At 42.6% G+C, this 54,444-nt stretch overlaps 1 long non-coding RNA gene across 1 annotated transcript; it reads left to right on the forward strand.

Annotated features, from left to right (window-relative positions):
• Positions 1 to 19,452: 19,452 nt before the first annotated feature.
• On the forward strand, positions 19,453 to 54,226 carry LOC115471177. Its single transcript, XR_003942288.1, has 3 exons — positions 19,453 to 19,587; positions 30,336 to 30,404; positions 52,868 to 54,226. It is a non-coding gene; the product is annotated as an uncharacterized LOC115471177 (long non-coding RNA).
• Positions 54,227 to 54,444: the final 218 nt, after the last annotated feature.

Here is a 54,444-nt window from a genome sequence, read left to right on the forward strand (position 1 = left end):
TTATCTTTTCTCCCATTCGCCCTGCCCAGTCGGCCGCGGTGGCGGCGTTGGACTACTACTTTCGCCCGCCTGCAGCTTCCAACCTCTCCACCTACCTCAGTCTCACAGCTTCTCATCCTTTGAAGTTCACTCCATCCGTCTATTCCACCCACTGCCACTCAGAGTTGCAGTCATTTACCGCCCCCCTGAGAAATCCCTTCCTTCCTTCCTTACCGACTTCGATGCCTGGCTCTCCGTCTTTCTTGAGCCCTCATCCCCATCCCTCATTCTCGGTGACTTCAACATCCACACTGACAACCCTTCCGATTCGTATGTTTCTCAGTTCCTCGCTCTTACCTCCTCCTTCAACCTTCAACTGAGCCCCACCACCCCTACTCACAAATCTGGCCACTGTCTTGATCTCGTCCTCTCTTCTACTTGCTCACCCTCCACTTTCTGCGTTTCACCTCTTCCCCTCTCCGACCACCACCTTATCACATTCACACTTCAGCACCCTCCCCCTCAATCTCGCCCAACACTAACTACTACGTCCAGAAATCTCCAGGCTGTCGACCCCCCCACCTTATCCTCTACTATCTCTGATCTCTTCCCTTCCATCTTGTCCTCCACATCCGTTGACAAAGCTGTCTCCACTTACAATGCCACTCTTTCCTCTGCTCTTGACACCCTTGCACCGTCCACCTCCCGGCCCACAAGACGTACCAATCCCCAGCCCTGGCTGACCCCTTGCACCCGATACCTCCGCTCCTGCGCCCGTTCGGCTGAACGCCTCTGGAGGAAATCTCGCACCCTTACTGACTTCATTCACTTCAAATTCATGCTATCCTCCTTCCAATCCTCCCTATTCCTCGCTAAGCAGGACTACTATATCCAATTGACCAATTCCCTCAGCTCTAACCCTCGTCGTCTATTCGCCACCCTCAACTCCCTCCTCAAAGTGCCCTCTGCTCCCACCCCCCCTTCACTCTCTCCTCAATCTCTAGCCCACTACTTCCGTGACAAGGTCCAGAAGATCAACCTCGAATTCTCCACTACTCCCTCTCCTCCTCTTCAGCCTATATCTCACTCTGTCATCCAACCTACCCAGGCCTCCTTCTCCTCCTTTCCTGCTATCACCGAAGAGGAAATCACCCATCTCCTCTCCTCCTCGAAAGCCACCATTTGTTCCTCTGACCCCATCCCCACCAACCTACTCAACACCATCACTCCTACCATCACCCCCACCATCTGTCATATCCTTAACCTCTCTCTCTCCACTGCATCGGTCCCGGACACCTTCAAGCATGCTGTGGTCACTCCACTCCTCAAAAAACCATCACTTGACCCTACCTGTCCCTCCAACTACCGCCCCATTTCCCTCCTACCCTTCCTCTCCAAGATACTTGAACGCGCCGTTCACAGCCGCTGTATTGATTTTCTCTCCTCTCATGCCATCCTTGATCCGCTTCAATCCGGCTTTCGCCCCCTACACTCAACAGAAACAGCACTATCTAAAGTCTGCAATGACCTATTCCTCGCCAAATCCAAAGGTCACTACTCCATCCTCATCCTCCTCGACCTCTCCGCCGCCTTTGACACTGTCAATCACAACCTACTTCTTGACACACTGTCCTCCCTTGGGTTCCAGGGCTCTGTCCTCTCCTGGTTCTCCTCTTATCTCTCCCATCGTACCTTCAGAGTACACTCTCATGGTGCGTCCTCCTCCCCTATCCCGCTCTCTGTTGGAGTTCCTCAGGGATCTGTCCTTGGGCCCCTTCTTTTCTCAATCTACACCTCTTCCCTAGGCTCCCTGATTTCTTCTCATGGTTTCCACTATCATCTTTATGCCGATGACACCCAGCTTTATCTCTCCACACCACAAATCACTGCGGATACCCAGGCCAAAGTCTCGGCCTGCTTATCCGACATTGCTGCCTGGATGTCCAACCGCCACCTGAAACTGAATATGTCTAAGACTGAACTTATTGTTTTCCCACCCAAACCCACTTCCCCTCTCCCTTCACTCTCTATCTCAGTTGATAACACCGTCATCGTCCCCATCTCATCTGCCCGCAACCTCGGTGTCATCTTCGACTCCTCCCTCTCCTTTTCTGCGCACATCCAGCAGATAGCCAAGACCTGTCGCTTCTTCCTCTACAACATTAGCAAAATTCGCCCCTTCCTCTCTGAGCACACCACCCGAACTCTCATCCACTCTCTCATTACCTCTCGCCTTGACTACTGCAACCTACTCCTGACCGGCCTCCCACGTAGCCATCTATCTCTCCTTCAGTCCATCCAGAACTCTGCCGCACGTCTTATCTTCCGCCTTAACCGATATACTCATGTCACCCCTCTCCTCAAGTCACTTCACTGGCTCCCAATCGGATACCGCATACAGTTCAAGCTTCTCTTACTCACCTACAAATGCACTCGATCTGCAGCCCCTCCGTACCTCTCTACCCTCATCTCCCCTTACGTCCCTACCCATAACCTCCGCTCTCAAGACAAATCCCTCCTTTCAGTACACTTCTCCACCACCTCCAACTCCAGGCTCCGCCCCTTCTGTCTCGCCTCACCCCACGCCTGGAACAAACTCCCTGAGCCCATACGCCGTGCCCCCTCCCTACCCATCTTCAAATCAATGCTCAAAGCCCACCTCTTCAATATCGCCTTCGGCACCTAACCACTTCACCTCTTCTCAGGAAAACTTATCTACCCCAACTTGACATTTCGTCCTTTAGATTGTAAGCTCTTCCGAGCAGGGACCGTCCTTAATTGTTAATTTGTACAGCGCTGCGTAACCCTAGTAGCGCTCTAGAAATGTTAAGTAGTAGTAGTAGTAGTAGTAGTAGTAGAAATTGCACAGCTCATGCCTGGAGTAAGACACCCACCCAAGTTATAGTGAAGATGAAATTATTATGTTGGCAACTGCATTGCATATAAAGAAAGAGAATTAACACTGTTCACTGCATAGTGCACAGTAGGCTTATTACATTTATTTCCTCATGGATACTTTATTTGCCTGAAGTAATTCCCCTATCATTGCTTCTCTTGTAGCACCCTTGCTCTTATGATCAGTGGACGTTTTCTTTAAAAAACAAATGGTACTGTATAGCTCTGTGTATGCCTTGTAGCACTATAGCAGTAATAGTAGTGGTAATAGCATCAAAGCATGCCTCATAGCATTCTTTCCTACCCTTTTGCAGGTATGTGACACCCATCTGTATTTGTATTGATTTTGTGTGTGTATATGACTCTGCTTTGTGTGTTTATCTGTGTGTATATGTGTCTAGGCTGGTATATCTGTGTGTCTTGTATGTATAGGCACATGTATGTGTGTTTGCATATGTGTGCATGAATGATTGCATGTTTGTATTTGTGTGTGTGGCTTTATTTATATGCTTTGTTAATTCTCTGTGTCTGTTATGGGGAGAGGAAAAGAAAGGAGATGGCTGTTTTGAAAGGACTGAGGAAATTCGATCTGCCTCTAATTTTGTGCATGCTAAGTTACAAAATTGGTATAAATGTTACAAAAGCCTACTTATGACTTTAATAACTGTGCTACTTATTAATGTGCTAGTTACTAGCTAGGGATGTGGATTGTATTGAAACAAAATGGGAAATGTCAAAAGATAACCCATGTCATTTCATATTGTTATGAAATGAATGTTTAGCAGAAAAAAACACAAAATATGTTTTTTTTTTCATATTTCTTAGTGCTTATGTATGTGCTCTTTTGCAAGAGTGCACACTTTTCCTAAAGAAGGCACACTGTTTACAAAAGAATTTGCACTCTTTCCTCAATTGTGCACCCTCTTTGCAAATGGGGAAGATATTCTTCCCAGTGTGCACTCAATTAATGTGGACTCTTTGCACAATAGGGAATCATTCAGTGAATGTGCACTCATTCAGTGTGCACTTTTCCCCAGTGTGTAACCAATGAGTGTGCAGTCTGGTACTGGTATACATTATCTCCAGGACCTAACACTTTTGTCTTTGTTGCATCTTCATTGCACACACAACTGTACGGAATACCAGCAGGGCTTGACACTTTTGTCCTTTCTAATCCTGGAGTAAATCCTTGTGAGTCTGTCTTTGATGAAAGTTTATCAGTTCTAGGATCATATTGTTTCTGTGATGATTTAAAAACTAGGGTTAGATCCTGAGCACAACAAAGCAGAAATACCAGATACTATCTACCATCCAGTCATGCACTTTCAGTAAGAGCAGATCACAATCTCATATACAAAGCAAATACATAGTTTTGGCTCTGTGTGTTTTAAAATATGATGCCATACTGTCATGCTGAGCTATTATATCCTCAGACTGTACTCTTAATGGGTGATATTCACCTGGGGCTGATTAAGACCTATATATTCAATACTGCACCCTACCTGGATACCAGTGGTAACACAGCTTGGATTACTGCAATTTGCTACTTATAGGTCTCCCACTAAACCATCTCTCTCCCCTTCAAAACTCTACTGTATGATTTATATTCTGCCATTAACCCTCTCCTCAAGTCACTTAATTGGTTCCCTGTCTGTTTTCACATACAGTTCAAACTTCTCTTATTGACTTACAAATGCATTCACTCTGCAGCTCCTTAGTACCTCTCCACTCTCATCTTTCCCTCACTCCTCCCCAGGAGCTCCATTCATTGGGTAAATCTCTCATATCTCTTCCCTAACAGGGGTTGTGAGACATTTTTACCCCCCTCAGCATACTCAAATAACAACACACACTTCTTAATATAACAAACACATTTTGGTACAAACAAGGCCAGAACTTCACTTTTAATGGTGACAACAATGAGACCCGGGCAATGAACAACAACAAGGAATATACTAAACTCTGGGCATCCAGATACTGCCCCAGCAAGGAGCCCATAGTATAATTAAACAATATTACCCCACCAAATCAGCAGGGGCAAGGGTCAGGTCTAGACCTCCAGGCCTGAGCCGGCAACCATAGGCCTAACATTGACCATGTGGTCAATTCTAAGGCACCCTCCCCCCACCCATCACACTTCAAATGACCTGCTTTGAATCTGCCCCTGGCTCAGGTCCCTCCTCCCCAAGCTGTGACATCTAGCCCCATCCAAAGGCATGCCAGGGTGGGCAGGATGGGTAGCAGGATGCTTCCAAGAAGCAGGAAGAAGCCTGCTCCCAGGAGGCCATTCCCCCTTTTAAAGCCTCCACTCTGCCTCTCCTGGTAGCTAGAGGGAAGCCTCTCAATTGGGCGAGTCATCTCACCGAACAGCATTTTTAAATCTTTGCCCCCGATTGGAGGATCCGAGCCCATACAGCCCCCTTTCAATCAGGTTCTTCCATGATAAGACTTCTCGTCTTGGCCTGGGCAAGCAAGACTTCACCCAAAGCCCACCACGATTGTCCAGGCTGACGCTGGGTGAAGCTCACCCCCTGTTAATGGCAGGCTCAGGATGATCCCTTCACCCTTAGAAACTAACATTTTCACCCTCCTCAGCATACTCAAATAACAACATACATTTCTTAATATTCAAAAAAGTTTATTTTTGTACAAATAAGGCCACAGCTTCACTTTTAATGGTGATAACAATGGGGTCCAAGCAATGAGAACTAACCAAGGAATATACCAAACTCTGGGCATCTATCCACAGCCCCAGCAAGGAGCTCATAATATAATTAAACCACTTTACCCCACCGAACCTGAGCTGGCAAGCATAGGCCTAACATTGACCACCTGGTCAATGCTAAGTTCCCCTTCAAAGGACCTTCTGTGAAGGTATTCCTGGCTCAGGTACTCCCCACCAAGGGGGCCACTAAACCAGTACCCCCCCCCCCTACTATAAAAACAAAGCTGTTGACCATAAAAACCATGCAAGCGCTTCATGAAAATGGTTGACTAAGGGAGTCCAGACCAATGTTAGACATGTGAACACCATCACAACCACACATCCCGGATAGTCAACATCAGCCTTAGGGGTTGTATGGAACGACCACTCTGAATGATCAACTTTCTAGCCACCCACCAGGTGACCTTGCTGAGACCACGAGTCCATCCTCTCTCATAGCATGATGTGGCCTATCAACAATGTCCGATCACACTGGGTAATTTCAAACTCCAGACCAATCAGAGCCCAGAGGTTTTCAGTCTGCTAATTGACAGAGCAACTGCATAAAGTTAGGACAGAAAAAAGGCTGAACTAACTTGGGGGCCCTTTTACAGAGTGGCGGTATGCCCAACGCAGGCTTACTGCTCGCTCTTCCGGGACTACTGCTAGCCCAATGTGGCCACCGGCAGTAGTCCCACCTTAGTGTGCATCATTTCTGGGGGAAAAAGAAAATCCCCGTAAATGGCATGCATGGCAGTAACCCGGCGGTAATCTGGCATCACCGTATGCTGCCTGGTTACCATTGGGTTAGCACAGGAGCCCTTATTGCCACTCAATGGGTGGCAGTAAGGGCTCCCCATTGAATTGTCATGTGCTAAAAGTTATCTTACCGCATGGCCATGTATGCCTGGAATCTTTTTACCCACTGCATTAAAAAGGAAGAGGAAGGGAAGAAGGGGGAGAAAAGGGTAAGGTAGGTAGGAGAGGAGGAGGGAGAGGGATGTGGAAGGATTATAAAGGGAGATAAGGGGGATGGAGGAGGTAAGGGACAAAGAGGAAGGGGAGGAGGGAAGTGAAGGAAGGGTAAGGGGAGAAGAGAGGGGGAGGATGGGGGAAGGGAGGGGAAAGGAGAGGGAGGGAGGGGAAGGAAGGGGGAGAGGGAGGGGAGGGATAGAGGGGGGTAGAGGTAAAAGGACTCCTTTATGCGGCAAGGTCAAACAGGCCTGGTCTGAATGTGGACCAGTGCTGGTACAGCCTGAATCACCCTTTCTGATCCCCAACTCCCACTCCCCTGGAAGCACAGCAAGATTCCCTTCTTCCCATCACCCCTGAATGCTGAGAAATACATTCTTTCTGATGCTCACTCCTACTCCCACTGCCCTGGAAGCAATGCAGGAGCCTCCTGGAATAGCAAGCCGCACTCCCCCAGGGTTGTGGGCTTACCTGCCTCTCTTCCTTGGTGGTCCAGTGGAGAAATGTATAGGAGCGATGCCTTGTCTGTTGTGGCTGCATCCTTAAAATGGCTGCCACAACCTTTAGCAGCAGGCTTGCAGTACTTTGAAGTGCCAGGGAGCATTAGAAGGGGGCAGATTTTATTATTTGGGTCCCAGCTGGTCCCAGCTGATTATCAGCTGGGACCTGCATAAGCTCCAGCAGCTAGTATCAGAGGAATTAGCCCCAGTTATTCAACGCCAGTGGCCACATGTGGTCCAGCATTGAATATCTGGAACTAACTCTGCCTGCACTGATCAGTGTTTAAAAAAATGCTGACCACTGTGGTCTGAATATTGATCCACTACATTTTGGAGCCTAAAGTTAGAATCTTAAAACTCAAATGTGCTATTCATTTACAGTTTACAGTTTATTAAGACTTTCTATACTGGCCTTACTGAGAAGCAGAACAGGGCGGTGAACAATCTATAAATTAACAAAAAGGTTGGTTTACTAGAAGAAGGGAACTACTACACAGGACAGTAAAGCATTCATACAAAAAACAAATCAAGCAACAACAAAGAAAAAAGAGTTTAAAAATGAAAATACATTTCCAGGTGATAAACAGCCAAGAGAGAGAGAGAAAGAGTGACACTGTCACCAAAATGCTCATGATTCAAAAACTATGCTCGAATAAGCAAGTTTTTAGGGTTCTTTAAAAATCTTTGCTGGAAGAAATAACCATAATATCCCGTGGTAGGTTGTTCCATGAGGCAGAGAAGGTAAAATAAAAAACGCAGTGCCTTGTTGATGTGAAGTGTGCTTGTTTTGGTCCAGGAAGAACTAATCTACAGTCATTTATTGACCACAATACTCTTGCCTAGAGATAGGCACCTAGGGGTGAAAATCAGGGCTAAGCTCCTAAATTATTTCCCAAACTTAAATCTGCCCCTTCTGCCAACAACTATTTAGGATCCTAACCTCTTTGAATATCAGCCTATGTGCTTTTGCTGAAAAGCACTGAGAGCAACGAGAAGTGCCTGAAAATCACATCTGAAAAAAAAAAAATCACAATTAAAAACTAGATATCAAGATGCAGCATTAGCTTTAGGATATGCCTCCAGATAAGATACAAAAAAAAAAGAGTACTTCTTTTGATAATTTTGATAATTTTGAATTGCAGAAGCAAGGAAGAATATACTATGGGCCCCTTTTACAACCCACGTAAGCACCTACGGATGCCCAACATGTACCAATTCGGAGTTACCGCCTGGCTACTGCGTGGTCCAGGCAGTAACTTCATTTTTGATGCGCGTCCACTACAGGGATGAAAAAACGACTTGAAGTGGTTCAGAGAAAAGAGACAAAAATGATATGGGGTTTGTGTAGCAAGATGTATGAGGACAGACTTGAGGACCTGAATATGTACTGTATACCCTGGAGGAAAGGAGAGACGGGGGTGATATGATTTTTATTTTCTGGTGCGGCGCAACTGGGCGGTAAAAGGCATTTGATGCGCATAGACCATTACCGTCCAGTTGTGTGAGACCTTACCGCTAAGTCAATGGCTGGTGGTAAGGTCTCAGACCCAAAATGGACGTGTGTCAATTTTTGTTTTGCTGAACGTTCATTTTCAATCAAAATATAAAAAGGTATTTTTACTGGTGCGCTGAAAAATGGATCTGCGCGCATCCAAAACACATGCCTGCACTACTGCAGTCCATTTTTCAGTGCACCTTAGTAAAAGGACTTTTATATTACCTACTCTTTGAATATTCCCTGTATTTGAGCATGTTGGACATGTACAACTATGTATATTAGAAATATGCTGAAGTTCAGATAGACTACTCCCCTATATTATGCTTCCTGGGATATGAGGGATTTTATGGGGGAGAGATATTAAGAAATAATTTATAGCAGTGGCATTATTGCTTGCCTGAATGACCATTGCAAGCACCTAGGAAAGAACAATAAAGAGCCTAATTCAATTATAGATAAAGTAATGGCAAAATTACATGCCATTAGATAAAACAAATTATTCACAAAAAGTCAACAAAATAAACTCCGTGAAGCTTAGTAAAACATTATTACTATAATATAAACTCAATTATGAAATATGATAATAAAATAATTGAGTTGTGGGCTATATGTAATTTATTGTAAAGCACGTTTTTGAGGTTACTACTGGTAAATGCAGCCACCAGTACTCTTGAAGGCTGAAGGAATTTTTATGCTCTCTGGTATACCTCAGTGGCTCTATTCCCCTTTTCTTCAGTAGCGGTCCTATTTACTGAGCTATGCTAAGGCTTTGAAGTTACTATGCATGAGTAGTAACCAAAAATGAAGCATATTAACTGCAAAAACCTCTGTGTTAACTGTTAGGGGCATGTTCCATGTTTTGGGAAGGTTGACATGCAGTTAATATAGAACAAAGATTGCTACTAGGTGTAACTGCAAGGCATCGCAGGCTTCCCTCTGCTGCGTGCTGCCAATGAGGAAACAGGAAGTGATGTCGGTGGGGGTGGGGAACAGCAGAGGGATGCCTCTGAGGAAGACTGGGGAGGGATAGGGGTCATTCAGAGAGGAGGAAGGTGCCGGTCTTTGGGGGTGGAGGTGGGAGGAGGGGTTTGGGAAATGATGAGCTATGGGGTGGGGGTTGGAAGGGCCCACCCAAAATACTAGTTCTGACTACACCATTTACAGGTCCCTTGCACGTATTAATTTATAGAGAACTAGCACTTACATGTGCAAGTTTACACTTACTTAGAAAAGTGCTAGCAGGGCACCTAAGTTCTATTCTGTAATGGCACGGATAAGTGGCATAGCGCCAGAGAGGATCAGGGACACTGAGGAGGATAATCGAACGGGAACACCCATCTCCATGGCCGCCCATCTCCGAGGACGGGGACGCAAAGGGGCGGGACAGACCGTATTATCGAAAAAGATGGGTGCCCATCTTTTCTTTTGATAATACGGTTGGTGCCGGCCAAATGCCTAGGATTTGGGCGGATTTGAGATGGTCAGCATCGGTTTTCAGCGATAATGGAAACTGAAGCCGGATATCTCAAAAACGACCAAATCCAAGCCCTTTGGTCGTGGGAGGGGCCAGGATTTGTAGTGCACTGGTCCCCCTCACATGCCAGGACACCAACCGGGCACCCTAGGGGGCATTTTTAAAAATTAAGAATAAACATTAAAATACCTCCCAGGTGCATAGCTCCCTTGCCTTGGGTGCTGAGCCCCCCAACCCCCCTCAAACCCAACTCCCACAACTATACACCATTACCATAGCCCTTATGGGTGAAGGGGGGCACCTATATGTGGGTACAGTGGGTTTTTATGGAGGGGGGTTGGAGGGCTCCCATTTACTAGGACAAGTGTAACAGGTAGGGGGGATGGGCCTGGGTCCGCCTGCCTGAAGTGCACTGCACCCACTAAAAACTGCTCCAGGGACCTGCATACTGCTGTCATGGAGCTGGGTATGACATTTCAGGTTGGCATAGAGGCTGGCAAAAAAAATGTTTTTAAAGTTCATTTTTTTTGTGGGAGGGGGTTAGCAACCACTGGGGGAGTCAGGGGAGGTCATCCCTAATTCCCTCCAGTGGTCATCTGGGCAGTTTGGGCACTTTTTTGGGACTTGGACCTAAAAAAAAAAGGGTCCAAAAAAAGCGGATCAAATTCTCGCTAGGGCCGCCCTTCTTTTTTCCATTATCGGCTGAGGGCAACTGTCTCTTAAGCACGCCCCTGTCCCTCCTTCGCTACCTTTCCAACACGCCCCTGGGAACTTTGTTCATCCCCGTGACGGACTGCAGTTGGGGGAGCCCAAAATCGGCTTTCGATTATACCGATTTGGGCGCCCACGAGAGAAGGGCGGGCATCTCCCGATTTGGGTCGGAAGATGGACGTCCTTCTCTTTTGAAAATAAGCCTGTATGTCCTTCAGTTAGCACCACTGCTTTACAAGGGAATCTGGTCTCAGAAGATTTTTAGCTCTCTCGTCTCTGAACTAGGAGTCTCACTATGGAATTCTTAACCTATTGCAATTAGGTCAGATAATAGCTACTTTAGATTCCGGAGGAGGTTAAAACTTTTCTTTTTCCAAAAACTATTATATAACAAACCATTACTACTTTTGTATCCTTTACCATCTTCAAGACTATTACATGATGTACCTTTATTACTTTTATATACTTTAATTGATCTGTGCTGGGACCGCTGCTTTATAACATATCTATAAATGATCTAGAAATGGGAGTAACTAGTGAGGTAATTAAATTTGCTTAGTCAAAGTTGTTAAATCGCAAGAGGATTGAAAAAATTACAAGAGGACCTTACGAGATTCAGAGACTGAGCATCTAAATTGTAGATGATGTTTAATGTGAGCAAGTGATCAGTGATGCATGTGGGAAAGAGGAATCTGAATTATAGCTACGTAATGCAAGTTTTCTCATTAGGAGTCACCGACCAGGAAAGGGATCTAGGAGTCATTGTTGATGATATGTTGAAACACTGCTCAGTGTGCGGCAGCCGCTAAGAAAGCAACTAAAATGTTAGGTGTTATTAGGAAAGGACTGGAAAACAAAAATGAGGACGTTATAATGCCTTTGTATCACTCCATGGTGCAACCGCAACTCGAATATTGTATTCCATTCTGGTCACCGCATCTCAAAAAAGATATAGTGGAATTAGAAAAGGTAGAGAGAAGGGTGAAGAAAATGATAAAGGGGATGGGACAACTTCCCTATGAGGAAAGGCTGAAGCTGCTTGGGCTCTTCAGCTTGGAGAAAAGACGGCTGAGGGGAGATATGATAGAGGTCTATAAAATAATGAGTGGAGTGGAACAGGTAGACGTGAATCATTGTTTACTCTTTCCAAAAATACTAGGACTAGGGGGCATGTAATGAAGCTACAAACTAGTACATTTAAAATGAATCTTTACTCAACGTGTAATTAAACTCTAGAATTTGTTGCCATAGAATGTAGTAAAAGCAGTTTGCTTAGCGGGGTTTAAAAAAGGCTTGGATGACGTCCTAAAGGAAAAGTCCATAGACTATTATTAAAATGGACTTGGGGAAAATCCACTGCTTATTTCTGGGATAAGCAGCATACAATGTATTGTACTTTTTTGGTATCTTGCCAGGTACTTGTGACCTGGATTGGCCACTTTTGGAGACAGGATGCTGGGCTTGATGGACATTTGGTCTGTCCTAGTATGGCAATACTTATGTACTTATGTAAAGTCTATTAGGAAGTAAATCACACTGAACCCTGAAAAAGGGATTTCAGTGGTATATAAGATTTGATATTAAAGGGTCAGTTTGATAACTGGGCATCTCCATTTAGGTGCCTCAAGGACACGTGGTTAGAGTGTATTCTATAATGGCATCTGGACACCCAGGTTCCATTATATAATTCTAGTGCAACCCAATATCAATACACAATATACTTCCTCTCCTGCAGTCACATCAGCCATAGACCTGACTTAACAGTGGGATGAACATCACTTACAAATTCTAAATGGAGATGCCAAGTTATAGAATGGTCCCCTTAATGTGATAACTGTAGGACATGGTCCATGCCCTTTTCTGGCCTCAAAATGGCATTTTCTGCATTGGCTGTTTCATGTGACAGTACGCACAAATATAATATATCCTACTATATAAATGAAGAGTGACCAATGTGCTGCGCATGCGCGGCACATCACAGTTCACAGATGTATCCCAAGTCCCGACGTTGTTACAGGCAGTAACAGTGGCACGTAAAGGCAGGACCAGTGGATCAACGGTGGTCTGTAACAAACGCCAAACCCACCTGCCCGGTCCGTCATTGCCACCCAGCGATTCTCCTCTTTCCCATGCCCCCCCTCCAGGCACCCACCGAGTTTCCATCGTTCCTTTGAAAGCCCTGCCCGTCTGTAGCCTTCCCTTCACCAGCTGTCGCAGGGAAGCATATTCAGCAGAATAGACCTCCCTGGGAAAAGAAGGAAGAAACACAGTCTGATTGAGATGAAAAGGAGATACAATCTTCGGCAAAAATAAGAGCTATCCGTATGGAAACTCTTGTACTGTCAAACTTTATACTAGATACTTACTCGAACATGAAGTTGATTGTATCGTGTACTGCCTTGTATGTGAGTCTGACATGATGAATGCCTAACTATTATGTGCCAGGGAGCAGTATTCAAAGTCTGCTTGCTTCGCACAATTGTGAAATGAATGTCTTTTAGCTAGAGGGTTTTTGTTTCCTGCCTTGGACTGACACAAAACAAGAACTTCATTCCAATTGGAAAGGGAAAAATACCCCTTGGAGATCCAATTGCAACCCAAGTATGGTGGTGATCTATGGTCACACTTCTTCCTGCTGCTGAGGCTTTGCTTCTTCAGGAAACCCTAATGCCAGCTCTGAGCTGGCGTAGGGTTTCCCACGGTAAGGGCGCCCCATCTTTACTGCACTTTTCTATGAGCACGGGGGAGAATGTACAATAATCTCATTTTAATCTAATTTGAATGCCCACTGCACTACCGATTGGTGTGCTCGCTATTACCGGCGGTGGGGGCCTTTGACATCCTGAGCTGGCAAACGTGGGTGTTAGAATGGTGCTAATGGCCTCTAGCACCCACATAGGCTTCTGATAGTCAGGGCATGAATGTACTGAAAATCTTTGTTTTTATATTTGAATGTAGTTCACACCCAGTTTACATTGTTTGTTAAAGAACAACTATGAAAAGCTGATAGCAGTAATACAAAAAATAAAAAGGAATGCAAAGAATGCATGTAGGAACTCTGCAAACACACAGGGCTTGATTATGCATTCCAGGAATAACATGTATAGAATGTTTGTATGTTTGGGAAGCTTGCCAGGTGCCCTTGGCCTGGATTGGTCGCTGTCATGGACAGGATGCTGGGCTCGATGGACCCTTGGTCTTTTCCCAGTGTGGCATTACTTATGTACTTATGTACTTATTATTTAGTTGGCTTCTGTCCAGGAGCGAAGGGTTAGGACAGCTGTTGTAGTTGGAGATTTGATCATTAGGCAAATAGATAGCCAGGTGGCTCATGGACATAAGGGTTGTTTGGTCACTTATTAGCCTGGTGCAAAAGTGGTGGACCTCAGAAGTCACTTAGATAAGATTTTAGACAGTACTGGGGAAGAGTCAGCTGTCTTGGTATGTGTTTACAAAAGACATAATAAGAAACTGTGGGAGGGAGGTTCTGGAAGCCAAAATAAGGCTCGTAGATAGAAAGTTGAACTCCAGAACCTCCCGGTTAGCTTTCATAGAAATGCCCCCACCCCAAGAGAGTCTCAATGTGTGGATTAGACAATGGTGCAGGGAAGAGGGATTTAGATTTGTTAAGAACTGGGCAACATTCTGTGGACGGGGAAGCCTATTCCACAAAGAGGGGCTCCAACTTTAACCCGGCTGCTGGTGTTAATATTTAAAAAAGATAAACTAGAACCCGGGAAACACCGTCAGTCACTCAGGAGCATATGGTTTGGAGTAGGTATCCTTCAAAGATACCTATCAAAACAGGGAAGATAGGACATCCTGATAGTGAAGTTGCAATAAAGGCAAAAGTAAATCAAGTGCCTTTAAGGGAAGAACAGTCATAAATTAAAGATTGCAAATTAACCTTGTGAATTGCTAAGCAGGTTGTTGATACACCAGCAACAAAAAAACAACCCCACTTTGAAACGTCTGTATACAAATGCTAGAAGCCTAAAAAAATAAGATGGGGGAGTTAGAGTATATAGCAATAAGCTTCTCACAGACCTACGGGATGTTGGATAAACAATGGGAAGCTTTGAAACCAGCTGTTTAAGAGAAAGATGGCAATTCTACAGCATGAAACTTAGGGACCCTTTTACCAAGCAGTGCTAAAAAATGGCCTGCAGTAGCCCCAGCATTCTGAGAGAAGAGGATATTTCTCTGGTACGTGACACTATTTTGCTCTGTGCTTAGTAATTTAAAGATTGGGTTTAAAAGAGGAACTGTATGATATTGATAAACACAGAATTTTAAAAAAAGAAGCAAATTTTATTAGCTAGTCTCCATATCCTTTTCCCCATAGTTTTCAATAGAAATCAAACAAAAGAAAACATGGAAAAGAGAATAAGATGATACCTTTTTTATTGGACATAACTTAATACATTTCTTGATTAGCTTTCAAAGGTTGCCCTTCTTTGTCAGATCGGAAATAAGCAAATGTGGTAGATAACAGTATATATAAGTAAAACATCCAAGCATTTCATTGACAGTCTAACAGGGTGGAGGTATGCATGCGAACATCAAAGCATTTCAGAGTCCTGTTAGACTATCTCTGAAACACATAGCCTACAAAATTACCTCAACAATCCACACAGTTATTACAGTTCACCTCTATCCTACCTTACACCTTCCGTCTATCTTCCCTTACCTAACCTTCAAACATCAATAATTGTACCTGTTATCATGAAATGATTGTCATAACCACACTCTGTAAGCCACATTGAGCCTGCAAATAGGTGGGAAAATGTGGGATACAAATGCAATAAATAATAATAATAACTCTTCCCCCAACCTACCTATGTTGTAATAACTTTTTCAATTACTCATTTACTGCGATATTAAGAGTAAATGAGTAATTGAAAAAGTTATTACCGCATAGGTTGGTTGGGGGAAGAGTCAATGAGTAAATAAAAAAAAAATACACACGAGCCCAGATTCACAGAGGGAGTGAAGTGAAAAGGAGCCGTGTTTGTAATATAAGACTCTACCTCATATAATTTGATAAGATTGCAGAGTTACTCCGAGAATATTCCCTACTACAGTTTTTGTTTTGATCTATCATTGAGGAAACTAGTAGGATAGTGCCAGGGTGTTTTGGCAGTATTTGTAGGATAAGCAGCATAAAATGTATTGTACTGTTTTGGGATCTTGCCAGGTACTTGTAACCTTGATTGACCACTGTTGGAAACACGATTCTGGAATATGGACTATGGACTATTTAGGAGGCGGTAGGGGTTCTGGCACTAGCCCAGCACTGCCTGATTACTCCGGGCACTAGAAAATTTAAAAAATATTTTCTGGCATCTGAATTGGTGATCCACGGAAATCAGAACTACCGTCGGACTCGCACTGTGCGCCAAGCTGGTGCTACCCCTATCGCCCTTTTGAAAAAGGGATCCTAAAAGAGCTGAAGAGTTTACAGACGCAGAAAGCAGTGATGTCAGTGTGAAATTTGAAGAACTTTATGACCCTCTACAAGAGGAGGTGGGTGTTGCAGTTGAAGAATACTGGGGCTGGCGTGTCCAAGATGGCGGCTCAGCTTTGAGTGTGTGCGCTCGAGCTCTCTGGACCTATACTTAAAAACCTGTTTCTTTTTCTAAAAATGCCTCATACAAAGAGGAAAGCTGTGGTAAAGAGCCATCCGCCATTGGTTCTTACCTCATCGCCGGTTCAGACGACGCTGGATCGCATCACAACAAAGCCCATGTTCAATCCCGGCGAGAGTTTGCCCGCTGTGAGCGCCGACGAAGGAGCGACGGCTCACTTGGGCCCAGAGATCTTTTTGTCCCCGCCGGATATTAATCAACCACCTTGTCCAGCTCGCAGTCGGCAGCGGATGTCGGATCTAGCCGCTTCGGAAGTCGAAGGCGGTGGATCTGCAAGTGGCGGCTCCACCCCAAAGCGGACCGAGAAAACAACTGTGGAACAGCATGCTCCCCAGGTGGTAACACTGGAGTTGATCTGGACCGCTATTCAAGAACTGACTCAAACTGTAGCGAACACGGTAAAAGAGACTTCCATGCTTGTAAGTAAAGTTGATGTCTTAACTGAAACTATGGATAACTTTAAAGTAGACACTACTTCAAAAATAGACTCGATTCAAACAGAAATAACGACGCTGAAACTGACTAACAATGTTTTGATCAAAGACAAATTGATGACTTTGAGAAAGATTGAACAACTTGAAAATTTTAATAAGCGTTTGAATCTAAGGATACTAAGTTTTCCTGTTATAATAGGCTTGAGCCCGATGGAACTGTTTCGTAAATACTTGATTGAAAATCTACAATATTCTCCCTCTCATATTCCTCCAGTTAATAAAATTTTCTATGTTCCTTTGCCTAAAAATAAAGAGGGAGAATTGAAGCAGACAGGCAATCAAATTAAACCACAAGAGAATAACCAGGAATTACAAGATCTTTCGGCATTTTTGGAACAGTCTTTTTCAGCAGTCTCAAATCGACAGACTTTATTGATATCATTAGTTTTTGAACAAGATCTTAACGCAATTTTAAAAATGTACTTTAAAAATTCAATGAAACCTTTCTGTGGATCCAGGATCTGGATTTATCCAGACGTAACTAAAACCACTCAAGATAGGAGAAAGTTATTCCTAGCGTTAAGAGAGGAGACAAGGGCAATTGGAGCCTCCTTTTTGCTATCCTATCCTTGTAAATGCATAGTGAAGTATCTTAATGTAAAGTATGTTTTTTTTGAGTCGGATCAGTTAAAATCTTTCTTGGAACAAAAACGGGTCCTCAATGTATCCCCAGTGTAATAATTTAACAACAGATTAATCTTTATTATGGTGGATTAATGAGCCAGGCCATTTTCTTTATTATCTCTTATTATATAAGATTATGTTATTTCTTTATTTCTTTACTAGACACGTCTCCCTTCCCCTATTGTGGTCTAAGGAAGAATATAAAAATGTATTTTGTGTTTCTTTTTCCTTTGTAATTCTTTTATGCCTTTCTGTGTTTCTAAATACAAGATGTAATGCTTGTTAATTACAAATAAATGAATAAAAAAAAAAAAAAAGAATACTGGGGCTAAGGGAGCATACTCAAGCAGTAGAATGTGAGTCCCTGGGAAATATATTGAGCTCAAAATAGGATGATTATTGTACCTTGCTTTTTCTTTCAAACTTTTATTAATTATCTTTAATCCACGTAGTTATGGTATGATTTGCAGTATATCAGATTTTATAAACATAAAGGAAGAAGGAAGACTACTTGGAAGATAGGGTCAGTGAAGGATTATTTGGAACAGACAAAAAAAAAAAAAAAACAAAACAGATTATACTTAATCTTGGGGTGCACACCTAAATCTGACTGGAACAGGATTTGGGGTCCTCAATCACCATCTGGGCCATGCCAGCACCTTCTATCTATTCCCTTCCTTCTTCTCCCGCCCAGAGGTCTTCCAGTCATTTGGTACATTGTCGACAGTGTCAGCCATTCAAGCAGACTACCACTGGCTGGCTTGAGAACTGTTCTCTGTGCCATATCCTGCCTACGTGGAAACAGGAAGTTGCATCAGAGTAGGCAGGATGCAGCATACAGAACACCTCTAGAGTCAACCAGCAGTAGAGAAGAGGTCCCAGGTCACACCACAGGAAGGGATAAAGAGGAAGAGAGAAAGATACTCAATCTTGGGGGGGGGGGTAGAAGATGCCAGGTAAAATTGGGATGGCAAAGGGGTGGTAAGCCATTTTGTTGGGGTGGCACTTGCCACCTGTGCCACTCCCATAGCGGTAACTATGTGCAGAATATAGCATTGAACAGTGTATTGAATTGATATTCTGATAATTGAAATCACCTATTATAACAATGTTGCAAATTGTAGCCTTCCCTAATTTTCTGCTAGCATTTTATCATCCTTCTGTTTATTCTGGCCAAGCAGGCAATAGTATTTTCCCACCACTGTTCTCTTTCCATTCACACATGGAATTTCTGTTCATAAAGAATCACATTGCAATGTTTCCTGCAGAATTTTATTCTGATTCATTGCCCTCTTTAACATATAGCACCACCCCTCCTCCAATTTGATCTACCCTATAATTTCAATATAATTTGTACCCTGGTTTCTATCTATCTATCTATCTATATCTGAAGTATGGACTCTCATTTGTGCTAAAAGTCATTCTTAAAGAGTGTAAACTATGTGGAATGAGTATGCACTCCATCCAATAGTGCATACAAGCATGCTTATGCATGATGTTTCATGCATGTGTGCATTATCGAGAGAGTGCACCCTCTTTGAACATAGTGCACACTCTTTAAGAAGAGTGTGTATTCATAAAAAACATTTATTCCAGAACAACAACAAACCCAGAAAAAAAGACAAAAAAATGTTCTGGCTGCCCATCCCTAATGCATGTATACTGCTGGAAGTACTATAGATAACAGTTAAGCCATATTAGTCTTGTATCTTTAACAAGAAGAAGCTGACAGTCCACTTACCCTTTCTACGGGATTTTTTTTTTAATGCTCATATACCACGATTCTCTCCAGTTCTCTCCTATTTTCTTGTGTAAACACTTTTGCTTCAGAAAGGCTTGGTCTTTCTCAATCAGCCTATGAAACTGCAAAGAGCAAATATAGTATCTATGACTCCACCCATGATTTTCCTTATTCTTTAACTTATACCAGGTCATCAACCTTCTGCAGTCAAACTGAAGGCAGATACATAATATTCTGCTTCATTTCCTTCCAGGAAACTAAGTTTAAAATCATTAAAATGAGGCTCTTGCTCCTCTTCAGTCTGCTACTTGCTGTAATCCTCTGCTTTTCAGGATTTTCTGCTGAAGGTAAACTGATTCTGAACTTTTTTTTTTATTAATACTTGTATCACATATAGTTCAGCATTGGCTATTTAACTAGACAATGTCTGGCAATCCATAGCAAGCAACTTAGGATATGAAATGCTTAGGATTTTCTCCCATTCACAAGTTGAAAGAGAATTAGGCTTTTATTAATTGCAAAAGTTATATGGTCTTAAATATCACACTTGTACTAAATACACAATTGTTCTATGTTTTGGTTTTACACTAAATATGTATCTTCTTTAAAATTTCCTTTTTGCATATTTGGGTAACTTCTGTAATGAAAAGGTTATCAGAAATGCACACTTTTCAGTAGTTCTAGATTAAAGTTCTTAAATGTTTGGGTATTAATTAAATGCACTGCTTTGTGTATACTATTTACAGGTTTAGCATGCTTTTTTTCCTCATTGAAGCACAGGATTCATTGTTTCTTTTTTTGTGAAATCTAGTCCATTAAGCAAATTTTACACATAATTTTGAGATGCACTAGCTAATGAGCAACTTTGCATGATTTTCCATCACAGTAGTTAATTAACTGAATAACCCCCTCCGAAGGGACACCACCTTGTTAGTGGTGGAGGGGCTTCCGTGTTTCAATGACTCAGAGGGCTATGCTGAAGGGTTACCCATATCAGACAGGCCTCTGAGGAGAAATCAGACAAAGAGTGTCCCAAACTGGGAGAGTGGTGAGATGGTGACCTGGAGTTCGTATGCCCAACGGCCCAAGTGCCCTCTGAGGTTCTGTCTTCTTTATGTAAATTTCCTCTCTGCAATTGCATTTTCCTTAACTGAGAGGAAGGGAACAACCGGTGGTCAGCCGCTGATGGCCAGCGTTTTGTCCCCTGAGCAGCAAGTGCGGGACCGCTGCGCGTTGAACTGTCCACAGATGAAAGGGTTGGCGAGTCCTTTGATTAGCGCCTGCGAAGGAGCGACGATGCTCTTGGACCTGGAAAAACAACTCCATCGCTCCCGAATTATTCAACCACCATGTCCAAAGGAGTGGAGGAGTGAGTTAGAGGCATATGCTGAAACGGAGGACGTTTACAGCAGAACCCGAATCAGTGGAACCACTCCTAAACACCTCAAGAGAAATCATCTTGGAGTTCTTGGCTTCCATGGAGGTCACATTGAATACCATCTGGAAGGCGCTTCGGGACCTAACGACGGTAGTAAATAACTTTGTTTCAGATATGATCTTATTGGAGAGTTGCATGGACAATTTGACTGAAACCTCTGAGAGTGAAAAAAGTGATATGACAGATGAAGTTTTGCACAAGCAACAGTGGTTATGATCTTGAAAATGATAATGGACCAGAAACTTTGAATAATAAGGTGGATGTTTTTGTGGCTGATTAATGTCGAGATTATTGTTTTTCCCAGAGTTCCAGGTATGACTCCTAAAGTTTTCCTCAAAGATATTTCCTTAATTATTACTTCGAGGAGTGAAGCCTGTGAAAACTGGGATTGCTTTAATCAGGGGGATTTGAATTAGAGATTTGAGTATGTGTATCGTTAAATAATTTCTGGTTTTTAAAAGAGAGAGAATGTAATCAGATGTATTATTTCTAACTAAAACCTGGATAATAAGTATGTTCTCAATGAAATGAATTGACTATACACCGTATTTGGTCTTGAGGAAGCCAACCAGATGATCAATGTGGAATAATGAAGTAGATGAGTAATATCTGGGGATAATCAGGTTAATACTATGTTTTCTTTTTTTCTGTTTACTGTTTAATTGATCTCCTTGTCTTATTTCACTCTCCCTATTTTTCTTCACTTTGTGGTCTAAGAAAGAGAAAGATTGTATATAATCCATATGTCCAGTTGGGATTGTTTTCTTCTTGTATTGTATTAATGTGCAATCATCTCTGTATTACTGTTTGCAAGTGACCCTTGTAAAATGAAAAATTATAAATAAATTATTTAAAAAATTAACTGAATAACATTTTGCATGCATCAAACTACACAGAAAACTTTACTTTTGCAAGGGGCAATTTTACTAAGCTGTGGTAAGCACTGATGCATACTTACTGCATGTTAAAATCCAGTACTGCGGGGAGCACTCAGATATCCATCGGTGATCTAAAAAATAGAAAAAAATGTTTAGTGCAGGGGGTATATTTGGAGGTGGAGAGTAGGCATGTCCAGGGTTAATTGGTTAGCGCAAGTGCATCACCGGCACTAACTGATTAGCATGTGGTTAGCGCGGGAGCCATTACCAGCTAGTAAATAGGTGTTGGTAAGGGATCCCATTTTAATGGCCACATCCTAATTAGGAAATTAACGTGTGGCCAATAATACAGAAATGGGAAATGCGGCCATTTTACAGCCACCCTAAAAGTGGCCTCAGGATATGGGAAAGTCCCGCACAACTGATACTGCAGGCCACTTTTGAGTGCAGCTTAGTAAAAGGGCCCCCAAATATTGTGTTTCATATATAACATGCACTATTTGCCATTTTAGCTTGTTAAACAGCATTCATGATATTTGCACAATTTAATACATTGATCTTTTATTCGCAAGCATTTGTCACTGGACTGCATTTCTAAAAAGCAAATTGTTATGCTGATGCAACAATAGGTTTCTATATTATTTTAAGAGAAATATGTTTTTATTATTACTCTTATAAAGCTTTGAACAGAGCGGAACAAAATGAACAGGAAATAATACAATATCCCCTTGCCCCATCCTTAAACTCTCTTCCCAATCTACCCCGGTCCCTTGTGACCCAAAAGAGCTACTACTTTTAACCTAAGGAGCATTGCCCCATGTAAGCCGCATTGAGCCTGCCATGAGTGGGAAAGCGCGGGGTACAAATGTAACAAAAAAAAAAAAAAGGCCCCTGCCCAATCAGTTCTACATTATTTTAATGCAGTCACTAAACCAATAAGGGTATGATTCAGTCTATTGTGGCCTCAAGTATAAAACCACCTACGCCTCCACCTTTTCCTATATTAGCGCACAAATGTGAAATGGTCTACCTAAATTTGTAAAAATTACCTCTGATCATCCGACCTTCAAAAAATATCTTAAGACCTTCTTATTTGGAAAAGTTTACGCTCCAGACCTGCCCCGCATCTCTACCTATTGAATTAACTTACTCTTTCCACATTTCCCCACCTTTGCTATTACTCCCTTGTCTCTTTCACTTCCATGTTGTTGATTGTTTGTTGTAGAACTGTTGTATGATTTCTGTAGATTACTGTTAGCCACATTGGGCCTACCCATGGGTGGGGAAAATGTGGGATATAAATGCTTTAAATAAATAAAATAAATAAATGATAGGATTAACCATTTGGTGTGTACCAAGCAAACATGCACTTAAGAGCTCCCATTGTAATATAAATACATTTTTAAACCTCCCAACTGGCCACTTCCCTAGCATAACAACAACACCTCCCATCCCCCACACCTCCTTACATAATCACTTTCACCACTTGCCTAATCCCCTCCAGCAGGTTGGAGTCAGCAAGCAGCACTTCTTACCTACTGCTATGTCCTTCTCTGCAGTGGAACCTCATGAGTTCCGTGGGTCTCACAAAACTATAGAGCCTTGCACAGTTATGACAGCAGAGGAGAGCCGGCAATGGGTAAGAAGCAGTTCTTGCAGGCTTCTCCTGCTAGCTGGAGGACAAAGCACAGAGGATGAAGAAGACAGAAAGACTTCTGTGTTTTATTGAATATACAGCCAAGGTACAAATCTTCGCAAACATACCCAAAAGACTAAACACAAATAGCAACAGAAGAGGACACATAACTCCCTCATATTCCCTCTTAGAACTGTAAGTAAAGAAAGTTAGATCCTTGCTGCTGTCGAATGGCCTGATTGAATGCTGTACTGATATCCCAACATATTTACATAAGGATCCTTATTCATGGGAGACCTGTATGGGATTCAAATACTTGAATAATTGTTGCAATGTTTAGGTTCAGAAGTGGTGAGGAATAGTCGAGTGATGTATGGTAAGTGAAGTCCATAAACCGCTACTAAATGGACTTGGAAAAATCCAAAATCCCAGGAATAACATGTATAGAATGTTTGTACGTTTGGGAAGCTTGCCAGGTGCCCTTGGCTTGGATTGGCCGCTGTCGTGGACAAGATGCTGGGCTTGATGGACCCTTGGTCTTTTCCCAGTATGGCATTACTTATGTGCTTATGTATGGCTGGATGAGGGAAGGGGTGAAAATAAAAATGTGATGTGGTAATGTATACTGTACTAACTAGATGATAAATCTAGCCTTTATTTGAATACTATTAAGTTAGAGAAGTTGCATCAGTTGTATTTTGGCACTGTTTACACTAATATGCTATGATTTTGCCTACTTGTCTATGTAAGGTAGACAAACATTTGAAGAATTCTGTTCATATGCATTGACAGCGACCTACAACAAAGCATAGAGAAAAGATGGCTGAGGAGGGATAGGATAGAGGTCTATAAAATCCTGAGTGGAATAGAATAGCTAAACATTAATCAATTGTTTACTCTTTCAAAAAGGTTAAAGACACTCCATGAAATAACATGGTAATACTTATAAAACCAAATAAGAGAAAAATAGTTAAGCTCTAGATCACATTGCCAGAGGATGTGGTAAAAGCAGTCATCATAGCTGGCTGTAAAAATGGTTGGGCAAGTTCCTGGAGGAAGAGTCCATAAACTGCTCTTAGGCAGACATGGGGGTAAGTAGCTTTTTTTTTTTTTTTTTAGATTTTGCCAGGAGCTTGTGTCCTGCATTGGCCGCTGATAGAAACAGAATGCTAGGCTAGATGGACCTTCAGTCTGAACCAGATAGGCAATTCTTATGTTCTCATGTAAGGCTTGCACAGAGCTTTCTCTGAGCTTTGACAGCTGCTGCTGCTGTTCCTGAATCAGCAGAGGAAACTGTGGTTGAAACAGATATAGACAAAGGCATAGCTGCAGAAAAAGCATTCCAGTGCCTATCAAAATGATGCATCAGAGGCAGTTACATAAGCAGGGTTATCATATTTGCAGAGAGAAAAAAAGAGGATACAAAAAAATAAAATGCAGCCCTGCTCTCCCCTGCCTCTGCCCCACTCCCACCACACCCTCACCTTGACCCCTAAGAAAGTCAGATTTTATAAGCAGTGAAAATACTGGTAAAAGTAACAGAAATTCATTTTCTTCTGTACTCTACTAAATACAAACTAAGAAAAAAAAATGTGAATTTCCAAAAAAAGCAAACTACCTTAATGAACCCTGGTGATCTAATGGCCTCTTTGGGGCAGGAAAGATGTGTTTAAGTTTATTTCATCTTAACAAATATGAAATAGTTAATGTTGTAAGAGCCCAGTTAGCAGATAAAGAACTATTTTATCCACAGCAATAGTTTTGGAAAATGACCCTCTTAGAGGACAGTTATCGAAGGGATGTTCATGGGTAAGCTGGAGTTTACCTGTACAGAAAGTCCCTTAGAAAACGGTCAACCCGCAGCAGGTTAAAGTAGGTGAAAACAGAATAGAGGACAACGGGGAAGCAAAGACTGGATGTTCCTAAATGGAAGAATGCATTTTAGCAGTGCTTTTGATGCATGTAGAAATGGGGAGAAAGGAGTAGAAGATGACCCTAAGGTTTTGAGTTGACGTGACTGAGATGATGAGAGTGCTATCCACAAAATTAGAGAAAGGGAAAAGAGGGGAAGTTGATTACAATAGACAGTAATTGAGTGTGGAAAAAAAGATGGTGAGGGATCAAAGCAAGGGAATTTGTCATCAGATGGAGATAGCAGACTAAATTGGCAAGAGCAAGTGACTGGAAACAGGCGGGTAGCATGAATATACCGTATTTTTCGGACTATAAGACGCACCGGACCATAAGACGCACCTAGGTTTTAGAGGAGGGAAATAGGAAAAAAAAAATTTTCCTCTTTCCCTCCTCTAAAACCTAGGTGCTCCGGTGCGTCTTGTCCGGGTTTTGGACCTCCGTCCCGTACTTACAGGATTCCGTGTTCCCTGGTGGTCTAGTGACGTCGGGGCAGGAAAGAGCCCCCTCTTTCCTGCCCATCGCGCTGCTCTCCGTGCTTCTCAATGCTTTCCGACGGTCTCGGCGAGATTCAAAATGGCCGCCGAGACGGAGAGCAGCGCGATGGGCAGGAAAGAGGGGGCTCTTTCCTGCCCCGACGTCACTAGACCACCAGGGAACATGGAATCCTGTAAGTACGGAACGGAGGTCAAAAAACGCTACCTTCGGACTATAAGACGCACCCCCCATTTTCCTCCCAAATTTTGGGGGAAAAAAGTGCGTCTTATAGTCCGAAAAATACGGTAACATGTGTGAAGTTAGCATAAGGATGATATTTTATTCACAAATGATCTGGAGGTGAACCAAGGCTGTTACACCATACAGAGGAGAAGAAAAAGTGTCTAGAGCAAAAGAGAATATAATGTTATAAGAAAATACTGCCTCACTAATAATGGACTCTCGTCTTGATTACTGTAACCTGCTTCTCACCGGCCTCCCTCTTAACCATCTCTCTCCTCTTCAATCAGTCCAAAACTCTGCTGCGCGACTCATTTTCCGCCAAAGTCGCTATGCTCACATTAGCCCCCTCCTTAAGTCACTTCACTGGCTCCCTATCCATTTCCATATTCAATTTAAACTTCTCCTATTGACCTATAAGTGCATTCACTCTGTTGCTCCCCAGTACCTCTCCACTCTTGTCTCTCCCTACGCCTCCCCTTGAGTACTCCGTTCTGTAGATAAATCTCTCTTATCTGTCCCCTTCTCCTCTACTGCTAATTCAAGACTCTGTTCCTTTTATCTTGCTGCACCTTAAGCCTGGAATAGACTTCTTGAGCCTGTATGTCTAGCCCTGTCTTTGGCCGTTTTCAAGTTCAAACTCAAAGCCCACCTCTTTACCACTGCTTTTGACTACTAACTCACTTGCCCTGTCCTTTTATCCTCACCTCTTTATTCCCTTACCCTTAATTGTTCTGTCTGTTTACCTGTCTTATCTAGATTGTAAATTCTTTGATCAGGGACTGTCTTTTTGTGTATGGTGTACAGCGCTGCGTATGCCTTGTAGCGCTATAGAAATGATAAGTAGTAGTAGTAGTAGTAGTAGTAAGAGAGGAGAAAAGAGACTGTAATGGAGAGGACATAATGGTCAGTGATTTGGAGATTCAAAGATAGTGAGGACTGGATAAGAGGAATAAAAGCTTTAATTGAAGCTCAGGAGCAATGGCTAAATTAGAAGATAAAATGATTGTGAGGTGAAGAATGTAAAGAGTTGATACAATGGAATTTGTTTTGACTTTGTTATTGCTTCTTTTATTAAACTTTAAGCAATTTACAACATAATAAAAACAAAATACTATAAAACAATTAAATATATAAATCCAAAAAAGTCCACACACTCTCTAATACAAAATGTCATTAACTACTCCTCAACCACCCCCTCTCCTCTCCCTCATCTCAAAAATGTCATTCCATAAGCAGGCCTTCACCGCCTTTCAAAAATTCAAAATAATTTTTTTTCTTGACATAACGTCAAATTGCTGCAACCACAGAAAAGGCTTTAAGACTTGCAATTGAACATCCTTCACCAAAGAGACACTCAACAGATTCTGTTTGGTCCAATGCTGGCCATACAACTCCAGGGAGTCCTTCAGATAACCAGGACCCATCCACCACAAGAGCTTAAACACAAACATTAGCAATTAAGATACCTTGCTGCTCAATTGGGAGCAGTCAAGCTTATGTAAAATTGGTGTCACATGATCCCATACCTTCCTTTCCTCAATTAAACTTTGTTGTGGTATCCTGAAGCAATTGAATCTTCTCTAATGCTTTTTTAGGATGTCCTACATATGCCATATAGTTATAAATGAATAATGTCAGTATCAATGATTGCACCTCCATGCACAATCTATCAGGAGGCAGGAGTCCCTTTCCCACTGCCTAAGCAGCTTCATCTGATTAAAAAAAAACAAGCAAAAAAAAATACCTTCCCCGATTCAATCTACTAATCTTGGAATTAAATAAAGTAATTATCCAAAATGCTAAATTCCTGACAGTAGCCTTAATAAACATCTGTTGCTACTGTACAATCACTGCAAACTCTTCCAATGGCTGATTTTTGCTTATCCACGGCACATCCGACTTGTTGACATTCAATTTTCATCCATTTGACTGTAACCAGGTAGCCAACACCCTGAAACATCACTCAACATCTGCAAACCCATCCCCCAATCCTTCCCAATTGGTCAATAAATTTGATATTCTAGGAAGCTGAGCAATGGTTCCACTTTTTTGCTGCTGATGTTCAAAAAAACACAAAGGTTATATAAAGATATTAAATAATATTGGGGAAAGGACCAGGGGCATAGCCAGACACCCAAGTTTGGGTAGGCCTGGACCCAAGGTGGGTGGGCAGCACTCCCCCTTGTCTTACAAGTGATTTGGTTTCTCCTTCTCTCGCCTGCATGCCATATGGTCTTTCAAACATCCCCTCTCCCCCGTATACCTTTTAAATAGCAGATTTTCACCGGCAGCAAACAGTTGTTGGGAGTTTTTGGTTGGTGGGGCTTGGGGTCCCTGCTAGCCACATTATAGGTGTGCTGCTACTTGGTGGGCTTGAACCTTAAGTGGGTGGGCCTGGGCCCACCCCAGCCCACCCTTGGCTACGCCACTGGAAAGGACAGAGCCCTATGGCAGTCTGAATAATGCACACCCGCTCTCAGACACTTTTTGATTTCAAAGCACATATTTTTGATGCTTCTGTAAAAAAGAAGCAAAACTGCCCTATTCACTCCTAACCCTTCCAATCGTCTTAATAAACGATAATGCTGTATCATACCAAATGTGGCTGCCAAATCCAAACACACAACCATACAGTCCCATGATCTATAGTATAGATCACATACAACAAAAGCAACCAAACAAGTTTTCATACTATAACAGTGGAATCCCAACTGAAAATCACATAGCATTGAATAACTCTCCACAAAATCTCCCAACTGGAACAATCATTTCTATCAAGTGATGTTAAAAATGGCCAGTGCTTTAAACAGGGAATTAACTGGAATGGATTAGTATCAGGAAGAAAAGAATGTACAGAATGGGGTGGTTCTATGGGCCGGTGGAAGATCTACGTGTTGGCTGAACCTAAGCCTAGAAAGTGTTTTCTTCTCTGGAGTCCAACAAGACAGCCAATATATATATATATACAGATAAACCGCAAGCTTCTCAGTTCTAGGATTGCTGCTTCAAGGGGCAGAAGGCAGCAGCATCCCAAGACTGATTAGGTTGTGGTGACCTCCAAAGACAAACACTAAAGTGTCCTTTTACAAAGGTGTGCTGAAAAATGGCTTGTGGTAGTGTAGGCGCGGGTTTTGGGTGCGCGCCAATCCATTTTTCAGCACGCCTACAAAAAAAGCCTCTTTTTTCCCGAAAATGGATGTGCGGCAAAATCAAAATTGATGAGCATTCATTTTGGGTCTGAGACCTTACCGCCAGCCATAGATCTAGCGGTAAAGAATTTGGGCGGTAACGTCTGATTCCACTTGGCGAGCATCCGCTATGTGCGCCAGAAAATAAAAAATCTTTCTCAGATGCGCATAGCGGACGCACGCCAAAATTGAAATTACCGCAAGAGCCACATGGTAACTGGGCGGTAACTCCAATTTGGTGCACGTTGGGCGTGTGTAGGCGCCTATGCAGCTTAGTAAAAGGGGTCCTAAGGTAGCTGGAAAAATATTTCAGTTTTCAACCACAGCATTTTAAAATGGAGACAATTTTAAGTCTCCATGTACAGTTTGCAGATTCATTAATATTGTATGCCTGCAGATCTGCAAATTAATTTAAAAGGGGGAACTCCCTGCAGAGTTTCCATTAAACCCTTGATCTTCACTTCCAGTCCTTGAAGACTGCCAACAGGTCAGGTTTTCAGGATATTCCTAAAAAATATTCAGAAGAGAAATGTGCATGCAAATCTCTCCATGCATATTCATTATGGAGATACTGAAAACCTGAGTTGTTGGCAGTCCTTAAATACAAGCAGTAAAGTCTAAGGGCTCCTTTTACTAAGCAGTGCTATAATGGAAGTACCGCCAGGCTACTGCAACAGCCTGGCGGTACTTCCCACTCCTACCACGCTGTCATTTCCGGCACTACAAAAATTTATTTTCTTTTGTAGTGCCGGACTGTTCCAGGCGGTAATTGGGCAGAGCTATGTGCTGCCGGTTATCGCCGTTTTGGCGTAGGAGCCCTTAACATCATCTCAATGGGTGGCAGTAAGGGCTCCCCCTCCCCAAAATATGGCCACGCGGCAAGTGCTTTATTTGCAGCCCGGCCATTTTCTGCAGGAAAGCAAGACCTTCTCTTTTACCAGCTGCGGTAAAAGGGGGCCTCGGCGAGCGTGTAAAAAACACACGCCAACACCAGCACCGGTCCTCTTTTGCCACAGCTTAGTAAAAGGGGACCTTAGGCTTTAGACCATACACTGGCAGGCAGAACACATGTACAAAAAGCATCATGCATTTTTTTTCTCCCCTGATCTGTGTATTTTGCACCCACATTGGAGGAATGGGACGATTTTCAAACACATTTTTACATGAATAAACTTGATTATCTGTGGAAAAGCCTTTGGGAATTTACCCTCAAAATCTCCCAAAATTGAGTTTTCTTGTAAGAGATCACCATTACCATTATAAGGGTAGTGCTGTGCATACAACCTATCCCTGTTTTTTCACAAAGTTTCACTTCTATCCTTAGGTAAGCAAATAAAACATCACCGTCGCTGTTGCCCTAGAACATACAGGCGTGGTCTGAACTTTGAGCCAGGTAATAAAGTTTTTATAATGTTAAATTTAATATCATGTATGTAAAAGAGTATTTTGTAATGCACCAAAGATTATATACATAACATTGTATGTGTAAATGCCTAATAATAATAATAATAATAATCTATAATTATATTTATTCAGTGGGTTTAGTCTTGTTCTGAGTGTTTTAGGCCATTTCATGCCAAATCTGTTTATACGTTAGTATGGGACAGTTTTCAAACTGACAGTACTGGGACAAAGACTGCACTGCATTTTTAATCATAATCTTTGCACTGATTCTGAATGTGAAAGAGCACATATCTCTTCTCTTTGAAACTTGTTGCTGGTGTAAATGTAGGTAGTATTTTGCTTGAAAAGTGCATACATGAATTGAAAAATGCAATCTAAAAATATTGGAGTAGATATTCAGCTGGTAACAGTCAGCATTTTTTTAAACGCTGAATTGGCCAGCTAAAATAGCCCCAGATATTCAGTGCCACGCAATATGCGGGCAACAGCACTAAATATCCAGGGCTAAATGGTGCTGTGTTGGCCGCCAGAGCTTCACAAGTACCACTAGCAACCAGGAGAAGTCATGGCATCTATTTTCTGAAGGCAGCCACAAGGAACAGGAGTGAGTGGGTTTTACTTCTGCCCCCATCATTCCCACTGGACCACCAGGGATACATGTAGGCCGGGGGAGGGGCTATCTTAGATCCAGGGGGTTGGGGGGTTGTTTTGGGGAGGAGGTGGATTCTTACTGGCACAGGATGGGGGAGGGGGAAGGGAAGGAGGCAGGCTGCTTCAGGGGGACTTGGGAGGGAGGATTTTTAAAAAAACGTTATGTGGGTCCCGGCCAGTCCTCAATGCTAGGACCCACTTTGCTACGTCAGCCAAGTTATGACAGCTTTTGCAGGTCCCAGTAATAAATATTGCAGTTATGCAGGTCCCAGTAGTGAATATTGTCAGCACCCGCATTACGGCCGGTTCCTCCCCAGTACCCCCCACCATACTGCCCCTGACCTACTCATATTTTGGGGGGGCCAGTCAGAGTCAATATTCCCTGCATTAATTTTGTTTTTGTTTTTTTTTTGTTCAGCATTCTTGCTCTGCTTACAGCTTTATTACATATCTACCCTTGCAATTTTTTCCAGTGTTTTTTGTTCTTGATATCAGTCTGTACAAGTTTGACATTTGTTTAGTAGGCATAACGCTCAAATGAAAATAAATATAGAACTTCCTACTATTCTACTATTAATGTAAAGCAAACAAATCAGATCAATCTGCAGTCTAACAGTAATGACACCTGTACAAATGTACTGCTTTTGAAAGATTGCAGATTTGTTGATGGAAGTAGGAATTTTCCGACATGCTCAGAGTAATTGATTTTACCCTGCCTACTGCATAATAAACAAAAGAAAAACCTAGTCTTATCTGAATAAAAGGGACGTCTAGTTGGGCTCATTTTCTCTACTAAATTGTCTCTTTAAGTCTTAGTATTTTTATTGATTTTAATACAAGAGAAGAATTAGTATCAATAAATGCAATATACAATTTGATTTAACATTGGGAGTATAGAAAGAAAGGAAGATGAGAAAAAAACCCAAAGAATATAAAACAGAGTATGATTCATGCATGTAGCAGAATATAAATACAAGAACACTTCTCATTTTGCATCTTGAAAATAAGATATCAAAGGTGACCACTTTTCCTTATACAAAGGAAAATGAAATGATTTTTTGGCAAAATATGCTTCATATTTGTAAGTTTGAAATAACAAGGTAACAAGCACAAAAAGGGAAAACCCCGCTATAATTTGTGAGATACAATAATCATATACACTGCGGGTCTACTCTTGCATAGTGTAGGGAGCTCAACAATGAATGGAAAGGGGGAAGAGACCTCAGACAGGTGAAGTTACAGCACCATTGCTGAAATTACTCATTTAGAGAATCACCATAGATCAATCATCGGTCTTTACCCAACCTCCTCCCTAGATGTAGAACAATATATTTTTAAAGGATTTTTTAAGAAATATGCTCAATCCACTGTGTGCCAAAAAACTTAAAGAACATCAAATATATAAAAAAAAACCACTTAGCTCAAAGCAGCATCAGAAATGGGGTTCCCCGCCCAACGGACCTGTTTCGCCAAAGGAACTTCTTCAGGGGAAAAAAGGACGCCCAATCCAACAATACTGCTGAAGTGGCCAATCATGAAGTCCTAAAAAAACAACACATGATCAATAACCATTCAATGTCTCACTTATCCCACAGCACTGCACTGAAGAGACTGAAAAATATCACACTTACATTTGGCCGGCCTGACTAACGGCTCAAAATGGCTGCACAGGTGCCGCAAAAAGTCAGCTGTTTTTATGTGCTTTACGGCCCATTGTGCGTCTATCCCAGCCCATAATCACAACTAACAGCTATGCAAAAAAAAATGGCCGCCCATGCCATAGGCGAGATTTTGGGCTAAGGTCTAATGTCCTGGACGGACCACATGAAAACACAACATGAAACAAAAACTGTGTATCCCAAAAAAAACAAACATAAAAAATGCATACACGAATGTCACTCCACTGGCAACGTGACACATGTAATGATCGCGAGCGATAGATCAAAAGGTGCACTCCCAACTGCTCGGGCAAAACCCTTAGTCCGAAATCTCGCCTATGGCATGGGCGGCCATTTTTTTGCACAGCTGTTAGTTGTGATTATGGGTTGGGATAGACGCACAATGGACCATAAAGCACATAAAAGCAGCTGATGTTTTACGGCGCCTGTGCAGCAAAACCCATTTTGAGCCTTTAGTCAGGCCGGCCAAATGTAAGTGTGATATTTTTCAGTCTCTTCAATGCAGTGCTGTGGGATAAGTGAGACATTGAATGGTTATTTAATAGAAGAGACTACCCATTTGAGAGGATAACCAGATATAATGAAAGGAGTACGGACATCAGCTCAGTTTTATCCCAGTTAATTTTATAGCTGAACAACATTGAAAATTGGGAAATTAGCTGAATAAGTGCCTTCATAGATGCCTGTGGTTTAAGTAAGGTATAACATTATATCATCAGCATATGCTGAGAGCTTGAACTCTACCTTGCCCATAGTAACTCCAGTAATATCTTTTGAGTTTCGAATAGCCATCAGAAGAGGTTCAAGAGTCAAATTAAACAGAATGGGAGAAATAGGGCAGCCTTGTCTGGTGCCTCTGTGTAGTATGAATGGAGTGGAAAGGTCACCATTAGCTGCAATTCGAGCAGATGGGAATGAATACAGTAAATGTAACATGTGTATGAAGAATTCAGGGAAACCAAAATGGCTAAGTACACTAAACAAATATTTCCACTCCACCCGGTCGAAGGCTTTTTCAGCATCCAAGAGGGGCGGAGAAACCCGTATTATCGAAACAAGATGGATGTCCATCTTTCGTTTTAATAATACGGTCAGGGACACCCAAATCCTGAAATTTAGGTCGTCCTTAGAGACGGTCATCTCTAGACTTGGTCGTTTCTGATTTTCGGTGATAATACGGTCGGGGACACCCAAACCTCAACATTTAGTTTGACCTTAGAGATGGTCGTCCCCGGTTTTCGGCCATACTGGAAACCGAGGACGGCCATCTCAAAAATGACCAAATCCAAGTCATTTGGTCATGGGACGAGCCAGCATTCATAGTGCACTGGTCCCCCTGACATGCCAGGACACCAACCGAGCACCCTAGGGGGCACTACAGTGGACTTCACAAATTGCTCCCAGGTGCATAGCTCCCTTACCTTGTGTGCTGAGCCCCCAAAACCCACTACCCACCACTGTACACCACTACCATAGCCCTTACAGGTGAAGGATGGCACCTAAATGTGGGTACAGTGGGTTTGTGGTGGGTTTTGGAGGGCTCACATTTACCACCACAAGTGTAACAGGTAGGGGGGGATGGGCCTGGGTCCACCTGCCTGAAGTGCACTGCACCCACAACCTGCTCCAGGGACCTGCTTACTGCTGTGATGGACCCGAGTATGACATTTGAGGATGGCACAAAATATTTTTAAAGATTTTTTTGAGGGTGGGAGGGGGTTATTGACCACTGGGGGAGTAAGGGGAGGTCATACAATTCTCTCTGGTGATCATCTGGTCAGTTCGGGCATCTTTTTATGCCTTGGTCATAAGAAAAACAGGACCAGGTAAAGTCGGCCAAGTGCTCGTCAGGGACGCCCTTTTTTTTCCATTATGGGTCGAGAACGTCCATGTGTTAGGCATGCCCAAGTCCCGCCTTCGCTACGCCTCCGACACGCCCCTGGGAACTTTGGCCGTCCCTGCGATGGAAAGCAGTTGGGGACATCTAAAATTGGCTTTCGATTATACCAATTTGGGCGACCCTGTGAGAAGGACACCCATCTTCCGATTTGTGTTGAAAGATGGGTGTCCTCTTTCGAAAATGAGCCTGCTAGTAACCTAGTGTTATCAGCACCATATCTGAGTTTTACAAATCTAGCTTGATCTCTATGTATAAGGAATTGGATAATAGTTTCATTCTGCAACATAGTAGTTTTGTGTAAATCTTATAGTCTGCATTTAGTAATGAAATTGGTCTATAATTTTGTACAAGGGTACAGTCTCTATTAGGCGTTGGTAATATTATGATATTTGTGTCCAGAAAATGGCCTGGAGATGATGAATCTAATAAAGTTTGATAATAAAGCATTAAATGAGATGAAATGGAAGTGGAAAATGATTTATAAAACTCCATTGGTAGACTGTCTGGACCTGGTGCTTTTGTTGAAGGTAATTTTTTGATTGCAGAGATAATCTCCTCATGGGAAATAGGTTGATTTAACTGGCTCCTTTGATGATCAGTAAGGCAGGGAAGATTTAATGATGTACGAGAGATTTCAATATCATGAGCTACACATTCTGAGGAATATAACGATGTGTACAAAGATTCAAAAGCTTCAAGTATTTGAGGAGAAGATGTCAAAGAGGTTCCAGCAGAAGATTTTATAACAGTTTTACGTTGTTTTGTTCTTTTGCTTTTAAGATAAGATGCTAGCAGTTTACCAGCTTTGTTGGAATCTGTATAATATATAGCATTTTACTTAAAAGTGATAATATTGGAGATGCTTGATAGAAGTGAATTATACTGCATTTTGAGGGATCTGAGATTTTGAAGTTAGACTTAGATGATGAGGAGTATGAAGTCATTTCAAGATGGTGAATTTCCTTCTCAAGACTGTTAAGTTTAGCATTATTGGTTTTACAAAGATGAGATATGCTAATTTCACCTCTCAGCCATGTCTTGAATGCTTCCCATATTGTTATATATGGTGTTACAGAATCTTTGTTATTATCAAAAAATTCGACAGATTTCTGGGAGATATTTTGCAGAAATGCTGGATCCGAGAGTAGAGAAGTATTAAGTCTCCAAGTAGAGGAAGTTGTTTTATTAGAAGACCTAGTAAAATCACAGGATATTGCTGCATGGTCAGAGATCAATATTTCATGTATCTGTGCAGCAGATAACATAGGAATCAAGTCCTTAGTACCCAAAAAATAATCAATTCTTGAATAGGTGTGATGATGGGCAGAAAAAAAGGAGTAGTCTCTAGCTGTTGGATAAAGTAATCTCCATAAATCAGACCATCCATTGGACTGCATAAGAACATTTAGTGAGCTGTGAACTTTGAGTTTGGCAGGTCTGCAATTTGAAGAGCAATCCAGATAGGGATCAATTGGAAAGTTGAAATCTCCTCCAATTATAGTTTGACAAGTGAGATCATTTGACCCAGAAATATTGATTTTTATGAAAAGAATTAGGGTCATTTATATTTGGAGCATAGACATTAATTAATGTTAGAGGTTTGCACTCTAAGGAACCTTCTAGTTGAGACCATCTGCCTTCATTATCATGAATATGAGAGATTAATTGAAAGGGCAAAGATTTTCTAATGAGAGTAATAACACCATTTTACAACCATTTGCTGGGCTTACAAAGAATTGATCAAACCATTTACTTAGAAGTTTGGAACCTTCTTGTGCATCTAAATGAGTTTCTTGCAGAAAGCAAGTGTCAGAATTTTTCTTTTTCAGATAAAGTAGGAGTTTCTTTTGTTTAATGGGATTAGAGATCCCTTTAATGTTAAAGGATAATATGTGTAGCTTCATCATAGATTGCTGATCAATATAACACATATATGCATGAGGAGAAATTTTCAGATGGTTAGCAGGTATAAAAACCTCAAAAATAAAAAAGAAGTCAGTAAATGGAACAAGAAAAATAATAATCTTAACAAGAATAAAAGATTAAGATTAAGACAAAAAAACATTTGCTCCATGTAGAAGAAGAATGAGAATCATTTATGGGGCACATGCAGCCAGTTCAGACATAGAAAAGAGTTTAAGCCAGCATGCAAAAATATGATATTATATACAGCACCAATGCGTATACATCTATTAGAAATTCAGGCACATTAAAGTGACCAAAATATCACATATTAGCAGGACAGTTTTTATCAAAGAAATTTTTGCAGGTCAGCAGGATCGCTATAATATTTAGTATTATTTACTATTATTTTGAAAAGTTACCTTCATGGTCGCAGGATATGAGAAGCCATATTGAGCGCCTATGGCTTTTAGCTTAGGGCGCATTTCTAGAAACATCTTCCTTTTTTTGCAGTGGGTTTAGAGAAATCTGGAACCAAAAGAATTTTCGCTCCAGCATACATCAGGGGAGATTTTGAATGAGTAGCATTTAGGAACAGCATCAGCTGATTATGTTGAAGAAATTTGACAATTATAGGATGCGGGTAATTTTTCCCTGGAATAGGCCGCAGCGCAATGCGGTGAGCACGTTCTATGTCTATGATTGTGTCAGTAGGCAGATCAACAATCTTTATGAATAGCAATTTCAAAAATTGAATCATATCCTTACCCTCAATTTGCTCAGGTACTCCAAGTATGCAAACATTATTTCTTCTTAATCGGTTAGATAATTCCTCAATATCTCGCTGCATGAGTTCAAGTTTATTCAGCTTATGATTCATTTCCAGGTGAAATGCATCATGAGCTGACATGCGGTCTTCGAGAAATTCAATTCTAGCACTGAATTGGGTAAATTGAGTACCGATTGTGATTAATTCTGATTTATTTCAGAAGTGGTGTTGAGATTCTGCTGCATTAAAATATGCAAAGCCTTTTTATCATCTGCAAGAGATTCTGCCTTGTCACGTGGTAACGCTAACAACAATTGCAAGGCCTTTTCGGGCGTAGAGAGATCTGTTTTGTTCCTTTTAGAGGCTGAGTGGAGAGAGTAAGAGCCTTCGTTCCGGTTGGATTTTGAAGTCATCTTGCTCAGATACGCTGGGAGCAGAGTTCTTCACAAATAAATGAGATATTTAGCTGCTGTATCGTGGTACTAGAGTGAAAGCCGGCGGGAGAGAAAATTCTAAGCGTCCATGCTGGATGACGTCACATGACTTCCCCTAAGCACAATTTAACTATGGGGTCAATATTCATCCAGTAAATGGTTTGTTGTTCTTTTTTAAATCCTGAATGCCACTAGCTAAATTAGACCAGATATCCAGTGCTGGGCCCTATCCAGGCACTGCCACTGAATATCCAGGTCTTTGAAAATACCTGTAAGCTACCCGGAATAGGTCACTGGGAAAAGCTAGGACTACAATTTATGTAGTTCAACATCTCTGATTATCTATGTGAGGGCTTATACTAAATATCATTCCACCCTGGCTCTGCTCACTCCCACCCCTCCTCCTGACCAACTGACAGTAACCAGAGAATGTCATGGTGGTCAGAGTGGATAATCTTCTATATATAAAAGGAATCCCCCCATCCCAAGCCTGTTTAAACTACCAGATAAAAACCATCATTATATAATTGATAACATCGTTCAATACATTTTTCTATGTGGGTGCAGATTCTCTATAGGATTGCTCAGAATCTCAATATAAACTTGAAGCTCCAGTTCTGTACCACAAACTCGAACTCCCCAACAATGAAGCTTCCCCCTTACAACTGGCCACACAAAAAAATATTCAAATTAATGACAATCAACTCAAGAACAGCACACTCTCCTTCCACTGTCAGTTACTTTGTTTAAAGTACATGGGGTTTTGTTTGTATGGTGAATCTACTGCAGTGCTTCTCAACCCAGTCCTTGGGACACATCCAGCCAGTCGGGTTTTCAGGATATCTATAGTAAATATTCATGAGATAGGTCTGTATACCAAGGAGATATTATATGAAAATCTCTCATGCATCTTCATTGTAGATATCCCGAAAACCCAAATGGCTGGGTATGCCCAGCACTGCTCTACCAGAAGTGGAGACCTCATTAGTCCTGAGCATTCTTATTTTTTAAAACAGGGCAGACAGTTTGAAACATAACACAAAAGTCTGCAAAACCCTATATAGAAAACTTACCAAAACTATAACAGCCCTAACCCACCTATGAAGACAGGCCCTAGAGCACCAAAATAACCTGCTACTTGGAAGCTGGAACAAGAGGGAATGTTACATAATCCTACATGGACACCATATGCCAGCAGAATCCTTCACCTCAGTTGCAGATGAAGAATATGACTCTCACCTGATACAAAATAGGGAACCACAAACATGCATACAAAACCTGAAATGGAGACAAAAACTGCAATCAGAGATACCAGACTCTACATGCCATGTAACACCAGAGAAATAGAAAGAAATGTCGTCCTGTACAGTACAAAATAAAGTCAACAGATGTAAATTCTCAACACCAACATAATTCAATCACTAAACTGAAAATAAAATAAAATTTTCCTACCTTTGTCGTCTGGTGATTTTATTATTCTAGATAGGATCTTAGTTAGTGCTGGGGAGGAGCCAGCTGTCTTGGTACATGTGGGTACCAATGACATAGGAAAATGTGGGAGAGAGGTTCTGGAAGCCAAATTTAGGCTCTTAGGTAGAAAGCTCAAATCCAGATCCTCTAGGGTAGCATTTTCTGAAATGTTACCTGTTCCACGCGCAGGGCCCAAGAGACAGGCAGAGCTCCGGAGTCTCAATGCATGGATGAGAACAGGGCCGGTCTTAGCAAGTGCGGGGCCCTATACAGACCAATTTGGTGGGGCCCCATCCTAGCCCCACCCACTATATCCCCACCCCCACCGTAGCCCCGCCCCACCCTAGCTCCACCCCATTGATAAGATTATTCCATTTTTAGAACATTTTTTTATTTATGAAATTTCAAATAAAGACAAATGAAGCTAAACTTGTACAAAAAAACTGATTGAAATAATAAGCACAATGCTATCATGAAACCTCCCCTCCCCAGAAAGTATTCAGTTCAAGTCCATTACAATTAGTAGTTCCAATTCTCATAACAAAGAAGAATAAAGGAAAAATATTAAGAAAAGATTCAGTACTTTCAAATTCCCCTATTACTCTGTAACCCATATATGCAATAAAATAAAAATGAAATGAAAAGATATACAATAAAATAAAGTGATATGTAAAATATAATGTACAATATAAAAACATATAGACCACCAAAGTATTAAAATTGTTTTAAAATATATACCACAACTCTCTGACTCAAGAAGACTCTGACTCTGTCATCCATAATTGTCTGACAACACACAGAAAAAAAAAAGTAAAAAAAAAAGTCACAATTAATACCTTATACACCAATATACCAGCCATACGGAAAATGCAGATTATCAACAATATGAAGCTGGCAAGGGATCATAATATCACAATTCTCATGCAGAGCCACAAAACACCCTTTTAGAGATAGTGTGTCATGATTTAGGCTCTACACCCTTTCTGATGTTTGGTGCCACCTTAGTAAGGCCAACACACAATCTTTCCACTGCAAAACACTATACACAAATGTGTGTAAAAACACACTCATAACCTTAACAAACCATAAACAGCACTAATTCCAAGGACAGGACGAGCTACAACCTTATGCGTGGCGTGGAAAGGCAACTGTAATTACACCGGGCTCTAAAACACCAGTGCACAACCTAGTGAAAAAAACAAAACAAAAAACAAAAAGGGCTGCAAACTATACGCTAGCAGAATACTGCACCTTCCTTGATCACACCTGAAAAACACATGAATGCAAAATACTGAACTGGAAAGTTACCTCAAGAAGTCAGACTCAGCATGCAGCAATACTACAAAAATTAAAACTTACATGAAAAATATCACAGATGCACATTTCCAAAAACTAACATATTCCAATTAATAAATCCTGAATAAAATAGTTTTTTCTACCTTTGTTGTCTGGTGACTTTGTTTTTCTGATCATGCTGGCTCAGTATCCGATTGTGCTGCTATCTGTCCTCTTAACTCCGTTTCCAGGGCTTCCTTTCCATTTATTTCTTTACTTTCCGCCTTTCTTCTTCATTTCTTGCCCTACATCCGTAAGTAAAAGCTGGGTCCTCCGCAGACTTGACTGTCCAGTGGATCCAGCTTCTGCCTATTTTCTATATGCATGTGCACTTTTTCTCCTCTCTTCCTTTTCCCTCACCTCATCTCCTTCCTCACTCTTCCCTCACCTCCATCCATGTCCAGCATTTCTTCTCTCTCCTCCATCCACCCATGTCCAGCGACCCTCCTGTCCCCCCTGCCATCCATCTATGTCCAGCAACCCCCCCTGTCCCTGCTGCCCTCCCCTGCCATCCACCTATGTCCAGAGACCCCCTCCCCTCCATCCACCCATGTCCAGCGACCCTCCTGTGTCCCCTGCCCTCCACCTATTTCCAGAAACCCCCCTCCCCTGCCATCCACCCATGTCAAGCGACCCTCCTGTGCCCCCTGCCCTCCCCTGCCATCCACCTATGTCCAGAAACCCCCTCCCCTGCCATCCACCCATGTCCAGCGACCCTCCTGTGCCCCCTGCCCTCCACCTATGTCCAGAAACCTCCCCTCCCCTGCCATCCACCCATGTCCAGCGACCCTCTTGTTCCCCTGCCATCCATGTCCAGCAACCCCCCTGTCCCCTATGCCCTCCCCTGCCATCCACCCATGTCCAGCGACCCTCCTGTGCCCCTGCCCTCCCCTGCCATCCACCTATGTCCAGAAACCCCCCTCCCCTGCCATCCACCCATGTCCAGTGACCCTCCTGTCCCCCCTGCCATCCATGTCCAGCAACCCCCCTGTCCCCTATGCCCTCCCCTGCCATCCACCTATGTCCAGAAACCCCTCTCCCCTGCCATCCACCCATGTCCAGTGACCCTCCTGTCCTCCCTGCCCTCACCTGCCATCCACCTATGTCCAGAAACCCCCTTCCCTGCTATCCACCCATGTCCAGCGACCCTCTTATGTCCCCTGCCCTCCACCTATGTCCAGAAACCCCCCTCCCCTGCCATCCACCCATGTCCAGTGACCCTCCTGTCCCCCCTGCCCTCCCCTGCCATCCACCTATGTCCAGAAACCCCCCTCCCCTGCCATCCACCCATGTCCAGTGACCCTCCTGTCCCCCCCTGCCATCCATGTCCAGCAACCCCCCCTGTCCCCTATGCCCTCCCCTGCCATCCACCCATGTCCAGCGACCCTCCTGTGCCCCCTGCCCTCCCCTGCCATCCACCTATGTCCAGAAACCCCCCTCCCCTGCCATCCACCCATGTCCAGTGACCCTCCTGTCCCCCCCTGCCATCCATGTCCAGCAACCCCCCCTGTCCCCTATGCCCTCCCCTGCCATCCACCCATGTCCAGCGACCCTCCTGTGCCCCCTGCCCTCCCCTGCCATCCACCTGTCCAGAAACCCCCCTCCCCTGCCATCCACCCATGTCCAGTGACCCTCCTGTCCCCTTGCCATCCATGTCCAGCAACCCCCCTGTCCCCTATGCCCTCCCCTGCCATCCACCTATGTCCAGAAACCCCCCTCCCCTGCCATCCACCCATGTCCAGCGCCCCTCCTGTCCTCCCTGCCCTCACCTGCCATCCACCTATGTCCAGAAACCCCCTTCCCTGCTATCCACCCATGTCCAGCGACCCTCCTGTGCCCCCTGCCCTCCACCTATGTCCAGAAACCCCTCTCCCCTGCCATCCACCCATGTCCAGTGACCCTCCTGTCCTCCCTGCCCTCACCTGCCATCCACCTATGTCCAGAAACCCCCTTCCCTGCTATCCACCCATGTCCAGCGACCCTCTTATGTCCCCTGCCCTCCACCTATGTCCAGAAACCCCCCTCCCCTGCCATCCACCCATGTCCAGTGACCCTCCTGTCCCCCCCTGCCATCCATGTCCAGCAACCCCCCCTGTCCACTATGCCCTCCCCTGCCATCCACCCATGTCCAGCGACCCTCCTGTGCCCCCTGCCCTCCCCTGCCATCCACCTATGTCCAGAAACCCCCCTCCCCTGCCATCCACCCATGTCCAGTGACCCTCCTGTCCCCCCCTGCCATCCATGTCCAGCAACCCCCCCCTGTCCCCATGCCCTCCCCTGCCATCCACCCATGTCCAGCGACCCTCCTGTGCCCCCTGCCCTCCCCTGCCATCCACCTATATCCAGAAACCCCCCCTCCCCTGCCATCTACCCATGTCCAGTGACCCTCCTGTCCCCTTGCCATCCATGTCCAGCAACCCCCTGTCCCCTATGCCCTCCCCTGCCATCCACCTATGTCCAGAAACCCCCCTCCCCTGCCATCCACCCATGTCCAGCGCCCCTCCTGTCCTCCCTGCCCTCACCTGCCATCCACCTATGTCCAGAAACCCCTTCCCTGCTATCCACCCATGTCCAGCGACCCTCCTGTGCCCCCTGCCCTCCACCTATGTCCAGAAACCCCCCTCCCCTGCCATCCACCTATGTCCAGAAACCCACTACCCTGCCATTCACCCATGTCCAGCGACCTTCCTGCGCCCCCTGCCCTCCACCTATGTCCAGAAACCCCCCTCCCCTGCCATCCACCCATGTCCAGTGACCCTCCTGTCCCCCCTGCCATCCATGTCCAGCAACCCCTCCTGTCCCCTCTGCCCTCCCCTGCCATCCACCTATGTCCAGAAACCCCCCTCCCCTGCCATCCACCCATCTCCAGCACCCCTCCTGACTTCCCTGCCCGCCCCTGCCATCCACCTATGTCCAGAAGCCCCTCCCCTCCATCCACCCCATGTCCAGTGGCCCTCCTAAGCATCATGTTAATAGGAACAACAAACATACTTTGAAATGTATATATGCGAATGCCAGGAGCCTAAGAAATAAGATGGGAGAGTTAGAATATATTGCACTAAATGAAAAATTAGATATAATAGCCATCTCTGAGACCTGGTGGAAGGAGGATACCCAGTGGGACACTGTCATACCGGGGTACAAATTATATCGTAGTGGTAGGGTGGATTGAATTGGTGGAGAGGTAGCATTGTATATTAACGAGAGCCTTGAATCAAATAGATTGAAAATTCTGCAGGAAACAAAACACTTATTGGAATCACTGTGGATTGAAATTCCATGTGTAATAGTGAAAAGGATAGTGATAGGAGTGTGCAACCGTCTGCCTGGCCTGGATGAACAGATGGATGCAGAAATGTTAAAGGAAATTAGAGACACAAACAAACTGGGCAACACGATAATAATGGGTGTTTTCAATTACTGTGATATTGACTGGGTAAATGTAACATCGGGACACACTAGGGAGGTAAAATTCCTTGATGAAATCAAGGACAGCTTTATGGAGCAGCTGGTACAGGAGCCGATGAGAGAAGGAAATATTCTAGACCTACTCCTTAGTGGAGTTCATGATCTGGTGCAGGAGGTAATGGTGCTGGGGCCGCATGATAACAGTGATCATAATATGAATGGATTTGATATTAGCTTTGAAGTAAGTATACATAGGAAATCAAATGTGTTAGCATTTAACTTTAAAAAAGGAGACTATGATAAAATGAGAAGAACGGTGAAAAAAAAACTTAGAGGAGCGACTGCGAGGGTCAAAAATTTACATCAGGCGTGGATGCTATTCCAAAACACCATCCTGGAAGCCCAGGCCAAATATATTCCGCGTATTAAAAAAGGAGGACGGACGACCAAATGACAGCCGGCGTAGTTAAAAAGTGAGGTGAAGAAAGCTATTAGAGCTAAAAGAAAATCCTTCAGAAAATGGAAGAAGGAATCGACTGAAAATAATAAGAAATGGCATAAGGAATCTCAAGTTAAATGCAAAGGACTGATAAGGAAGGCTAAGAGGGTCTTCGAAAAAAAGATTGCGTTGGAGGCAAAAACACGTATACATTTTTTTTTAGGTATATAAAAAGCAGGAAGCCGGCAAAAGCATCAGTTGGACTGCTAGATGACCAAGCTTGGAGAATAGACGGCTAAGGGGAGATATGATAGAAGTCTATAATATAGTGAGTGAAGTGGAATGGGTAGACATGAATCACTTGTTTACTGTTTCCAAAAATATTAGGACTAGGGGACATGCAATGAAGCTACAAAGAAGAAAATTGAAAAACCAGAGAAAATATTTATTCACTCAATGTGCAATTAAACTCTGAAATTCATTGCCAGAGAATGTAGTAAAAGCCTCCCCATGCCTCTTATATGGGATGCCTATGACTGGGGGTGCAAAGGGAGTGCAATGAAGATTTTTGGGGGTGCCTAGGAGAAGTTTCATAGTAAGCATTTTGTGTCCTTTGCTTTGAATATTGGTGCTAATTCCACAATAAAAAGCATCCATCAAATACGTTTCATTCAGAACACTTTGAAAATTGTCATCTCAATGTAATCTGACTGCAATCCAATAAACCATGTTTAAGAGTCAATACCTAGACTGGCCATCTCAAGCTTTAATGTTTTATAATTATTAATTCATGAAACCGAAGCCTAATTATGAAAAGTCTTAATCCACAAAGAAGGAAATTTTTAAGGGGGCACCTAATTAAAGTGCCTTTAAGGTGCCTTTGTAAAGCCTATTTTATAAAGATAAGTAGGATCCTATTATCTTTATAAAATACAAACATAAGTGGTAGGTGCAGACATTTACACATTATCTAGGGTTGGTATAAGTGTCTGCACATTTATTTGCCAAATAAGAGCGTAAATCATTGTATCATGTAAGCATATAACCTGGCGAACTGGGTTTCATTGTCACTGCAGCTCCTTGTGACCCTGAGCAAGTCACTTAACTCTCCATTGCCCCAGGTACAAACATAGGGGTCCTTTTACTAAGATGTGCACTAATGATTAGCGCATGCTAAATGATAAGATGCCCATAGGAATATAATAGGTGTCTTTTCATTATGCACAAGCTAAATCTACAGTATTAGCACACTTTAGTAAAAGGATCCTTTAGATTGTGGGAAGTACCTGCATATAATATATGTAAATTGTTTAGGTTGTACCCACAGAAAGTAGGTATACCATATCAATGACCGTTTTATATCCATAACTGACTTGGCATGTGAACGCAAGGGGGCATTCACAGGGGTGGAACACGGGAGGATCAAATATTTAAATGCCTAACTTACAGAATACTGTAAGTTACACGCATAAGTGCTGCATTTAGAGGTGCCCACTTATTCTGCTATTGATATGGCATAAGTGGGCATGACTACATGTAAGCAAGTAGATGCCAACTTATACTAGTATTCTATAATGGAATCTTGGTTCTAAGATACTGTTATAGAATTAGTACTCAGTATGCTGCATCTAGGTGTTACCCAGTTACAGAATTGCTCCCCATCCCTGAAAGTCTATAAATGGTACTTAAAATTGTGTGTGCAAATTTGGGTGTGCAATTTAATTGAATAATGAGCCAATTAATGCCCAAAATTATGTGCTAATAATCAATTATCGGCACTAATTGACATCAATTTAAATTTAAGCACACATTTTTAATCGCGGAGATCCATGCATAAATTTTACACTTGGCTTCAAAAAGGGAGCATGGACATGGGAGGGTTATGAGTGGACCAGGGTCATTGCAACAGTTTATGTGTGCTGTTATAGAATAAGGGGGATCCATACCTAATTTAGAAGTGAAGATTTATAAATGACACCTCTTTCAGTGCTGTTTATAGAATAGCACTGAGGGGTCCTTTTTGCAAAGGCGCACCAAAAGGTGGTCTGCAGTAGTGTGGGTGCGTGTATTGGACAAGCACTGGACCATTTCTCCAGTGCAACTGGAAAAAAGGGTATTTGGGGGGAGGGACAGGAAATGGACTGTTAATCCGTTCGTGAGCTCTTGAGCCTAGGTCGAGGCTTAGGAAGGACCTTGGCCAAGGCCTAGGGTGGACCAAACAAGCGCTGCGCAAACCCACAGCCATAAAGTCCCACACACTCAGGACACTCAACCAGTACCAGCAGAAAAGGGAGATAGACCACTCAGGTGGGCCTCACGGCCGAACTGGAACCCACTCGTACACAGTCCAAGCGTACGGGCCTCATGGCTGATCTGGAACCGAGTCACACACTAGGGAAGGAAAAAAGAACAATGAGGGGTCCCAGGAGGGACTGGAGCACATGCAATGCACACAGCGCTAGCTAGACACAAGGGAAGGGTGACAGACAAGAAGCTGGCAGGTACAGGCTACGACCAGGGGAAGAGAAAACCAAGGACAGAATGGGACACAGACTCTATAGGAGCGAAGCATCACAGGAACACTCTAGGCTGTACCATACAGCACACAAATACACTAGGCAGTGCCACACAACACCCAAGGGAAAAGGAAAGCCACCTAAAGGAATACACAAGGCTATGCAACACAGCACTCAAGGATTAAGGGAAACCACTTATAGGAATACACAAGGCTGTGCTACACAGCACTTAAGGATTAAGGGAAACCCCTTATAGGAATACACAGGACTGTGCCACTCAGCACTCAAGGGTCAAGAGAAACCACACACAAGGCTGTGCCACAGAGTCAAATAACAGACACTAGAGACAAAGGGAAAAGCAAGCAAACAGGGAAAGCTGTCTTTACATACACCCAACAGATAAGGAGTAAAGCTTACAGGACTCAGGAGACAACCACAGCAGACAAGAGTTAAAGCAGGCTAAAGGGAAGGGCTGCTAACAACACTCATGTCAGGAAGAAGCAGGGCTTACACTGTAGTCAACAGTTTAAAGCTAACAAAGGAAAAACACAAACAATATTCCTACCAGAACTCAGCAGCACACAGAGACAGAGCAGACAGAGCACCCACAGGTGCAGGGAAGCAAGGTAATCAGGGAAGCAGCTTAGCTAGGGAAACAAAAAAGCATGCGCTGGGAACAACCAGTACACAGAGAAGCTACGAGCAATGAGAGGAGAAAACAACTCCCAAGAAAGCACAGACAGAGAGAGGGTAACAGGCTTCAGATGACTGGGATCAAATGCTAAAGCATAGACTGAAGGGAGAGGTAGGCTTAAATATATCTGACCTCTGATGTCTGCTGCTTTAGACGTCAGCTCAATCCCCAACAGGCCAATCAGAAGCGAGTCCCAGTCATTCCCCTGCCTGTCTTAGCAGAATCATAGCATGGACGTGTGACAAAATGAAAACCAGCGTGCGTATATTTACAGCCTGAGCCCTTGATGCCATACATTGACCCAAGCAGTAACCATCCAGCGTGCACCAACTGTTGATTATCACCGGGAATGCCCCATGGTAGAGAATAGCAAATTATTTGCTACCATGGAGTTTTGGCACACGCCAAACTCAGAATTACCACCTAGCACATGCACTAACCAGGCGGTAATGCCGATTTGATGCAAGCTGCACACGCATAGGCTCTTATGCATCTTTGTAAAAGGGCCCCTTAGTGTATTATTTTTTTTTTGTGCCAATTTTTCAGCGCTATTTATAGAATTTGATCCCATATGTCTACTTACCCACACTCTGCTTAAACATCACCCATGTGCACATCCACCAACATAATGTATGCCATCAGTTCAAAGCATGTAATTTTGCACTGCTTGGTAATTTATAACAGGTCATTTTCAGGTTTATGTAGCCACATCTGCACTTAACTAAAACACCAAAAAAAGAAACAGGTGCAGTAAAGAATTAAAACAGTACAAGTAAGCAGCACCTGAACCAAGGGGTCTAAAATATAGCTTGTTTTTAAAAAGCAATATAGCTTGAATACCAAAGAAGGAAAAAATCCCCACCACCAAGGTCAGCAGGAACAAAACAATAGTGGAGAACAAAAGTCACTTGTAGAAACAAAAGAACTTTATTGCCAGCATTAACGGCATATACACAGCAGCCCGACATAGCCTTGTCTTAGCATAATCAACGCCTGCATCAGGGGTCTACACTTTCACAGTGGTTGCATTTCTGATTTGATGCAAAAGTGAACTGGCCCCTGGGATATTACAATACTTGACATACCACTCCACAAGCACTTTTTCTTTAGAACTGCTGTATTGCTGGTGGAGTGGTACGTCAAGTATTATCCCAAACTTCCAAAATATCCTTGAATGAACTCAAGAAAATATCTAATCCAGTATCTGGCAAGTATACCCAATCAGGGCGGTAAAGCTTTGGACAATTCACTGTTAACAATTCATGAGTCAAAACCAAGCCCCCAAGCCATATAACAAACTTGTCCAGCTCAAAATTCACTCTTTTCCTTAAATGCTCCGCAGCTTTAATTTTCAAAGCCCCTTGCCAAACTCTTCTGGGAAAAATGTGTGACCAAATTATACACACCTCAAGAAACTGTTCACAAATCCATAGCAAATCGTTTTTCATCTGCTTGATGAGATCCACACCTTTAATAGAACACAAATCATTAAGTCCCAAATGGATTAACAATACATGAGGAGCCACCAACCAATAACTGCTCTGCAAGACAGAAGGCAACAGCTGGTTCCACAGCATTCTAAAATGCCCAACCAATATATCCCAAATCCAGCTGAAGTAAGACCCAAATGAGATCCTGGGTGTGACTTCTCTACCCACTTCTGATCCCAGAACACATAGGAACGGCCACAAATCCATACAACAATCTCTTTTGTCCAATGAACTGGAATGAAAACTAAAAGAAAAAGCAACTCAACAAAACTCAACATATAGCAGTAGGACTTGTATATCCACTCCTACCATAGCCAAGATTATAGACATGCACCTTTCTGATTTCATGAGCAACTTTCTGTAAATTACTCCCGTTGTATATATTAAAATGTTTTATTGCATATTGTGTTGACATATAAGTAGCATACTATGTACTGTTATTTTACTATTTTACTGCTGTAATCATCTATTGCCCATGTCTGGATTGATCCTGCTGTACACTGCCTTGGGTGAATTTCTTTAGAAAGGCGGTAAATAAATCCTAATAATAAATAAATAAAAATAAATAAATAAAGCACCAGCATTTGCTGGTGCATGTAAGATTTATAATTTACAGTGCATCACTTGCTTATTCTCTGAAAAAGTATAGCAGACACACCCAGAGCCAAAGCAAATGAAGCTACACCAGTTCCAAAAGAATGTAACCCAAACTTCAATGGATCAAGGCCTGCAGTCCCCAAAGCACAACCAAGAGCATCAGCAAACTGATACCTGCACCAAAGGAGACATCAGAATACACCAACCAATAAACACCACCCATCCCTCTACATTTTCTATATACACTGTTTGCACATACTGGACAAGTAACAAGTCCTGTAATGCTCCACAATAACACTTATAAACCTTTCCATACCTGATCTATTTTATACCGGTGATTATTAAGCATATCCTTTTCTTCCAATCACCCAGAAAAAAATCCCTCTTACCCAACCCTTTTTTTGATTAAGCCACTAACTCAACAACCTGGAATGCTCCAAAGGAAAAAAAAAAAAAAAGAAAGAAACGCCACACTCAATAAAGGCTGCATCTCAAATAGTTTCCTAAAGGTCTAATGACAAATTGGCTGGCAGAAGAAATGAACTATCCCATATAACAGGGGACAGCTATTATAAACAGAGTGCTATTGCTAATACAACCAGTATAGTTACACTCTGAAACTTCTAGAATTATATTCTTAATTTATTAATGCAAACACACATATCAATACCTTACAGTACAAACACTTAAAATGCTCAGACTTTCCTCCCCCTTACGTGCACACAGACCCATCATCAACCTCTCACATACACATTCCTACATCATTTACCACCCCTTCACGCATAAATCAACCCTAATAAACAACATGTTACAGCTTATTCCACGCCTTGGAATCCAACAATAGTCCACTATAACTGTCAATCTGCCGTGTGACTATGTCATCATGGCAGCCAGCTCTGCTGTTACATGTGCACAAACTGAAGAATCCAAACAGCTTGTCCAAATGTCCAAACCGTCTTATAGTTACGCTTAGGGGTGTAAACGTGTTACTCCATTGATCTTTCAATCTTTGACCACACTGAGGAGGGTGAGGCAACTGATCACAGGCGGATCAGGAAGGTAAGTTTTCTGAACTGTTTCTGTTTTCCGTTTAATGATTTAATTGCAAGGTTTAGATTGTTAAGTCATTACCTGCATTTATGAACATATGATACATGCTCTAATATCTTTAGTGAGCAATGTTTGGAGTTTTTTCGCCTATGATGAGGTATCGATCCTGAGAAGACTTGCGATTGGTCACCAGGATCACCCGTTGCCGAGCAAGGCTACTTTTAAGAACCTTGCGGCACTTTGAGGCTTTTTCCCCAGAGCTCTATATCGAATTCCTATATTAAAAATTTTCAGTGCTACTAGAGTGGTTCCCATAGTAGGTGGATATAGGAATTTGATAATGCTGTTTCTTTCTGCTCAGCAGTGGGAGTGATTATAATGATTGTATAGTAGCTACTCCTACCACCACTATTTGTTACAAATAAGGCACAACAAGGTGCCCCAAATGACCAGATGACCACTGGAGGGATGACCACCCCATACTCCTCCAGTGGTCAGTAACCCCCTCCCACCCCCAAAAAGTGTGTTGAAGAACATTACTTGGCAGCCTCTATTCCAGCCTCAGATGTCATACTCAGGTCCATTACAGCAGCATGCAGGTCCATGGAGTAGTTTAGTGCACTTCAGACAGGTAGACCCAGGCCCATACCCCCACTACCTGTTACACTTGTGCAGGAAACTGTGAGCCCACCAGAAACCCACTGTACCCACATATAGATGCCCCCTTCACCTGTATGGGCTATGGTAGTTGTGTACAGTCGGGGGTAGTGGGGTTTGGGGGGCTCAGCACACAAGATAAGAGAGCTGTGCACCTGGGAGCATTTTATGAAGTCCACTGCAGTGCCCCCTAGGGTACCCGATTGCTGTCCTGGCATGTCAGGGGAACCAGTCTACTAAAAATGCTGGCTCCTCCCACGTCCAAATGACTTGACTTTGGATGTTTTAGACTTGGACGGTTTTTTTTCTCAAAATTGGCAAAAATCAAAGACGTTCAAATCATAAAATGTCCAAATCCAAGGACGTCCATAGTATTTTCAAACACAAAAGATGGATGTCCATCTTTTTTGAAAATGACCTTCTCCCTGCTTCGGAATTTGGATGTCTTTGTAAAACGTCCAAATTCTGACCTAGACGTTTCTTTCGAAAATGCCCCTCAATGTGTCCTAATAATGTGTTGCAAGCTGCGTTCTAGGTGGGACAGTCTGAGAGTGTATACTGTGCCTAGGTTTTATTTCTAGAAGGTGGTCCTGATTTGTAGATCTCACCTTGGTATAGCCTTCACATATGATACTCTCTGTCACTATCTCTGCTATTTTGCTAATTACTTTTGCCTTTGTGCTTTTGGAATCCCTCTCCTTTGTGTTCTTCTTTAATCTAGAAATCATCAAGCCTTAAACATAACCTTTTTAATCTTAGAAATTGACAAAACAGCAAATTCCATTTTAAGCATGTAGTTATGAAAGTGATGGAAATGATAGTCTGTTTTCTTTATCCAAATGTCCAAAATAGAAATCTAATAGAGAACATAGTGTATTTCAAATCTGAGGTTTTTGTCCCTGGTGTTAAGCTATTGGTAGAAATCATTTAGAGCTGTGATAGCAGTTCCTGTGCATCAATACCAGCAGAGCCCATTCAAGGTGATTCAAAAGATCCCTCCCCCTCCTTCCCTACTCCCTCTTTACACCCCCTTATCTTGTTCCTTCTTCTCCTTCCCCTTCCTTTCCCTCCCCAGCCAGATAGTATTGGACTGAAAATCTCTTTTGTCAGCTTCGTACTATCCATACTTTGAAGGGGTGGATGGAGGGAAGTGACAGAACATTATGGGGTTGATCTTCAACAGGTGGTGGTGAGAGGTTTTTTTTAGCCTCCACCAGTGTTATTCCCGGATATTCAATGCCAGGTCATGTACGGGCACCAGCATTAAATATCCAGGTTTATGCGGCTGGCTGTCTCTTATGCAGATAAGTGTGATATTCAGCATGAAACACCAGGGCTGTCAGAATATTATGGCAGTCAGCAGTCATGCTCCCAGCTGCAGAGGCTTGGGGGTCAAGAAGCAGTCTGTTTTTGTTTATTCTTGACACTATTATTTAAATATATTCTCTTTTCTTTTTGCAGCCTTACGTGGACGAAGGCACTGTAGACATTGTATGGAAATAAAACGAAAGGCAGGCCCTCTCCCCAGCTTATGAAGTATTCAAGTGTTCCAAATATAGGAAGTCTTGTTTTGATCAATGAACTGCCAGAAAGTCTACCAGTACTCGTGCTACTTTGGGCAGTCTTCATGTTTTATTTTTCTCTATCATAAAAATGTAAAACTATAAATTTACATGTCATATTCAAGTATAAAATGTACTATTTTTGTAATGACTTCAATAATGTACAATGTGATCTGCTTAGTAGAAAAATATAGGATAATGGATGCTGAAGTTGATGAGAAAAAGAGTATTTTATTTCAAGGTTGATGGTGCAACAGTTAGCTCTGTATTATTGATGATGACCAAAAGGTAATAGTTTCTTAAGATGTTAACGTCCATTTTATACGAAATTGATATGTCCAGGTCGAGATGTGAATGGTTCCAATAATAGTTTTGAAAAGGATATACCCATGTAGAGCCTTTTTATAAATACTTGCAGCAGTGTTCATGTATGTGGTGACATATGCAGGAGTATCCATTTTATAATTACAAACATGGAAACACATCAACAGAGGAAACAGCAATGTGCACATTTAAATGCCAACATTTGGTTATTTGGAACTTACATGTGTGTGTAAGTGTTGGCATTTACACATGTATGGAAGCCATTTTGAAAACCTATACATGTAAAAACTTCCAATTAAACACAGGAGTTGCAGTCATTCTTTTTTGTAATTAGGAGAAGGAAATATACAACTGGGGAATAGAGAGTATACCACTCTTAACCCCTTCTGTAAAGGGCTGGTTGAATCAAGCACTTATGAAAACCTTTTCTGTGCAAAGGATTAGCTGTAAGTCCCAACACTGAAATATTGGGACATACACGTGCATTCCCTTTCTGAAATGGAGAATAAATATATAGATTTTGGCCCTGCCAATCCTTGACCAAGGCCTGCACAAACCATGCCCTCTTGCAATTCATACTTAGAGGGCAATTCTATAGCAGAGGGCCTAGAATTAGGCATCCAGAGGGCATGCCTATTCTATAAAGAACAGTAGGTGCCTATTTCCCTAGTGTAACTAGGTATATATTCACATTTAAGCGCAACACTTATGCCAGCCAAAGAGCTGCCATAAGTATGAGCGCTTAGGATTAGATTCACTTAATGATGCCCAGATTTTGGCACCCAAAAAATGTGCATTGAGTACTATTCTATAGATGATGCTCAGAGTTGGGTACTGTTTATGGAATAGTGCATAGCATCTGGATCCATGCCCAAATTTGGACATGAGGATTTACACCAACTGAAACCTGGTGTAAATCCTTGCACATAAATTAAGTGCAGATCCCCCAAATTCTATAATACTGTGTGCATCTTATGTGAATGCTCCTGATCTGCCCATGCCCCTCCCATGTCCATGCCTCCTTTTCAGATTTGTGTCTGCATCTTTATAGAATAGCAAGATGTGCACGCAAATCCAAATTTCTGCCAATTAGCATCAATTTTTGATTAGTAGCACACAATTATTGGTGGTAATTGGCTCATTAATCAATTA

The sequence above is a fragment of the Microcaecilia unicolor genome, chromosome 5, assembly GCF_901765095.1.
Source record: "Microcaecilia unicolor chromosome 5, aMicUni1.1, whole genome shotgun sequence".
Lineage (NCBI taxonomy): Eukaryota > Metazoa > Chordata > Amphibia > Gymnophiona > Siphonopidae > Microcaecilia > Microcaecilia unicolor.